General features: G+C 46.1%; 1 protein-coding gene across 1 annotated transcript; it reads right to left on the bottom strand.

The window, feature by feature from the left end:
• Positions 1-26,075: 26,075 nt before the first annotated feature.
• Positions 26,076-45,347, bottom strand: CYP24A1 (cytochrome P450 family 24 subfamily A member 1). Its single transcript, XM_084854178.1, has 12 exons — positions 45,090-45,347; positions 43,610-43,800; positions 42,179-42,272; positions 39,834-39,930; positions 39,118-39,209; positions 38,173-38,284; positions 36,875-37,020; positions 35,755-35,921; positions 34,312-34,390; positions 31,385-31,576; positions 29,259-29,370; positions 26,076-27,929 (listed from the first exon to the last, which is right to left on the bottom strand). The coding sequence occupies exons 1-11, from the start codon at positions 45,345-45,347 to the stop codon at positions 29,260-29,262; spliced, it is 1,539 nt and encodes a 512-aa protein (XP_084710304.1). The 3' UTR covers positions 26,076-27,929; position 29,259.
• Between the last annotated feature and the right edge of the window lie 19,328 nt (positions 45,348-64,675).

The raw sequence follows: 64,675 nt of genomic DNA on the forward strand, positions 1-64,675 counted from the left end.
TGACCCTGTGAAATGGGCAAAGGAAAAAGGTGTCCCCTTTTGTTGGTGGTGTGGAGATGATATTGCTTGACTGGTGGCTGAGTTACATAAGCAAGTGACTGCAGAAAGTGACTCAGCTCGATTGGGAGATTGCTAAATGGTACAAGAAAATTCTAGAGTTTTCTTGTGCAATAAGCCTTTGGGATGCTTCAGGAATCTCAAAACTATTCTTGTTGAGTAATCAAGCATCTGTGAGAGATCTCTCCTGCCCCCAGCAATTGTGGATCATGAGGCAGTTGGAAACAGTACTTTATCCTCTGATAAGTAGGTTAAAAATGATTATGATTGGCATGAATGAGAGAATGTTATCATAGAATCATAGAATAGTAGGGTTGGAAGGGGCCTATAAGACCATTGAGTCCAACCCCCTGCTCAATGCAGGAATCTAAGTCAATGCATCCCTGACAAGTGGCTGTCCAGCCTCATCTTGAATGCCTCCAGGGTGGGAGAGCCCATCACCTCCCTAGGTAATTGGTTCCATTGTCATATTGCTCTAACAGTCAGGAAGTTTTTCTTGATGTTCAGCTGGAACCTGGCTTCCTGTAACTTGAGCCCATTATTTTGTGTCCTGCACTCTGGGATGATAGAGAAGAGATCCTGGCCTTCCTCTCTGTGACAACCCTTCAGGTACTTGAAGGGCGCTATCACATATCCCCTCAGTCTTCTCTTCTCAAGGCTAAACATGCCCAGTTCTTTCAGTCTCTTATATTGGACAATTACTGTTTTCTTGGGCAACTAATGTTCTCACAGTCGCCTTTTACTTTTGAGCTGACTTGTAGGATATGCTGTTGCAGGATTGTCACTGGAGATTGCATTCATGCCATGTCGTAAAGATGGAAGTTGTCGATATTTATTTATTTACGCTTAGCAACAGGCTCACAGATTTTTATAGAATCATAGAATCATAGAACAGTAGGGTTAGAAGGGGCTTACAAAGCCATCGAGTCCAACCCCCTGCTTAGTGCAGGAATCCAAGTCAAAACATCCCTGACAGATGGCTGTTCAGACTTCAGACTCGTCTTGAATGCCTCCAGTGTGGGACAGCCCAGTACCTCCCTAGGTTTCCAAACCACACAGTAGTTGCTAGCAGCATCATAAAACTTTCTGCTCTCAATATTCATGTTTGTTATGCTGTGACTAGAGTCACCATGATATTTCATGTCATCAGAACATTTTGCAAAACCAGTTTGCACATCATGACAAATTAAAGGGCTCATTGCCAATGATCCTTTGTTCTTATTTATGGCATATTGCAGGAGCCACCTTTTCAACACTGCTGAGTGTGCCAGTAGCTTTCACGTGTCACCGATGATCCAACTGACACAACTGCAGAGCATACAGAGTAAAATAGTAATAATATCTCTCTACATGTGGATAAACCCCACAGCCCTTTTGACACAGCTCTGAATGCACAGGAATTGACTAGACTAGGAGTTACACTGATGCACCCATTCTGCAAGGCAGAGTATTAGGGCACCGAAGTTGGGATTGGCTGGATGTGCCTGATCTCGTCTGCTCTTGGAAACTAAGCAGGGTCAGCCCTGGTTAGTACTTGGATGGGAGACCGCCTGAGAATCAGGCTTCCTGCACTGAGCAGGGGGTTGGACTCGATGGTCTTGTAGGCCCTTTCCAACCCTATGATTCTAATCCTATGCATGTTTAGACAGAAAGAAGTCTTACAACTCCCAGCATTCCCCAGCCAGCCATGAGTGGCTGGGGTAGGCTGGGACTTGTAGGACTTCCTTCTGTCTAAACATGCATAGGATTGTGCCCATAGGCAGCCTAAATTTGACCTTGAAGTCCATTGTTAAATGGTCATTTAATCTTTGATAATATTATAAACTGTCTGGAGCCTAAGAGACAGAACAGGGAATAAATGTGAATGAATAATTAACAGTGTAAGCTAACAACATACCTGATTCAAATATAACTGGCTCGACAACAATGACTTAATCTTGGGTGACAATTTGTTGTACCATATTGATTATGTAAAAGAACTCTAAGGACGGCTTTACACTTGCATGTCAATGCCTAGGTCAGTGTCCTTCAACCTGGTGCCCTCCAAAAGTGTCAGACTGCCACTCCCAGTCATTCCTAGCCTGGGCTGGGGAAGTTTGGCCTATGTGGGTGTGGGACATGTTGGTTTATGACCAGGGAAACCCAAGGGAGGCGGTGGGCTCTCCCACACTGGAGGCATTCAAGACGAGGCCGGGCAGCCACCTGTCAGGGATGCTCTGACTTAGATTCCTCACTGAGCAGGGGGTTGGACTCGATGGCCTTGTAGGCCCCTTCCAACCCTACCATTCTATGATTCTATGATAACATTCCCTCATTCATTCTATGATTCTAAGTTCAAATCCCTGCTCAGCCATGAAGCCCACTGGGTGATCTTGCACCAATCTCTCTCTCTGCCTAACTTAGCTCACAGAGTTGTTGTGCAGCATGCACCACATGAACTCATTGGGCAAAGGGCAAGATAGCAGTGTAAGGTCATATCCTTTGTACTAGAGGACAGCACTGTTGTTCAGTTGTGAGCAGGACTGGACCAAGATATTTTGTTGCCTGAGGTGAAAGATAAGATGGTGCCCCTCCCATTCCATGTACAAAAGTCAACTGGAGCAGCAGCTGATTCTTTCTTCAAGACCAGTGGTGGGACATTTTTCTCCCTGTCTTATAATACTAGAACCTGGGATCATCCCATGAAGCTGCTTGGTGGGAGAAACTGCGCTCCCTGCTCCCCTCTGCCACACCGGCTACGTCTCTGCACTCAGAAACGGAGCATGGAGACGGGGAAAAGGGGCGGTCCCAGGAGTGGGATGGGGAGGAGACTGCAGAAGCTGCATTACACAGCTTCCTATGCACATCCCAGCCTCCTTCCCTCCCCGAAGCCATGGCTAGACAGGCAAAGTTGCCCATCTAGCCAAAAATGCAGGGTGTCTGGAGCACAGAAGCGAGGATCACCTCCATGCTCCATCCACCCTGCACTGGATAGTCGGCAGCCCCCACCCGCGGAGGCTGCCGGCTACTTCAGTTGGACTGTGCCCTTAGGGTGCTTCCGGTGAGGTCTTTATTGTGCAACTGCCCTGCCTCAGTCATGGAATTGTAGTGTATTTGTGAGTTCCAGATGTCATCATCTCCTATTTGTAGCTGTCCTGTGTTTTCCCACCAATTCTTCTGTCATTTTTTTCTTACCACAAAAAATACTTTAAAGGATGAAAGGCAGAAAAGCTGCACAATGTCTTTTGATTGGTAGTGCTGTCCATGAATTATCTTCTGCGAAGAGTCTAAGTATTTCTCATCCCACTCCTATGAACTCCGTTTCTTGGAAAGCTTTCAAGGGTCAGCATGCCAGGTCAACTTGAACTCTACAAAGTTCAGTTCTCCGAGGCAAACTTGTGATGTCTGAGTGCTAGCCAATCTACCCCCACCCCCCGCAACATGTTTTTAATGATCGCTTAATAAAGAGTCATAAGAACATAAGAGCTATGCTGGATCAGTCCAAGGGTCCATCTAGTCCTGCATTGTGTTCCCACAGTGGTCAACCAGGAGCCCACAAGCAGGACACAGGTGCAACAGTACCCTCCTGCCCATGTTCCTCAGCAGCTGGTGTACATAGGTATACTACCTCTGATACTGGAGGTAGCACATAGACATCAGGACTAGTAGCCATTGATAGATTCCTGGAGGAGAGGGCTATCTAACCCCCTTTCCATGAATTTGTCCAATCCCCCTTTAAAGCTATCCAAATTGGTGGCCCTCACTACATCTTGTGGTAGCAAATTCCATAGTTTAACTATGCGCTGTGTGAAGAAGCCCTTCCTTTTATTTGTCCTGAATCTCCCACCAATCAGCTTCATAGAATGACCCTGGGTTCTAGTATTATGAAAAAGGGAGAAAAATGCTCCCTATCCACTTTCTCTAACCATGCGTAATTTTTTACACCTCTATCATGTCTCCCCTTACTTGCCTCTTTTTTAAACTAAGCAGTCCCAGATGTTGTAACCTTTCCTCGGAAGGGAGATGCTCCAGCCCCTTGATAATTTTAGTTTCCCTGTTCTGCAATTTTTCCAACTCTACAAAATACTTTTTTAGGTATAGTGACCAGAACTGTGCACAGTATTCCAAGTGTGGTTGCACCATAGATTTGGGCATAGACAAGGGCAGCATGATACTGGCACTTTCATTTTTAATTCCTTTCTAATTATACCTGACATGGAATTTGTGCTTTGTACAGCAGCCGCACATTGGGTCAACATTTTCATCAAGCTGTCCACTGCAACCCCAAGATCTCTTTCTTGGTCAGTCATTGCTAGCTCAGAACCCATCATCGAATATGTGATCGGATTTTTGCCCCAGTGAGCATTGCTTTACACTTGTTTACCTTGAACTGCATTTGCCAGTGATGCAGTTTGCAGAAATCCTTTTGGAGCTCTTCACAGTCCCTTTTTATTTTAACCACCCTAAATAATTTGGTGTCATTAGCAAACGTGGCCATCTCAGTCCCAATTCTAGTTAATTTATGAACAAGTTGAAAAGCATTGGTGCAAATACAGATCCCTGTGGGATCTTACAGTTTTTATTCCTCCAGTGGGAGAATTTACCATTTATTCCTACTCTCCACATTCTGTTCTTTGGGGAAGGGGCTGTAGCTCTAGTGGGAAAGCACGTGCTTTGCACCAGTAGGTCCCAGGTTCAATCTTTGGCAGCTAAATAGGACCAGGAAACCCTGGAGAGCCATTGCTCCCACTCGTTGACAATACTAGGCTAGAGGGACCAGTGGTCTGATAGAGAATAATGAAGCTTCCTATGTCCCCCTTGTTGTTTTTATTGGTCAGATTGTCTTGTGTCCAGTGGTGAGCTGGATACATAAAAGTTTATGCTATAATACATTTGTTAGTCTACAGCAAGGGCGGGGAACCTCTTTCACCCTGGGGTCAAATTCAATTTCAGAGAAGTTTACGGGGGGGCAGGGGTGAAGCTACAAGGGGGCAAGGCCCCAAATACCAAACATATCTACATATTTGAAGTTAAACCTCTTACTGCCAGTAACTAAGCCTTAGGAGAGGCATCTCAACCTTTTGGAAAAGGGAAACAAACTGTGCAAAAGCTGGGAAACCACCAAACTGTTGGCAGCTGGGGAGAAAGGGTGGAGCCAGGGGAAGGAGGCATGGCCATCTGGGGAACCCTGGAGGGCTGGACTGAGACCCCAGGCAGGCCAGATTTGGCCCACAGGCCTGAGGTCAATACCCCTGGTCTACAAGGTGGCACACGTCTCTGCTATTTTTGCTGCATTCCCGTCACAGATTGGCCCATCTGGATACAACCCACTGAATGGTATCTTATTAAACTGTAGGCTATCTTACATTTCCATACACTGCCATATCTCAAAAATGTGCCTGACTTGAAGCTCTCTGTAAATATATTTAAATGTAATTGATTAATAAATTGATCAGCTGGATAAATGGTAGATGATGATGATGATGATTTACATTTCTATACCACCCAATAGCCAAAGCTCTCTGGGAGGTTTACAAAGACTGAAAACATTAAAAATACAGTTTACAGAGATTTAAAGCTATTTACATAAAAAACACATGAACAGACAATATACACAAGAGACCATATATCTAAAACAACTTCAAATAAGCAATCTCAAGCCAACCACCATAACCATAAGACAATCCAGGATCAATTAAAACTTATCATATGCTGCCAAATGCCTGGGAGAAGGGAAAGATGCTGAAAAGATAACTGGGGGGCCAGCAACGAGAAGGCCCTCTCCCTTGCTGCTGTCTTCTGAGCTTCCCTTGGAGTAGGCAGCCATAGGAGGACCTTAGATGTTGAGCTTAGGGTACAGGTAGTTTTGTGTCATTCTGACACTTCCCTTGGAGTAGGCAGCTGACCTTAGATGTTGAGCATAGTGTATAGGTACTGGGTAGATGACTCATCAACAAATATTTCTTTAATGAGTCAGGAGCTCTTATGCCAGGGGTGGGCAAGTTGTTGCTCTCCATATATTTCAGCCTACAACTCCCAACTCCCTAGCCAGCATAGCCAATGGCAAAGGATTTTTTATTTTATTTATTTACAACATTTGTATACCACTCCCCATCCAAAACCGATTCTGGAGGGGTGAACACAAGACATACAATAGTGATCGGGGTTTGTAGGCCAAAAGATCTGAAAGGCCATGGGTGAAGGCCTCCTGTGCCTTCACCCTTATGGCATTTCCTTAATAAAATCAGATTTGTGATAGAGTCGAGATTTTCCTGATATAACTAAAGTTGATTGGGCTTAGTTCCTATTGAAATCAGTGGAGCTTTTGGTAAGTCATGACATACATAGCTCATTTATTTCAATGACACTGAGAAGGGCAATGGGGGAGGGGCATTGGATGCTGTGGACCTCCCTCTTCATTAGCAGATTCACCAATGGAAGCCTCCTGGTGCCATGGTGGAAAACTCCATCAACATTGCTGGACCACTTGTGATGCTCTGCAGGTGGTGGGGTTGAAAATGGGGCATTCCAAGGGTATGTTGTGGAAGGCCTTGGATCTGCCAGATCCGAAATCCCCTCATTCCTCAGACACACCTCAGAAAGGCTGTGAAGTTATTTATATTCCCCCCAATTAATGTCAATGGGAGGGGGTGGGGAATATAAAAGGCCAAATGGGGTCAGGTGGAATGCCCCAGTTTCTGCCCCAGTCAATGCAAACTGCCAGGGCTCCCGGCTAGGGATATTTGAGAAATCCGCAACGGAACCAAATGAGTTCAGATTTTGATGAATCCAAATGGTGGGTTCCACAGTGGACCAGCTTCTCACCTGTCGGGTGCATTCCACTGACTTGCGGAATGTTTTTCCAACTGTCCTGATTTTGTGCAAATTTCATTATTGAAAAAAATGCAAAAAATAAAAAAGCCTGGCCAAAAATGCACATTTCCCCATAGGCTAAAGGGTGAAAATGCACATTTTGGGAAACTTGCACATTTTTGCATGTGTGAATTCGTGAAAATGTGCATTTGTGCAATGTGCATTTGCACAAATTCGGGAACTAAAAAAAAAAAAAATCCAGTTCCATCAATGGGTGGACTGTGGAATGAAAGGTGCCTGACAATCTGTGAAACACTGACAGAACAAATTTTATACAATCTGTACATCCCTACTCCCTATCCCCATCACTTTAGGATTGCCCTGTTGGTCTGCAATCCTACACATGCACCTGGAACCCTATTGAACTCAATGGAGATTGCCTCTGAGTAGTCATATATATTTGGACCTTTCTGTAGGTTAATGAGCTTTGGAATTGCTCATAAGCAGCTAAGCCCTGCTATAATCCTGGCTCCTTTAGTAAATAGCCTTTTTTTTTTGGCTGCGTTTCTTATGTATTTTTTATGTCCAGATGTCACACATTCCTGTGCTTTGTGCTCACCAGAAAACATAGTGAAGCATTAAATATTTTGCAATGAATCTCATTCTCCCCTGACTAAAGAATTAATCACAATACTGAAATATAAGCAAAAGGATTCCAATTTCACTTTTCCCCCACAATGAACCCAGTGACTGCAAAACTGAATCCTCTGATCAATTTTTCAATAGAGTTTCCACATGCTCTTTCTCTCTCGGTCATAGAGTGCAACCAAGCACCATTCCAGTCAATGAGAGGCTCTCCACTGAAATCCAGCAACATTGGCTTTCTTTCAATATCTATGGGAGATGGAAACTTTTATACAGCAAAAGGTTTAGGGGATATTCAGCTTCCCAGAAAGCTGTGTTTTTTGCTCATAAAATATGTTTATCCAAGCAGCAATTTCAAAACTTGGCCATGATGTGCCAGAGGATTCAGATGAAGGATCACCACTTAGTGATGGCATGATCCTGGCTGTTCATCTGAACCCATCCTTTGGGCTGCTTCACACCAGTAAGATTAGCCTTTGATGAGTGCAACGTCAAGCAGTGACTAGCTTGTGTGAATGTGCCCTTGTATATTTAGCTCTACAGGTGGAACCTTTAGGTCACCTCAACACAATACTTTGTAGTGGAGCCAGGAATGGCAACATTGGATTGCCATTCATCAAATGTTGCATAGGGAAGACATTAGTAATCAACTGATGAACATCAGGGTGAGCACAAGGTAGACCACAGTCCACCTATTAGACCACTAGGCAATTTCCAGTGGACCACCTAGCACGTCCTTGTTGCTGCAATTCTTGTAAAGAATTCCAGACTAGACGAACTCTGGTTTGATATTGCAATGTACTTCTTATGTTCTTAAGCAAGAGCACACACTCAGTCATTGAACACAGATCAGTGGAGAATGTTGCTCCATTTAGTGTGGCTGAAACAATATGTGGTCTGAGCATTTAGAATCAGTCCACTTCACCCAGTGAGTGTCTACAGGGTGTGGTTGATTCCTAGCGCTAGTGTTAAGAACAGGTGTAGGAAAAACCGAGCCGAGTATAAGCTCTGAATATTGTGAGCATTACAGTTGTATGTAGCGGTAGCCTGCAATGTATTAAACCCGTTTCTCCCTACCTTGGAAGTGGAGAATGTTGATGTATTTAATGTGGCTCAAACATAATTTAGAAATAAGATAACAGAGCAGTCTCTCCAATACTCTGACTACAAAACTGGATTTGGTTGTTTTTAATCCTCCAAAGTTTTTTTTAGAGATTTCACAATGTTGCCAGTTATGCAACATTTCTTAATGGGTTGGAAAATCCGATGTGCTCCTGGGTTTAGCCCTTAATATTTAAGAATGCCCCTTTTGCTGTGCCAGGTGCTTGTAAATTCATGATGGGTGAGGCTGCTCTTGCATCTGCCAATAATGGTTTAATAATAGTCTTAAGGTGCCCAATTAGTGGAGAGAAATAAAGCAGTGTGTTTTTGTAACCAAGTGCAAGATCGCTCATGCCGAGCTCTTGGCTTTCTGGAATGTCCTCTTGAAGCTCCATCACATTCCTTCAAAATATAGACTATGGATTCACATAACACACACCATGTTGTGCTGCTACTACAGCAACAATAGCAAAAACTGAAGAGGTAAAAGGGCTGGATTGAAACAACTGTACGACTGCAGAAGTCAACCCAAAGTTCACCATATGGTTTCTGTGGTAACATAGCATGGTTAAGCCCATCAGTCTTTAATACTGTTCTGCTTCTGCACCCCAGTCCTGAGAGGGGAGAAATTGCAGGGGCTTTGATGCTTACACAGATGTCACAGACCTCTGCTTCCTGGAGGGAGGGCACTGGAGACTTGTGTTGTTGTTGTTTTTTATTAAGGTTTACTTGCACTGTGCTCAGGATGAAGGCCTACAACATCACCACTCCAAGCCATCCCTGCTTTCTCTGAGTTGCCCAGTGATGACTCCTGCTGGACAAAAACTGTTCTCCTTTTGTCTTAGATTCACCCTTCCCCCAGATCCGTTTCCTCCTACCCCCTCTGGCCTTGTAGAACAAAGGTTACCAATTCAAGATGACCTTTGGGTAACTTGCCCAAAAGACTGCACTGGGGGACATCCTCAGTCTCTTTGTACTCTGCAGCACTGAATGCTAAGGGACCCCTGGAAGTAATGCAGACTGATCCCAAAGTCATGACAATACAAATATATGCCTGATTCTGAATTAGACCATTGGTCAGTTCTGGCTCCAGGTTTCACAGGACCCTGAGGCAAGATGCACTCAGTGGACTCCATACTTCCTCCCTGCAGTTGCCCACTTGCTCTCTTACAACCTCTGGGGCCAATCCCTACCACTTTCCAGGGAGAAAGGGTAGACAAGGGAGCAGATGGCAGCAGCAGCAGCAGAAAATGCTCCTTCTGTGCCCTCCCATTGCTTACTGGGGCTCTCCCTCTGGGCCAAACACCTTTGGAGTTCTGGGTGGTTTTAAGTAAACTCCAGAATGGAATCACTGCCCCTCCAAACCTGGAGCCACCAGCCTCCCCTGCCCAGATATAGTCTTGGAGCATTGCACAGAATTGTTATATGTCACCGAACGCAAGGGAAACGGGAGAGTATGCAGAAGCAGGGGAGGGGGGATTGAAAGAGATTCTGGTCCGTATGCAGTCTGATTGGCATTTCTGATATCAAACTGAATGTGCCCATTTGGGTGTGTGGGTGTGTGGCGACCCATGCCAGGCAAATGGGGGTGCCAGGGTTAACATGCATCCTCCTCTGCATCACTCTTGCCACTTACATGCAGCGTTTCGATTCAGCGTTATGCATCCAGGATGGCCTGCATTAAGCTGAGTGAAGGATGAGCTGCCCACCCGCTCACCCTTTCAGCCACCGTGGAGCTAAGTATTCTGAGAGAACCCTACGAGCTCAATGAATTTCCATATGGAAGCAGCTGTAACTGACTGGTGGCATAACTTGGCAGCCATCTCCCTACTGCCCTCAAAAGGGTGTTGCTAGAATGAAATGAGTGGTTGTCAATTTGGTGAGCACAAGTCAGCTTGTATGCTAGTGCAGCTATATGTATTGATGTAGGATTCTGCCTTATATTGAGTCAGATCATTGGTCCATCCAGCCCAGTATTGCCTTCTCTGGTTTGTTAGTTTGTGTATGTATGTGTGTATGTATTTAAGGCTTGATCCTATGCATAAATAATACATTTACTTTCAATACCATCGAACACTGTATCCTTCTGGGCTGCCTCACTGGGATGGGACTTGGAGGCACTGTTTTACAGTGGCTCTATTTCTTCTTGGAGGGGTGGACCCAGAAGGTGGTGCTGGGGAACTTCTGTTCGACTCCCCGGCCATTGGCTTGTGGAGTTCCTCAGGGTTCTGTTTTGTCCTTCATGCAATTTAACATATACATGAAACCACTGGGAGCGGTTGTTTGGAGTTTGGGGGTTCAGTGCCACCAGTACGCTGATGACACCCGACTCTACTTTTCCTTCCCATCTAATTCCAAGGAAGCTGTTGCATTGCTAAACCGGTGTCTGTCAGCAGTAATGGACTGGATGAGGGCAAACAAATTGAAGCTTAATCCAGACAAGCCAGAGGTGCTCCTGGTCAGTCGAAAGGTAGATCAGGGAATAAAGATTCAGCTTGGATGGGGTTACACTCCCGCTGAAGACACAGGTTCGCAGCTTGGGTGTACTTCTGGATTCAGCCCTGAGCCTGGGTGCCCAGGTTTCAGTGGTGGCCAGGAGTGCATTTGCACAGCTAAAGCTAGTGCGCCAGCTGTGCCTGTTCCTTGAGATGTCTGACTTGGCCACAGTGCAACATGCCTTAGTTACGTCCCATTTGGATTACTGTAATGTGTCCCCTCTGCACTTCAGCCACCTTGAGTTTGTGGCTAGACAGCCGATTTCGGCTGTCTAGCCGTGGGAGGGCAGAGTGGGGGAGACAGATGCTGGACGACACGTAGGATGTGTTGTACTGACATTTCCACCTTCCCCACCTCGGAACACCCTGTTTTCGCCACTCTGCTCTCCTCTTCTGAGCGCAGAGCATGGGGTCTTTCCGAGCTGCCTGTGAGGCAGTGCGGAAGGGGGGGAAGGTAGGTTCTCTGGGAACCAACCTCGGAGCATGGGCTCCATGGTCGGTTCCTCGAAACTGACATATCCTATGGCCATCTAGCTGCTGGCTAGCGGCCATAGGATTGCTCCCTCTGAGACTTTTCTGGAGGATTCCCTCTCCCTTACTTCTTCTTTGGAAGAAGTGTTGGGAATTCAATTGGTACAGCTGTCTCTGTTGTGGGCTTCCCACAGGCATCTGGTTGGCCACTGTGGAAACAGCTTGATGGACTAGATGGGCCTTTGCTCAAATGCAAACATGGCTCTTCTGATGTTCTTATGTTACCCACACTTTGTGCATTTGCTGTGGGAAGCACATCAGCATACCTGTAGCAAGCATGATTGCTGTTTAAAGTGTGGTGATTCCTACTGCCTTATACAAGCAAGATATCCATATAGTTAGCACTTACATACCCCCTTAACTCTGCATTTGGATATGCAGAGTCTCACATGTGCTAAAAGGGAATAAAAACCAATGGCCCAGCTGGGCTTCTGCCAGCTTGAAATCAACTATTGAGAGATCATCTGATGGTAATTTTCTGCACCCAATGCTCTGAATTAGACATTTCCTTCAAGGACACCTGGCCTGTGACTTGCCCTCTGTGTTTCATTTCCATCTGCATGAACCACTTTGAGTTCAATGGGCACATCAAACAATTAAGTGCCAAACTGTTCTAACTTGTCAGCAGGAACACACGCAATAACATGGAGAGTAATATTCTCAGATAATGAACTGCATTCCTCTCTGCACTTGCTTTGGGATGACTCCTTGGCGCTCAGCATTTTATATTCCACAAGGAAGCTTGCTGATCTTCAGCATGATTGCTATAGTAATTGGTACCAAGAAAGCCATCTTTCCAAGGCTGATCACTTGTAAACTTTCATCCTAGGTATCCTTGGCTCAAGTTACTGTATTTTCTGGGAAGACAACCTCCTATCCTTGCCAGAAGCCCAACAACACGTGCAAAACATTTCCACACATTTTTACGGCAGAGATGTTGAGTGTCTTTCAATATGAAGACCTAATTTAATTTTGGAGGCCATGTTCCAGTGGTGGACAGAGCTAGAGGCAAAAGGTGTAAGGCCAATATGCCAGCACATCTTAGCTTAAGGGCGTAATCACAAGTCCTACAACTCCCAGCATGCCCCAGCCAGCATGCTGCGAGATGAGCAAAGGGCTGGATGTGCCCCATCTCATCTGATCTCAGAAGCTAAGCAGGGTCAGCCCTGGTTAGTATTTGGATGGGAGACTGCCTTGGAATCAGGCTTCCTGCACTGAGCAGGGGGTTGGACTCGATGGTCTTGTAGGCCCCTTCCAACCCTATGATTCTATGTAGGACGTTTTCTGTCAAACATACATAGGATTGTACCCTAAGGCTCAGTAACTAAGGGCACAAACCTATGCATGTTTAGACAGAAAGAAGCCTTACAACTCCCAGCATGCCCCAAGCTAAACATGCATAGGATTGTGCCCTAAGCCTTAGGAAAGGTATTTCAACCTTTTAGAAAGGGGGGCGGGGGGAAACATGCAAAAACTAGGAAACCACCAAACAATAGGTAGTATGGGGAAAGGGGTGGGCATGGTGATCTGGGGAACCCTAGAGGGCCAGATTTGAACCCCAGGGAAACTTGGTTTGGTCCATGGGCCTGAGGTTCAACACCCCAGGTTTACCAGCAGGGTGTGTGGACTAGATGCTGACTGATAGCCCTTCTCCACTTCTTAAATGATGTTTGGAAAAGTGGTGGTGGTGGGCTGATAGTTTCAACACAATGACCAACCAGTATTTAAGCTTACAAGGTGAGATGTTGGGTAGGGATGGACTAATATGTCCATTTCACTCTCTTCCACAGTTGAGGGTTAAAAAAAAAATAAAAATCTCAAGTTCTTTCCATCCCAAATATCAGTACATTTGCACATTTTGTTAAATTCTTACCAAAAAATGAACTGATTTGAAATTCTCAGCCATCTGCATGCAACCAAATTCAATAGGTACAGCTGATCCCAGCATGGAGGGCACCATGTTGTATCTGCCTACCATTAGGGATGGGCGAATCCCCCAACATCTGGTCTGGGTGTGTCCGTGTCCACAGTGGGACAATTTGGTTCGCTTGGGGCCCCGTGGATTTCTCTGGAGCCCTGCTGCATCTGTGGGAGATGGCTGTCCAGCTTTCTAAAAGACACGATATATATCGCAGGAAAATTACAGCCGTAAATGTGTATTTTACGCCATTTGCGGCTGTAAAGCTCTTATTTTTACATAAATTGCAGCGGTTTTCAGCTGTATTTATGTAAAAGTAAGTGCTTTATTGCCGCAAATAGTGTATAATACCCCTTTCGTGGCTGTAATTTTCCTGCAAGAAGCTAATGGCAGCCGCCATTAGTGTATCATGTTTTTTAGAAAGCTGGAGAGCTGCCCTGCGGGAACTCTTCCGGATGCGGAAATGAGCGGAGCCGGTCTGCTGTGGACTCTGGAGGTTGGATTCTCTGGAATCTGGCCTCATTTGAATCTGTGGCAGATTTCTCCAGCATCCCTACTTCCCATAGAGCTCTTCAAGGTGAGAAGCCTGTCAGAAAAAAAGAGGTGGAAACCTAATTGAACACCACAAATACAATTGAATGTGCAGAGATTGAAAGCCAGACTTTTAAGAGCTAAGCACTCAAAGCCCTGGGCCTGGTGGACAAATCATTTTGGTTTCTCCCACATTCTACTTTAAAGATTTAAAGTAGAGATTTAAATCTCTACTTTGAGATTTAAAATCACAAGTTCTTTCCATCCTGATTGTGAAGAAATGTGCAAATTTTGGTAAATTCTTATTAAATTAAAAATAGAAAGCAAATTAAATTCTTGCCCATCTCTAATGTTGGGGCATGGGCCTTGTGGAACTCACATCCTATGACATATATAGGGACTTGCTGTGGTTATTCAATTGTGAGATAAAGGAACTCTGCACATACTCAGAAGGATTTGCCTCCATGTTTCTGATCTCATTTCAGGTGACAATAGCAAGTTCTGGGCCTGAGTCATAGTAAACGGTGGATCAGTTCAATTTCTGGGGAAGTAACTATTCTGCTGTCAAGACAGGAGAATTAAATAATTCAAGGATGCATGAACAACATCACTTAACACATATTCATTATCTATGAATATTCTTTAATCTGCCCCCTCTATATTTGCAATCAAAGTTGTTAGAAAATGCTAAAATTGTTGTTTTTTTCTGAACCATTCACAGCATATTTATACATAAAATGCAGGTTTGAATTTATGCTCCTTATTGTATGGAAAAAGGTTGTTGTTGTTGTTGTTGTTGTTGTTGTGCAGTCGTTAAGTCGTGTCCGACTCTTTGTGACGCCATGGACCATAGCACGCCAGGCCTTCCTGTCCTCCGCTCTCTCCCGGAATGTGCTCAAGTCCATATTCATTGCATCGGTGATGCTATCTAGCCAGCTCATCCTCTGCCATCCTCTTCCCCTTTTGCCTTCAATCTTTCCCAGCATCAGGGTCTTTTCCAGGGAGTTTTCTCTTCTCATTAGGTGGCCACAATATTTGAGCTTCAGCTTCAGTATCTGTCCTTCCAATGAGCAGGCAGGGTTGATTTCCTTTAGGATTGACTGATTTGACCTCCTTTGCAGTCCAGGGGACTCATAAGAGTCTTCTCCAGCACCACAGTTCAAAAGCATCCATTCTTTGGCGCTCAGCCTTCCTTATAGTCCAGTTCTCACAGCCATACGTTGCTACTGGGAAAACCATAGCTTTGATTAGACAGACTTCTGTCCGCAAGGTGATGTCTCTGCTTCTTACTATGCTGTCTAGGTTTGCCATAGCTTTCCTCCCAAGGAGCAAGCGTCTTTTAATTTCATCGCTACAGTCACCGTCTGCGGTGATCTTGGAGCCCAAGAAAATAACATCTGTCACTGCTTCCATTTCTTCCCCTTCTATATGCCAGGAAGTGATGGGGCCAGATGCCATGATCTTCGTTTTTTTAATGTTGAGTTTCAAACCAGCTTTTGCACTCTCCACTTTCACCCTCAACAAGAGGCTCTTTAGATCTTCTTCGCTTTCTGCCATTAGGGTGGTATCGTCTGCGTTATCTGAGATTGTTGATAATTCTCCCGGCAATCTTAATTCCGACCTGTGATTCATCCAACCCAGCGTTTCTCATGATGTACTCTGCATATAAGTTAAATAAGCAGGGCGACAATATGCAGCCTTGTCGTACTCCTTTCCCAATTTTGAACCAATCGGTTGTTCCATGTCCGCTTCTTACTGTTGTTTCTTGACCCTTGTACAGGTTTCTCAGGAGACAGGTAAGGTGGTTTGGTACTCCCATCTCTTTCAGAATTTGCCACAGTTTGTTGTGATGCACACAATCAAAGGCTTCAGCGTAGTCAATGAGATTGTACCCCAGTACTGCTTTTCCCACCCTTTTATTGACTATGTGTGCTCCTCCATTTCTTCTAAGGGATTCTTGCCCACAGTAGTAGATATGATGGTCACCTGAATTAAATTCACCCATGCTTGTCCATTTTAGTTCACTGATTCCCAAGATGTTGATGTTCAATCTTGCCATCTCATGTTTGACCACCTCCAGCTTACCTTGAGTCATTGTTCTTACATTCCAGGTTCCTAAACAATACTGTTCTTTACAGCATCGGACTTTCTTTTCACCACCAGACACATCCACAGCTGAGTGTCCTTTCGGCTTTGGCCCAGCCGCTTCACTCTTTCTGGGCTACTTGGAAATACCCTCTGCTCTTCCCCAGTAGAATACTGGACACCATCCGACCTGAGGGGCTCATCTTCCGGTGTCATATCTTTTAGCGTTGTGATACGTTCCATGGGGTTTTCTTGGCAGGAATACTGGAGTGGGTTGCCATTTCCTTCTCCAGTGGACCACATTTTGTCAGAACTCTCCGCCATGACCTGTCCGTCTTGGGTGGCCCTGCACGGCATAGCTTATGGCTTCACTGAGTTATGCAAGCCCCTCGCCACAACAAGGCAGTGATCCATGAAGGAGATGGAAAGAGGTGCTTCTAGAGTAATTCATCCATATTCATTTATACGAAATTAATTCAGATTGATTAAGATGGAGTTAAGAGAGTGTGACATTGCATATGTAGCTTAACACTGGTATAACCCCCAGTGAAAGATTTTGGTGGGTGAAGTCCATGAACCCTAGTTATGTGTACTTGATGACTCCGTCATACCCTCTGATGCTTTTTGTTTTGTTATGTTTCTCAGTCATGACAGCTCACACTCCCACTGCTCAAGAACAGTTGGTTTCCTCTCTGCCTTTCTCTTGGCTTAGCACTTAAAAAAAAAGAAAGAAAAGAAGCAAGAGCAAAAATTAGACAAAAGGATTTTGAGTTCAGTTTCATAACTCTTGTTGAAAGGGATGCCTTCCAGGTCTTGTATCTGGAATTCATTTGTCCATAATATCATGCTTTGCACCACCCACGCTCTGGCACGAATTTCTATAGTAGGCCAGTCTTTTTTACATCGGTTTCTCCCTGACAGTAATGTAAATTCCATGGGGAATGCAGCATCCTTTGGCTGAGTCTGTTTGAGAGGAGGAGAGAAGTGAAGGATTTCCAGAGCACACCTCTCTGTAGGAGGTGTCCTCTGCGGGGGGGACATGCACAAATTAGCCTTCAGTCTTGTAATCCGATTTTAATTATCAGAATTAACTGCAAAGGATTTCTCTCTCTTTCAAATACCACTTTTGTAGAAACAGATGTTAAGAGAGAGAGAAAGAGAGAAAGAGAGAGAGTTGGTAAAAGTTTGAGATGGTCGAGCTTGTAGACCTAGCTGGCATCCCCAAATTCTTTCAAGAGATGTTAGCATGTTGTGCATGGGTCTCTCTTAGGGTTTGTTCCTCACTCTTTTTCTTTTTCTACTTAACCTATTCGTCATAAGCAAGGGCCCCCATCGACGGAAGGGAGAAAAACAGCTGTGTTCAGCAGCCATAGGGCAGGGTCAGTGTCAAGGGCAGGCATAGCTGGGCACTTGTTGTGGGCCCACACCACAGTAGGGGCCCACTGACACGAGCTCCCTGAAGTTGTTCCTCCCCTTCACCACTGCAACCTGCTTGTTCACCTGCCTCTCATTCTGGCCCAGACCACAGTCGTGTTGCGAGAAGGAGGAGCAGGGCAGGAGATGCCACTGCCTACTTGCTCACTAGCTTTCTGCCTGTCAAGCAAGCAAGTGCTAAGAGTAATGAGAAAGAAGATGTGGAGTAATAGCAGCTGGCTAGAAAGTAGACACGCTGGGGGGGTGGGGGCAAGGGCTCTCAAAAACCTGAAACTTTCACTGCCGCAAGACTAGGCCTGCATCACGAGTGTGTGTGTGTGTGTGTGTGTAAACATGTTACCAGAAACAAATTCATGGACACCTATGAAATGCATGGTGGAAAAGACTACATGAACAAATAAAATGCTGACTTTGGAGCATTTAAGGCAGTATCCTATTTTGTACTACTGCTAATGTAAATTATGTTGTGCTAATGTAAGCGACCTCTAATAGCTGTACCAATAACGTTTGCTGCCATGGTGATTTTCCCCAGGAAACCTGTCATGCCAGCAAACATGACTGGCATTGCACTAGAGGTTGCTTACGCAAGTGCAACATAATTTACGTGAGCAGTAGTGCCGAATAGGATATTGCATATAGTGTTTACCCAGCCTGTTTGGAACGCTACTGAGCTTTGAAATCACTCCTTCTAATAGCAAACACAGGTGATGAGTGCCAACAGAAATGGAGCCAACAGAAGGTCACGAGAAAGAAGAGGGAAGTATGTCGCCACGTAATGGCACATCAGTGGGTGCTCTCGGTAGCGACACCCACTCTTTGGAATGTTCTCCCGTATGTGGTTCAAGAGGTGGAATCTGTGTGGAGCTTTAAACACCTTTTTACTCAGGCATTTCCTGACTTGTAATCAGGTATGACACTGCTCTATTCTGCTGTTCTTCTTGTAACATTTTAAATATATTTATTATTTTATACTGTTGTTATATTGTATTATATGTATTTTTGATGTAAACTGCTTAGAGATTTTCGGATAGCAAATGGCACAGTAGTTTGTATGTATGCATACATTAATAAAGAAAATAAAAAGTAGCATGTTTGAGGGAATCCTGACGTTTCTAGAAGTGTGTGTCAATGTACACTAGAGTACATCCTTTTAGGCACAGTGTGCTGAGGCCTACCACAAATTGCAGAAGAAAAAATAAAATTAAAAAACCAGTGCCTGTTTTCAACATGTTGCACATTTTATCTTGGGGATTCATCTGATATTAATCTCAGCACTGAAAAGCAAGTAGTGCAGACACAGCTGGAGGGAAGGGTGCGTTTGGAAAGCTGAAATCCTTGTCACTGTTTTTTATTTCAACTGGTTAAGCGCAATCCATTTTTACTACAGCTGGTTAAGCTGTAGTAAAGCTTCTGGGGAGAAAAGAGGACAGCTCAAAATCTTCTTGGGTGCATATTACAGGGATTTAACTAGGGATTAACTATTAATTCATAATAACGATCAGTTTATTGTATTGATTGATTGATTTGATTTGTCCTCGCTTTTCTACCAAGAAAATGGCACTCAAGACATCCAAAGTTCTTGGTTCCTTACTCGCAGTCATTAACAGTTTGATTTTCAGAGGAATTCTACGCATGCCAAAAGCAGATCCTACTGTATTCAATGGGATTTACCCTCAGGCATGGCCATTGGCTGGGGATGATGGGAACTGTAGTCCATGGATATATCTGAAGGGCACCCAATTGGGGGAAGGCTGGTGTGTATAGGACTGCAGCCTTTAAGCATGTTTATTCAGAAGTATGTTCTGCAGAGTTTAATGGGATTTACTCCCCCCCAAGTCTATTTAGGAGTGTGGTTTGAGGAGGAGATACATAAACAACATCACAGCCTTTCATATTCACATTGGATTGAAGCTGAATAACTACCTCTACTCCATATGAACAATTACTAGTACAGATTAGAATCTTCACTTCATTTATAAACATGTATGACCCCCCTGCCCCGCTGTTAATGATCCTGTTTGTGAATACAAAGGAGTAGCTAAAGATGCCAATCCGGCTAAAGTCAGTTGTGTGACTCATAGAGGAATCCTATACAGAGGAATCCTATATATGTCTATTCAGATGTCAGCCCCATTGGGTACAATGGGACTTACTCCCAGTTCAGTGTGTATAGGACTGCAGTCTGAGTTCCAATGAAAACAACGGGGCTTAAATCAGTAATGGCCAGGGTGCAATCCTATTGCCGCTAGGCAGTGGCTAAACAGCCATAGGATTTTTTGTTTTCTGGGAACCGAGCTCAGAGCCAGTGCTCTCAGGTCAGTTTCCAGAAAATCCCCTACCCACCCCCTCCCTCACCACCTTGTAGGCGGCGTGGTTTGTCTCCGGCTCTGCGCTCGGAAGAGTAGCGCAGAGCAGGGGAAAAGGGAACATTCCTGGGGGTGGGATGGGGATGGCGGAAGTGCCGTTATGATGCTTCCTATGTACCATCCGGCCTCCCCTCCCCCCCCCCCCCCCCGCTCTGAGGCACCCCGGCTAGACAGCTGAAATCAGCCATCTAGCCACAAATGCATGGGGGCTGGAGTGCAGAGGAGAAGATCCCCAGATATGCCCAAAGACTATAGTCCCCATCATCACCAGCCAATGGCCATGCCTGAGGGTAAATCCCACTGAATACAGTGGGATCTCCTTTTGGCATGCACAGGAGTTCAGATGCGGCCGACTATCCCCATAGGATTGCACCCTAACTGATTCCATTGGTTTTCAGTGGGATCGGTGGAGCAACCCTAAGGCTCTGCTAAGCCATATGACACCTAATATATTGGATCCCTGATGCTGACATACCTATACACTGGAAGAAAGGAACGTAGGTGGTGTTAAGTGGAGTATAAGATTATTGTGTTGGTTGCAACTACCTTTAGCTGGATTGGGGATGAAGTCTGCTAAAGCAGGGTTGGGCAGAAGATAGATCTGGATCTTCTGGTAGCTCTCTTGATGATTCGCAGTAGATCAGCAAGGTTTTCTGACTCCCAATTGTTTAATAATAGCAACAAAAAATGACCCCCCCCCCCAAGAGCTCTAAATTAGGCTGCTGAAATGAAGAAAGCTTGGTGCAACCAAGAATGGACATTTTTGTGAAAGGATGAATTTCTAGGGTCAGAATGTGCTCAGAGGCATCCTGTTCTTTAATTCTATGTGTATGTCTTTTGCTGCTGGCTCTGGTTGGAACTTGGGTTTCTAGTAACAAAGTAGATCCCACAAGCCTGAAGTCTGCCCACCCCTGTGTTAAAGGATAACAACATGATAATAAATAACTGAGGGTGCAAGCCTATGGGGATAGGCGGCTGCCTCCAAACTCGGACATGACCGTCTATCCGAAGCAGGGCAGGAGAAACATGGAGGGGACCGTTCCCTCCGCACTTCTCCTGCCCTGCATTGCTGCTAGACAGCTGATTTTGGCTGTCTAGCCGTGGGAAGGTGGAGCGGGGGAAGGAGGCTGCTGGACGACACATAGGATATATCATACCACCATTTCTGCCTTCCCCACCCTGGAACGCCCCCCGGAACACCCCGTTTTGGCCACTCCGTGCTCCTCTTCTGAGCGTGGAGCGTGGGGCTGTTCCACGCTGCCTGTGAGGCAACACAGAAGGAGGGGAACGTCGGTTCTCTGGGAACTGACCTCAGGGTGCGGGTGCCTTTTTGTGCTTTACAATGGGGGTGGGGGTGGAGAAATGTTATGGAAAAGTTTCTTTCACATCTTGATGAACATGAAAAAGAGGGAAGCAGATGGGTGGTGCAAATGAGAAGCAAGATATATGTCTTGTTCAGGTATTGAATTATTAATATTCATTGTAAGAGTTGGTTTGTGCCAGTTTTTAGGATTTATCACACAATCCTATGCATGTTTACTCAGAAGTCAGTCCCACTATGTTCAGTTGCCAGTTGGGCTATCTCCCAGGTAAGCGTGCATAGGACTGAGGCCTTAGCAGCGTGGTGTAAGGAGAGCCAGCGTGGTGTAGTGGCAAGAGTGTTGGACTGGGAGCTGGGAGATCCGGGTTCTAGTCCCCACTCAGCCATGGAAGCTCACTGGGTGACATTGGGCCAGTCACAGACTCTCAGCCCAACCCACCTCACAGGGTTGTTGTTGTGAGGATAAAATGGAGAGGAGGGGGATAATGTAAGCTGCCTTGGGCTCCTTGCAAGAGGAAAAAAGGCGGGATATAAATGCAATAAATAAATAAATAAATAACTATTCCCGAGATCTCTGTAAATTTGATTTGAAATAAACATGCATTGGATTGCACTGTTAATTCTTGAACATTAATTTCTACAGTAAGCAGAATTGCCAGATGCAACCTGCTCTGTCAGCTACAATTTTTGGTACAAGGTTGGTATGTACCTGGGCAAACAAACCCTGGTGGAGGGGAGGGAAATGGAAAAAAAATCAGTTGTGGGTTGCGGAGAAAGAAGGTGCGTGTATTTGTGTGTGTGTGCGTGTGGTTCTATCCAGCTGGCTGTGTGGACATTTCTGTTGGAGCAGGAGAGGGGAGATATAATGAAGGAGCTTAGGGAAGGCTAGTGGGTAATGTTGGGGCTCTAAGGGAGTGTGCAAGGGGCTCCTTACGTGAGAAGGGATCAGGGGTGTAGTGGTGGGGGGTCTCACAGGAACAAAGACCTGGGACTTTTTTAAGAGCCAGGTCTCAGCCAGGTCCTTCGCACTCCCAGCCTACTGCTGTGGGCCAGGCTCTTCCAGATGTCTCCTTCCCTTCCCTGCTGCTGAGTGAGGGTGAAGCTTCCATAGAGTATCATATTTTGAAAACCTAAAGTGTTTGTGTTTGAGTGAGTGAGTGAGTGAGTGAGTGAAAAAGATTTTAACACCCCTGCATGTTTTCTCAGACATCCAATTGAAATACCCTTGCCTTGCTCTCAGCTGCACTGTTCTTGGATCCTGGTTGAAGGTTGCATATCTTACAAAGTTGTACAATCTTAGAAGGGGGCATGGCTGTGAGGGGGCGTGGCTGTGACTGTCGCGAAGGGACCCTGCACTTCTGAATTTGCCACTGCACTACTGGAAGGGATCTGTCCATGAGGGCTGAGCTGAGAGGGTAAAAACTTCCATAGAGTATTATATTTTGAAAACCTAAAATGTTTGTGTTTGAGTGAGTGTGTGAAAAAGATTTTAACATCTCTGTGTTTTTCTCAGACTTCCAATTGAAATACCCCTGCCTTACTCTCAGGTGCACTTGTATATCTTACAAGGTTGTATAATCTTAGAAGGGGGCGTGGCTGTGACTGTCACAAAGGGTCCCCACACTTCTGAATTTGTCACTACTCTACTGCATAGGCCGGAGGGTGCTGTTGCACTCGTGTCCTGCTTGTGAGTTTCCTGTGGGCAGCTGGTTGGCCACTGTGTGAACAGAATGCAAGGACTAGATGGACCTTGGTCTGATCCAGCATGGCTCTTTTGTTCTTAAAACGGGTGGCTCTGCCCACTTTTGATTCCCCCACCCTGCCCCTATCACTGGTATGTGGTCCTCAACAGATTACACCAGAGGGAATCCCGTTTTCTATAGAAAAAATGTCCTCCATGCCTGGTTTAAAGCTTCTAGGACCTTTAATTATGAGATATTAGGTTAAAGACATAAATGCTATTGAGGGGAAGCTTGCTTGGGGATGCATGTTAAAAAGCAGACATGTGCAAATTAAGTTCCCCCTTACTTTGAGATTCTCGGTCTGACTGGCCTAGCCATTGCTGTAACAAAGTTTAGGGTGCTTCACACTTTACCTTTAGCACTGAAGTCCACAATTTTATTCTATGTATCTGGCATAGTTATCTGTAGAAATGTTACCAGAAACATCTTCATGGGCACCTGTTTGTTTTACATGGTGGAAAAGGCTACATGAACAAACAACATACAGACTTTGGAGCATTTTGTGCTTACCCAGTTTCATTGGAAGACTATTGAACTGGGAAATCATTCCCTCTAATACCAACCTGGCCACTGAGAAACAAGAGGGAAGTTTGTAAAGTACAAAAAAATCCTTTAAAAACCTACAGGGGCTTAGGTTTTTTAAGGGGCCCAGCAGTCCAATGAAGATTGAAGATGCTCAATGGGCACAGAAAATTGAGTGACTGCTGGAAAAGTGTGCACATGTGAGTAGAATGTACTGTTGAGCTCCTTAGAGTTTATAATACCTTGGAAGAAGCCATGGCTGGCTGGCACCCTGAGTGGGGGTACCTCTACCAGGAAACAAGGATACGCTGTCACATTTTGTTTCAGGTACCACTCGTTCTTCCTAATACGGAATGTGGTGCTCTCTCTCCCTACATAAGAACATAAGAAGATCCATGCAGGATCAGACCAAGGGTCCATCTAGACCAGCATTCTGTTCACACAGTGGCCAACCAGCTGTCGATGGGAGACCCACAAGCAAGACATGAGCGCAACAGCACCCTCCTTCCCATGTTCCCCAGGAACTGGTGTACGTAGGCTCACTGCCTCTGGTTCTGGAGGTAGAATAGTGCCATCAGGACTAGTAGCCATTGATAGCCTCCATGAATTTGTCCAACTCCCTTTTAAAGCCATCCAAATTGGTGGCCATCACTACATCCTGTAGTAGCGAATTCCATAGTTTAACTATGCACTGTGTGAAGAAGGCCTTCTTTTTATCTGTCCAGAATCTCCCACCCATCAGCTTCATGGGATGACCCCATCGGGTTCTAGTATTTGGAGAGAGGGAGAAAAATGTCTCCCTATCCACATTCTCCACACCATGCATAATTTTGTAGATCTCTGTCATGTCTCCCCTTACCCTCCGTTTTTCCAAGCTAAACAATCCCAGCTGTTGTAACCTTTCCTCAAAGGGGAGATGCTCCAGCCCCTTGATCATCTTAGTTTCCCTTTTCTGCACTTTTTCCAGCTCTACAATATCTTCTTTTAGGTGTGGGGGCTAGAACTGTACACAGTATTCCAAGTGTGGTCGCACCGTAGATTTTCTGCAACAGTTCCCTGTTGTTTTAAACCATTGCTTGTTGCCCTGTCATTAGACATAGGGTAAGCATCACACTGGCTAGATAGCATCACGGATGCAATGAATATGAACTTGAGCACGCTCCGGGAGAGAGCGCAGGACAGGAAGGCCTGGCGTGCTATGGTCCATGGGGTCACGAAGAGTCGGACACGACTGAACGACTGAACAACAACAAGCATCACACATAAGTTCCTGCTCTTCCAACCCACATAGGTTCCTGCTCTTTTAAATATCTGAAAACTCTTGACATGCCCTGTTATACTCTTCTTTTCTCTAGACCATTGATCCTTGAACGATATCTCACTACCCAGTAGTGGTTCATAATGTGCTTGCAGTTGTTCTGATGGACCGCAGTCTAACTACCAGAGGACTGTTTTATTGAATGACTCTCAAGACAATATAGCTCCTGCATGGATCTGTTTTCTGGGTAAAAGGAGCCCATAACTCAGAGGTATAGCAGATGCTTTGCATGCAGAATGCCCCAGGTTCAACCTCTGTTATCTCCAATTAAAAGTATCTTGGGTAGCAGTGCTAGAAAAATCTCTGCTTGGACCTCAGAGAAGTACTGCTAGTCAGTACTGAACCATACATAGATGGACCAATGGTCCAACTGGGTATTAGTTGGAAGGTAGCTTCTGGTATTAGTTATTCTAAGGTGTAAAAATGTTGTCAGCTAAATGCTTCAGTGGCACCTACCCCGTATCTAGCAACGCTTCCGCTTTCCCTTCACCCTGAATGTTCATTCTTTGCCTTGGAGTGCAGTACGTCTGCATCATTTTATAGAGGCGTTAATTTGGAACCTTTCAAACAGCCTCCAGCATGGAAAATACAAAGTATGAATATGTGGGCAGAGGTCTACAGAGAATAAGAAAACCAGAAAGGCAGACCACAAGCCAAAAACATTCTTGTTCTCACTAAAATCTATACACCATTCCTTTGTTGGAGCCCCGTTGAATGGAGACTTGGGGCTCCTTCACACTGAGATTTTATTCTGCAATTGAGATTGCTCCTTCATGGAAGTTTGTGGGCTCTTTACGTGATGCCGTGATCATTCGTGTCTCCTGCACCAAATGCCCTTTGTCCCATTTTTAAATAGATCGCGGATAATGAGCTATCAAATTACCCCGTTGTGTTCCACTTCGGTTTCCTCCGTGAATAGAGGAAAAGCAGCAAGAGAGACATCAAGGAAGGATAATGGAAGACTCAGATACAGGTAGAAGGAAGGGGAAGGGGGTGGGGGAAAAGGAAGCACGTGAAAAAGGGGATCGTGTTCCTGAATTTAAAACAGAAGCATGAAGCCCCATTTTAAATGCAGGATTTTAGGCTGGTGTAGAGATGCCCTTGGCTTGTACTCTGGGGCAAAATAATAATGAGCAACTCACACAGAATTCTTTTTTTAAAGTATGCTTATTTTAAAAGGATACTGGACACAGATGTGTTGAATAAGAGCAGAGGCAGCATATCCAAAAATTCTTTTATTACAAAATTCTCAGAAGAGCATGTTTAGGTATCAATAAGAGAAATTCAAACACTTAAAAAAGCAATTCTGTACAGAAGATCATCAACCGCTGACATTCTTCAACGTATACTAGGTTGTGTAGGTCATTTTTTTAAAAAACATACATACAAAATAACAGTGTATATTCAAAACAAAACAAAAAGGAAGCTGTGTCTTTATTATACAGGAATGTGAGAAAATACTGGTGGACTATAATACTCATATTCTACGGCATGCCATGATGCCGAAGTGCAAATCTGCACAAATTGTGAACCACCAAGCTGAATGCAAGACAATAAGAAGAGCCATGCTGGATCAGACCAATGGTCCACCTACTCCGGCAGAGGGGTCAACCAGATGCCCACAAGTAGGACATGAAGGGAATCTCCCTCCCCCCCTTATTCTTGCTCCCAGAAGCTGCTATTCAGAGGCGAACAGCCTCGGACCCCTAGGGCTGCAAAATGATGAAATTGTCTATTCCCCTTTTAAGATCACCTAAGGCAGAGGCCATCGTGCATCTTGTGGCAGAGAATTACGTGCTGTTGAAAGAAGTACACACAGCACACCCACCATTTTTTTGGCCTGCCCCTTAAGTGCTTCACAATAACAACCCCCTTATTTATTTTTTGCATTCCCACACTGCCAGCAAAAACCTGAGGTTTATGGAGCAGGCTCCTACACGTAACTGGGAAAGACCATGTTTAACTTGGTGAGTCACAGGTTGCGCAGGCCTGGCTGCATTGCATGAGTAACCCCTTTTGAACTATGAATACAGCACTGGAGTGGGCACGTGCCTCTTAAAGCACACAATAGCTTCAATCGGGTTACGCACAACACATCAGTCCTTGTCAAGTGACTTGTTCTCCAGAGCATCAGACAGAAAGGGCTGGGTAACAATATGGGATGAACAGCCCATTGCACTGCCTGCGCATGAGCATAAATGGGCAGCAGGGGGGGTGGTGGAATACAAGCTCTATGGAGCCTATGGGGATTCTCTATAGATAGCGGGCTGCTCTTGCAGTATTACTGGATCATACGCACACTGCTTGCAGTGATGAACCCTTAGCAGCAGTCAGATACGCTTCAGGGTTTTCAAACCCGGTGCCTGCTCATCGTTACCAACACTGTATATTGGTTAAGCCTGTCTCAGCAAAGCTCTGAGTTTTAACAGGCATATAAATGGAAGTGTGTTTACTGCAGTTTTCCTCCCCTTTTGCAAAAATCCAAACACGAGACCCTCTTGGGATGCTTCTCCCCCCCCACCCCCATCACATTGATCCTTGTCGAAAAGGAGACTGTCTCAACAAACTAGCCCTGCAGCAGGCAGAAATCCTCAGTTAAAACACACACCCCCTTGAGAATTTCAGAAGAGGCGAAGCAAGATCCTCCTCCCGTGTTCCCATTCCTCCACCTCAGCACTGAAGTCATCTAATCATTTCATTCCTTCCTGGCCAGCTATCTCAGAGACATAACAGGATGGATGGACTGAGCCAAGGCCAGTAGATTTCACACTGGCAGGTGAACAGAAATGGATTTTTGCCAGGGCTGAATGAAAAGATCCATTGTCCCCTGCCAGTCTTTTAACTCTGCCATCCTTCCGCTTCATACCTTCCTAATTCAGGCAGCATCTATTTCAGGTTTTGTTACAGCATTCAAAGTTCGCTCAGGTGCGCTCACTGCAGTTTGACAGATTTGTCCCCCGTCCCCAGCAAGGGCAAAGCTAGCTTTGGATGCTCCTTGTTCTCTCCCTGTCATCAGCACGCGTTGCTCAAAGCATGCAGGAGCAGGGACTCCAGGCACTCAAGGGTGTTGTCTGCAGAAAAAGCAGAAGTCAATGGTTTCATTCAAGAGTATCTGGGGGAGCGAGGGGAGATGATTTATTCTGCAGTTCTGAAAAATGTGCAGTGATCATACTAGTCTCTGTCTCTGTCATATTTATGAATTGCTTTCCTGCCCCAATGTGATATACTACTTATTGACCCAGAAAGCTTTCGCTATTGGACAGTATAGAAATGTAATAAATAAATAATAAACATACAAACTCAATCTCCTGTTAAAACAATCGGATAAGAATCTGAACAGGCCACCTTTAAAACATCCAGTTTTTAAAGTAAAAATGCTATTTGCATTCCTGGATCTTGCATCCATGCAACAGATAGTGACTTGTACTGAAAGGTTATGAATATCCATAGAGGATCTAGTGTTTAAGGAATCTCACTCATATTATATATTTAAGTTGTATTTAGAGATTGACAGGCCACACTGGAAATGTATCATGGTCCAGAGTTAACACAGTTTGCATATACTTTTGAAATGAAGTATGAATAGTAGGTTTCTTTGCCTGCTTCCCTTTCTGTTCTTTTGAACATCTCTCTGCAGTCATGAGGGCTAGAAACTGACTTTTAAAATAGATAAACAGTAGAACTGGTCAGACGCCCCATACAGTAATACCTTGAGTATTGCCAGTGGCCCAAATATTGCCCATCCCTACCCTACAATGTTATGCATAGCCAAATTCTGTTCAGTAGTTCTCCTAGGTTCACTGCATATGCCATAACAATACAGTGGTGTGGTGGTGCCTCAAATGTTCAGGATGCTATCGAAAGAGCAAAGTGTGGGCAAGGAAAAGTCTCTTACTGGGCCAATGTCTCCTGGAAAGTGGACACAAGTCTGTGAATTTCCCAAAGCAATTCTTCGAACAGCTTTGGGAAGCTCAGGAACAGTAGCACAAACTGGGTCAATAAGAGAGATCACCTTAATGCAGGGGTGGGCAAGCTTTTTTCTGTCGAGGGCCACAAATGCCCTTGTAAATAATCAGCTGAGGTTGCACACTGGCAGTGGGTGGGGCCAAAGCCAAGCAGTGAGTAGCCAAAAGTTGATGGCTTGCCCCTTTTCTCTTTCTGCCACCCCTTCTCTCTCTCTCTCTCCCCCTCCCTCTTCTTTCCCACCCAGCTGGCTGCCAGAAAAGGGACATATCGTTCTTGCCACATACCTGAACTGATCCCATGCAGAGGGCTTTGGAAATTAGGCTGAGGGCCGTATGTGGCTCAAGGGCTGCGGGTTGCCTACCCCTGCTTTAATCAGTTAGGAGCGTCATTTTCTGAGACCAGCACAGCCACGAGAAGGGGACACTTCTCTTTACCTTATCGCTTTCTGAATGCAATGGGAATTTCTCGGTGGGGGATGAGGATTCCCAAGTGCAGGGCTTCGACCGGCTTGTCATCGGTTGCTACAATCTGATACTTCCTCACAAGCTGTCATGCAGAGATAAAGATAAATGAAAAAACAGGGTCTCCCAAACTTGTCCTAGTGAGAATCCCTAATATGTAACAGACAAGGCTTAGTTTGAGCCAGGGGTAATCCTTGGAACCTGTGAGTTGACCCTCAAAACTGGTTTCAGTGCCAACATTCAGGCGTGCTAGTTGTAATGATGGAAGAGCATGATCCAGCCAAGGTTTGGCAGGTTAAAGACCTGTGCTTTTCAACAGGAGAGTTAAACACACACTTTTTCAATGTGGGGACAGGAAAGGACTTGTCCTTCCTCTGCCAACTGACCGCTTCTTTCTAGGGAGGCCAGCATCTCCCTGAAGGCAGAGAAAATCGGATGAGACTTCTGCTCTGTCTGGGTTGTATCCAGTGTTAGTTTCTACTCGGAGAAGTCCCACAGAAATGATTGGGACTTCGGTTAGACTACCTCAGTGGATACAACCCTCTGAATACAATCAGCTGGTAAGTTAATTGGGAAGGTCTCCTGTGAAGATCCTATTAAACTAAATGGGAGATGTGGAAGAACATGGTCATATCCCCATTCATTGCAGCAGAATTGCACAGGAGAACCCTTCAATAGATTGTGCCTTTGTCAGGCTTGCCACCTATTCCTTACCTATGATCATTTGAGATGCACTATTCCTGCAAAAATCAACTTTAATTTAATACATTATTAGAACATGCTGTCCTTCTAAAGTACTGTTAATGTTCTGACATGTGCAATGTGTCATTTTCTTACGATCTCACAATGGCCGAGTTCAGATGTCGTACTAAACCATAGTTTAGTGTCCCCTCCCCCTCCCCTACTCTGATGCAGCTGCATGGAGACCACTCTTTTGCTTCCATTTTAGATTAACCACAGTTTGGTGTTACGTCCAAACCGTAAACTGTGGCTAATCTTAACTAGGGTTAGTCAAAACAAGCCACCTTCCTAAACCATGATTTGAAGTTGGCTTGTTTCCACCAACCATAGTTAAGTTTAACCTCAGTTTGTCAGGTTCAGGCAACATTGTTAATGTAAAACAGAAGCAAAAGCTTCCAAATTTCTTCTTGTGGCCATGCTGGAGGAGGAGGGAGCACACAAGCCCAAGGCTCGTTGTTGCTCATCCCTGTCACTGAAGGAGGTCATTGGATGAGGCCCTCCTGATGGTTCTGCATAGACCTGAGGTCCATTTGGAGTTTATTGGGAATACAGTTTTCTGTGCTCTGGCTCCCTCTCTGGGGAATTCCCTGCCAGTTGATTTCAGGCAGGCATCAACTTTGCTTTGCTTTTGGGGTCTGCTAAAGACATTTAATTAAAACAAACTTTTCTTGAATGACTTAGAGCACAATCCTATCGAGATAGGTGGCCTATCCTAAGCAGGGCAGGAGAAGCATGGAGGGGATTGTCCCCTCCGCGCTTCAGCTGCCCTGCATTTGCGGCTAGAGAGCTGGTTTCAGCTGTCTAGCCACAGGAGCACGGAGTGGGGAAGCAGGCTGCTGTATGACACATGGGATGTGTCATACATACAGCTACGCCCTCCCCACCCCGGAACACTCCCAGCCATGCCCCTTTTCGGTCGCTCGCACTTGTCTTGCGAGTGCAGAGGACGGGGCTGTTCCACGCTGCTTTAGAGGCAACGCGGAAGTGGGGGGAGGTCGGTTCTCCAGGAACCAACCTCAGAGCATGGGCTCTCAGGTCGGTTCCTGAAAAACCACACATCTTACGTCCCTCTAGCCGCTGTCTAGTGGCCATAGGATTGCTCTCTCCGCCACTGTTTTATTTATGTAACTTTAATTATGTCTTTTTATTTGATTTTTCTTTATTGTTTACAACTCATGAAACTTTTTTTAAAATCTAGATTCCATCATGGATGAAAAATAGCTAAGTGGAATTTATAATGTGAAAAAAAGAAAGAAATGTATATGGAATTACCACCTCCCCACCCCTCTCTCAAAGAATTATCTGAGATTATTTAAGGAACACTTAAGGAGGAAAAAGTAACGTCACTGGAAGCTTACCCAACAGAGAGCTAATTGAAGCTGTAGCTCTGCCAAGCGGCGCCCGATGCACATCCTCTTTCCAATGCCAAAAGGAACATGAGCAAAAGGATTTATGTTCTTCTGGAGCCAACGCTCTGGCTTAAACTGACTCCAGTCACTGAAGTATTCTTCGTTGCATCCCAGAGCATGGCTGTTGATCATCAGCACTGTCTGTGAACATAAAAAAGTAGCAGTTGTAGAGGGCAATCGAGTGCTGTTTACGAAGATGGAAAAAGGGTTGCAGATCAAGGAGAGCCGCCGTCTTGGACAGAACTGTGATGTTGCATCAACGGCTGCTGTCCTTGATGGGCAAGAGAAAAGAGCACTGAGCAACAGCCAAGGGACATAAAATTACTCAAGGTCTCCCTAAACAAGCTCTGAGTTGGGATTTATTTCCAGTAATAAAAAATGCAAATAAAAAAAAGCAGGTGCAGCCTTAATCTTGTTAGTGAAATCACCTTCAGGGCTGATTTGAGGAAGAAAACACAAGGTGTTTTCTTCCTTGCAAATGTTTCCTTGAAAGCATTCTTAGACCTTAAAACAAGTTGAAGTGTGGGTCAAATGGACTTAATTTGATCAAGAGCTCATCAGGCTTAAGTCTGCAACCCATTTTCAGTGCCGGGACTCAGACTTGGGGCATATGAGAAACTGGTGCCCATAACCACATGCAGAGTGCCCTTTCCCCACCACTGAGTAACTGTGATGGATCCCCTGGCAGGGCACCTGTGACTTTAATAGCAGCTAGGGGTGGGTAGATCACTCACCATCCGTCCTGCTACAGTGTCCTCCTGGGGTGTGGGGAGGCAATCCGTCCCTCCTCTCGAAATCCTCTTCGGCTGGCAGTTCACCTCCGTGGTGATTCTGCAGAGCTGGCCACCGGCTCCATATCGTTGGTGATACAGCCGGCCGCCATTGCTGTGCCATATCGCTAGGTTACGGAATAACTCTGGACACAAATGGCGTCGTAGCCATTTGCGTGGCTGCCTTTACTGTGATAGGCTACGTAAGTATTTACATAGCCTATCATGGAAAGAGCAGCAGCGCAAACGGCATAGCAGTTGCCGTTTGCGTCCCTACTCTTTGCCATGATAGGCTATGTAAATACTTACGTAGCCTATCACGGCAGCCTGGCAGGACGCAAATGGCGGCCGCTACAGCGGCTGCCATTTGTGGCTGCAGCAGCTGGCCGAAAGACCAGCCACCGCCGCCGGAGCCGCCCCCACCAAGCTTCATCCCGGGGGGATTCCGCGGGGTGGCGGGGGGTGGGAGGCCGTTCCACCATGGGTTTCTGGGGGCTGAATGTCAGTGCATTCAACATCACTGAAATCCGTGGCGGAATTCTCCGCCATCCCTATTAGATTAACCTAAACATACCCATTTACGGGATAACGGTGGCTTAGTGGTTAAGATACTGAACTGCAGACCGGAAGGTCGGCAGGACAGCAGTTCGAGACCCGAGTGCCATGTGACGGAGTGAGCTCCTGTCTTCAGTCTCAGCTCCTGCCAACCTAGCTGTTCGAAAGCAAGAAATTGCAAGTAGATAAATAGGTACCGCTTCGGTGGGAAAGATAACAGCGTTCCGTGCACCTCGGTGTTCAGTCATGCTGGCCCCATGACCACGGAAGCATTTTCGGACAGCGCTGGCTCTTTGCCTTAGAAATGGAGATGAGCACCACCCCCTAGAGTCGGACACGACTGGCTGGGTACACCTTTACCTTTTAAAGAGCTTTACGGCCACAAATGGCGTCCACTCTGCTATTTGCGTCTGGAGTCAGCCCTTAACCTAGCGATACGGCCTGGCAATGGCAGACATATCACTGGTGAACTGGAGCTAGCCGGCAGCTCCGAGGAGTTGCTGTGGGGAGGATCTGGCTCTGGATGGTTCCGGGGAGGAGGAGGTGGTAAGCGATCCATTCCACCACGGACCCCGGATTCTTTTGAATCCAGCCTCATTGGGGTTCATGGCGGAATTCTCTGCCATCTCTAATAGCAGCACAACAGGCAGAAATTCAACTGGTAAATGCTCCCCCCTTGCTGCACCTCCATGCTGGAAAAAGCTACACTGGTAGAATTTCTGTCTGTTGGTATTAAAAGCACAGGAGCCATGCCAGGGGAAAAAAAGTAGCAAATCTAGAGAGGGTGACTTTCTAGGCAAGATGGAGGTCAGGAAAAATTGGTCCACACTGTAAAGCAACATAAATACCATCCCAGCTTTCAAGACTTACTTCCCCCCAATACACCCCAATTTGTCACAATGGTTGCTTGTTGGACCAGTTTATAGTACTTAAATTCCACAGATATTAAGCTCACTTAACTGTGTGCTTAATAGCGAGGGCCCAGTAGGGTGGCCACTTACATATTGCCAAAAACAAAGAGGACATTCATCACAAAAGAAAAGGACACCAATCTGCATATCATTTGCATGTGCTCATTTATATCTACAGATGCAAATTTAGAAAGAGCAACTATAATTTAAACAGAAATACGGAAACCGGTCTTGGACAGGACAGGACAGACTTTCAAACAGAGAACTGCCATCTGACCGCTCTTCAAATACAGGACTGTTCTCTGTAACAGGACACCTGGCCTCCCTAGGGACCATTTCAGAGAACACTGCCATTGCACTAGCATGAGGAGATGGCGAGAGAAGCTCTGTGCAGCGCTTGAGATGTCTGAAACCACTTGCACAACTGCAATACTACGGTCAAGTTGTGCCACTGTAGGGCTGCTCGAAGTAGGTCAAGCAATGAACCAGTCAAGTGGGAGCTTGGCCACGCAAACCGTGTTCATCCCACACTTAGGGGCAAGAAAGTATCCCGGATGTATCAGCAAGTAAGTGCTATCAGGAAAGGGGCTGCAAACGTCCTATATCTGAAGTTCATTTTGGTGGTGGAAGTTATACTCACCCCTTTCGGAAGGGCGTAATCTCCAAGGACGGTCTCCTTGTCAAGGGTCCGAGTGGTGAATGGCACGGAAGGAGTTATCCTACGGCAAAATGGGATACAGTTTCTTCACTATAGATGTGATAGATTTACCAGGGGGCATAGGATCTCAGCAAAGAGAATAAGCTGGTAAGTTCCAAGTCCAAATTACACTCCAACCATGGAAGTACTAGGTGGCCTTCAGCAGGCCACTGTTAAAACCTCAGCCATATTGGGATAATGGTATAGGCCTACCCTACAGAGAGTTCAGGTAATGTATGGAAGTACTTTGAAGAGTAAGGGAAAGTCGGCAATGGCTATTAGCCATGATGGCCAAATGCGGAGATGGATATCGGGCCCACGGGGATGGAGATCCAGCCCAACCAACTTTTCTCCCTGATCCCTCCCTGCTGGCCCTGCCGAATGCTCAGTGCTAGAGAAAGGCGGACTTTCTCTAGTACTGAGCAGGAAAGGCAGCCTCTTTCTCTGTGCAGTGAGGGGCATGGACAAGTCACTCTGTTCCTCTCCATGCACAAAGAAAGGAGTCCAGTGATGTCAGGGCCCCAATCTGACATCATCCAGCCCCTGGGGTATTCCCAGGAAGCAATCTGGCCCCTGGGGCTGGAACAGTTCTTCATCCCTGGCCAAACGGATCCTCCACATGTCAGAGGCGGTATACTCAGTTTAGCAAATGATTAGGACAAACAATGGATGTCTGCGGCCACCATCCTACTCTGCTTGTGAGCTTCCCAGATGCAGCTCAGTGTTATGGTCTGAAGGCACATTATGCAGCAACCTTGCTGGTCTAGGCCTGGAGGTAAGTCTGCCTGGGAACCCCATGTAAGCCAATTTGAGTTACATGATAGAAGAGTGCTGGAATATACAATCTAGTAAGTGCGATTTCACTGGCTACTCCTAGAGAGAGCTGTCTGGCATCAGCTGGTGGCTTCCTCAGGGAGCTGCAGGGGACTGATTGCTGCTGATGCCCTGGGACCCCTTCTCAGGAGCGCCAAGGAGCACTGGATAGACACCACTGTATACTCATAATGCCCTGGAGTGACCCATCACTTTGTGGCACTGTGGGTAATTACAATGGCAACTGGTGCCGGTATCACCATCACTGCTGTCCTCTCCCACCCATTTCCATTAGGCGTGGGATAATTAGAATTACTGAAGGAGAAGAGATGCCACCCACTGATGAGGGCACCCAGAGAGCCCCATACCAAGATGCCCCCGCCCCCTCAAACTAGGAGCTGGCCCTAAGAGAGCTGGACTAGATGAAACTTTGGCCTAATTTGCCAAGACATTTCTTTAGAGATAGGCATTCCTTCGATCAATCAATATCCACTAGAAAATGTTTAGCCTACTGCAGCCAATTCAGCAAGAGAGAAAGAACGAATTGGTTTTTATGTATATGAAGCATTTTACCTCATAGATTCTTTCAGGCAGGCCTTTAAGTAGGGCATTTTCTTCAGATGTTCGCCATTTGGGTCCTCTCCGGCTGGGACCACATTCTGTATTTCTTCAAGAAGCTTCGTCTGGACATCTGGGTTGCACGAGATGTTGTACAGAGCCCAGAGTAAACTGTTGGCAGTCTGAAACAGTAGCACATAAGGATTGCTTATTGAGGACTGCTACACTGACATGACTAAGGAGTCAAAAAACGGTCATACCAGGAAAAGATTATATAATATATATTCACAACTGGCTGCTGCTCCATTAGAAATGGATAATGATTCATAGAACACTTAAAAGCATGAGGGCTTGAGTGCTGAGATAAAATGTTGCATCCACACAACTTGGCAGTCTCCAGGCGAGACCCAGCTGGAGATGGAGGGCATCTGCTTGGGAAAGGCTGCGTTAATGTGCGTTGGACTACAACTCCCAACAATTTCCAATAAGGGTTCTGCCTTTAACCACCCTCAGAACAGTGAAGTTTCACTGTTTTGAGTGTGGACTGCAACTCCCATCAACCTCAGGCAGCATGGCCACTTCCCACTCCATTGGGAGTTGTAACCCAACACATTTGGAGGCCACCAGCTTGGAGAAAGCCAATGTAAGGTTTCTGTAAGTTGTTGTACATTAAATTACGTTGTAATGTGGAAAAAGAGAGAGGTTGTTATCACATTGTATCCCAACCTTCTGGTTTTATCCTCACAACCACCCTGGAAAGTAGGGATGTGTAAGAAAGTATGACTTGCCCAAAGTGAACCTCATGGCAGAGTGGGGATCTGAACCCAGGTCTCCCTAATGGAAGTAAATGCCGCAATACAGCAGGAGGGACAGCTCAGCTCAGTGGTAGAGCATATATTTTGCAGGAGGTCACTGGTTCAATCCCTGGAGAACTCCTACTTGAAACCCTGGAGAACCATTGCTGCCAGTCAGTGTTGGCAATACTGGGCTAGATGGATCAAGCCTCTGACTCAGTATAAGGCAGCTTCCTATGTTCCTATTTCAACCACAGCAATTAGATGTCAACCTTAGAAGACCTATTTCAGTTTCCCTTAAATAGACAGTAGTAACAATCCTAAATTTCAGCCCGTTTTACCGTTTCAACTCCAGCGATCTGGAGCTCTGTGATAGCAGCATACAGCTCCTTCTTTGAAAGCTGACTCCCGAAGTAAATGTCACAAAGGAAATCTTCAGTGGGGTTGGCACTGTATTTCTTCAGCCTGCTGTCAATGGAACATTTCACTGAGGGAGGAAAGGAAGGAAATTAGGAGCAAACAATAAAACTAAGGCTTATGGGCCTCAGATGTATATTTCGCCATATAAGAAATTATTCTTTCTTATAATTCATACAGAAGAACAGGAATGATTCAAACCTAACCTTCTTCCTGACATGCCAGTTTTTTATGTGTAGGATTTTAATCTTGTCCCTGATATGCTAGTTTTCTATATGCAGGAGATATATACACACACACACACACACACACACACAGTATGGAAGATTCAAAAACCAACCACCTACAGCTTGAAATGGTAGAGTCTAGAAACTTGTTTACTACCTCATCTATTGTTTGGGAAAAGTAGGCCTAAAGGTGATTTACCCAAGGCTCCCTATTATCTCCCAACCTAGCCTGCCTCACAGGGTTGGCATGAAAATAAAGTGGGCTGACTCCAGATAAGATTGATTTGAAATGTGGTAAGTCAATCTCAAATGTGCATCAAGAGTAATTTAGGGTGTAATCCTATACATGTTTAGACAGAAATAAGTTCTAATGCATAGGTTTACATTACAGTACAATGTAAGTCCCTAACTCAGCTGGGCCCTTCAGTGTGGTGTAATGACCTCGAAAACTCGAAGTTTGATGAATGAATGTATTCTGCTGTGCTGGGCTAGTTCAGTTCCCTTCCATTCAGAAGATGGTGGCTATTCTCAGGATACAAGACAGAAGAGCAGTTTTCACATTTAAGATATGAACAGGGACAGACGGACTCACGTCCCTCTGTCCCTGCCGGGGGCTTACCAAACTGTTGTCTCCTGCTCGCCATGCTGCATGAGCTGCTGGACCATTTACACCAGTAATGTTGCATAAATGGCCCTTTTACGGCCACCATTTATGCAACATTACTTTTACGGAAAACCCCGAGCTGCCATTTTTTTTGCAAAATGGCTGCTTGGTGAGGGGATGGCTGGCCACAGGGTACTCGCAGACTGTGCTGGGCTCAGTGAACAGCCTGGTAAGCATCCGGCGGCTCAGCAAGTGGGGTCTGAGAGGTTGAGAAGGGGGAGGGAGAGTCTACCAGACTCCCCCTCTCCCGTCTCGGACTCCCGCAACACCCCTAGACATGAATAGCTTGTTCCACAGAATACTGTCAATGCTGCCAGATGTGTCCAGTTACCTGTCTTAAAGATATTGTCCCACGCCTTCGTATGAGCCTGCCAAACTTTAGTATTCAGACTTTTATGGAGCTCAACTGGGGTCACCATCATTTTCCCAAAAGTACCCATCATCTGAAATTATGTAATGAACAGATCAATGGCATTCTTAACAGGAAAGGAAATGCACAGTGGAAAGAGAAGAAATGGAAACAAACACTTTCATTGTAACACTGAAGTGTAGTTTAGTCTTTCGTAGTTCAGTCTTTGGTTCAATTGACTTTACTTTTATTACCAGCACCGAGTAGAACACAGCAGAAGTTTCTTCTATGCATTCAAAACCTCACAGGGGGAGAGAACTACTACACAAGTAACTACTAGTGCAACACTCCTTCTATCAGGACACAACACAATTGTGCATCCCCACCCACTGTTTGAAGATCAATAATCTGTACTATACCTTACTGCTTAATGAAAAGTATTCTCCTATTGAGCACAAAAGGCTTGTTCCATCTAATGCCTTTATTCAATCGAGTCCATCCACCAGTAGAGTAGACACCACTGGTGAAATGGATACCCTCTCTTACAGCCCCCCCCCCCACATACCTCCCAAATCTGTGCTGGAGGATCAAGGGTCCTTTCGATGCAGGTTTTTTTTTGGGGGGGGCACAGGGAGTGCAGGGTAGATCAAAGGAAGGGGACATCCCATTGCATGAGCTGACATTGTATACAACCCAATGGGTAGAAGGGTTGGGTTGATAGAACCAGGCCCCTTCTGAGTTTCTAAACTGTATTCAGACTCATTCTAGATATAAAGGCCATCCCGCTCTACATCAGGGAACCATCCTCTGCCTACAATAGCCCATTAGTGTCAATACAAATCGCACAAGTGGTGTTGCCTGCGGATTGGGCCCATAACGACCATTTTCTAGACCATCACCTCTGTATGGCTTAGAGGTTATTCATACCGTTTTGACAGCCTTAATGAAGTTCAGGCCTTCATCTCCCACATCCTGCTGCAAGAGTCCAAACCTTTTTCCATAGAGCATCAGACAAATACCTATCATTAAAAAGAGACAGTCATTACTGTGGAAGCTGCAATGCTTCAGTGTACATGGCACTTTATCTTTTGAGCAAAAATGCCCCCTAGATTCTTACTTCCCCCCAACATTCTTGCCCCTCATCCCCCAGATTCTTGCTTTCTCCCCCCGCCCCCCCCCAGCAGATCCATTACATTCAATGGAGGGAGGAGTACAAAGGGAAAAACAAGAAGAGATTAATGCGAGCAAATCCAGCTATACGTTTATACAGCTCATTTTGTTCGGAGTTAAGGACCGCAGTGTTTAGTCACACTTCGCAATGGCTTATTTCAGATGTTATTTCAGTGCATGGGCCCCAAACCTTGGGTCCAAGCACTCCCTCACTGGTGCATGGTGAACCTTAATGGGTGTTAAAATAACCATCTCATGGGTTCAATGAACACCAAAAATGCCCCTACCAGTCACTGCCGTCACACCTCCTGATCACGCCCCCGGAGATGGTGCATTGGGTGGTAGTGTAATTGGTCCAGCTTCCCATTCACATGGAAGAGGCCTCCATGCATACATCTATGTTGGACTGGGGCGGGGCGGTAGGGGGAGAACCAATGACCCCAGGTTGAGAATTAAGCAGAAAAAAAACTTACTCTCAAATGACCATTTGTTCAGTTCAGAATATAAATCTTCTATTTCTCCATTCTTATTACAAAGTGTGTCTATTCGATGCAGGAAATCTGCTAGGACCTACGAAGGAAATTAATTTCGAATATTATTTGGAAACAAAATACTCATTTTTTTTTTTTTTACAGATAAAATCATTCAGTGTTCTGTAGCATAGGAATGTATGATCAGTAAGAAAGGAATTTAAAATAAAATTTCCAGTCTTATAATGCCTTTATACAAATCTAGATTGTGATCACATTTGGAAGAGTGTATAGATCTTGCCACTAAACCTCAGAAAGGATATTATTGTGCTGAGAAAGGGGCAGAAAAGGGCAACTAAAATGTTCATAGGGCTGGAGGAAAAAGTACAACATTGGGGTTCTTTGGCTTAGAAAAAAAGGTGAATAAGGAGGGACATGACAGAGGTGTATAAAATTATGTATGGGGTGGAGAAAGTAGGTCTTCCATATTACCAGAACCCAAGAACATCCAATGAAGCGGGATGATGGGAGATTCAGGACAGATAGTAGGAAGTACGGCTTCACATAGTTAAACTTTGGAATTTGATACCGCAAGAGACTGTACTAGACTTCTATAAAATCCAGTTTGTTAGTCCTGACAGCTTTCAACCATTCAGAGAATTTCTCATTCTCATATCGTTAGCTGACTCACTAGCTCCACCTCATGTCTGTCAAGATTTTAGGAACAAACAAGATGTGACATTTCTCATCTAGTTCATTATTGCATCACTGTTTTTTTTTTTTTTAAATAAACAGTTAGCTGTTGTGGGCAGGAGGACCTGGTTTGACACTATGGCATGGGGGCGGGGGCTTCAACCCTTTACTCCCACCATGGTCCCTGTCAAGCCAGCGCGGTGTAATGGTTAGAGTGTTGGACTGGGACTAATCCCCACAGGTTCTAATTCCCACTTGGCCATTAAACTCACTGGGTGACTTTGGGCCAGTCACTGACTCTCAGCCTAACCTACCTCACAGGGTTGTTGTGAGGATAAAATGCAGAAGAAGAGCACAATGTATGCTGTCTTGGGCTCCTTGGAGGAAATATAAATGTAATAAATGAATATAAATGTAATAAATAAATCAGAATTGCCTGCTCCTATGCCTGCTGTTTGAAACGGGAGGGAAGCTCCCATTGTGCATAGCAGATGTGGTGGGCAGACAATTCTAATTGGGAGCATGGCAGAAGGGTTAAAGCCCTGTCCTGATCTGACTCACCACCCCACACACACACATTTTTTAAAAAATCAGCTACACAAGGGCAGACTACATGACAAAGAATATGGCCTTTACACTTCAACTGCAAACACTGAACCTCACAACAGTGGGTAAATGTGTGAATCTGTCTTATGCAAATGCATCTTCATCCTAATTTGTTTACCACAGCAAGTGCTAATAAGTTAAACTGAAGCCACTTCCAAGGATAATATCTCCTGTAACTCAGTCTATTTTGTTCCTGCCCAGGAGTAGACAAGTAAAAACATTCAGTAATATAGGGCCGTATCTACTTTTGAGAATAGGAAGATAAGAAGCAGGATTTTTTTAAGGCTTGCAAAGAAATAGGGGATTTCATATTAGCCCCCAAACTGGATTCAGGCTTTTCAGTCCCCCCTGCCCCCAATAAGCCACTGCAGTCGGCACGTGGCAGAGAAATCAAGTGGAAGTAGAAGGTCTGAAACGGTCCAATGAATGGTCCAATGCAGTCTGTAGCCACCGCTTACTTGCTGGACAAATCAAATCTCACCACTTGGCAACTGGGAAGGCCAACATTCATTTGATTGATTGAATCCATCTACTGCCAATATCAAAGGCAGGGATGGACACACAACCTATATGGAATGGACTAAACATAGTAGAGCTACACATTCATAAAAATCAAGTGGTAGAGTCCTTCTTGAACTCAACCATCTGGAACTGAAGATGGGGGATTGTATTTTGAATGCTTCCCCATATTTTTAATATATAACTTTTCCCATACGTAAAAAAGTTAGCACACCAGCGAGAAAGTTCTAGTCTAGCCTTCTCCCTGATGGACTACATTTCTACATTCAGAGTTTTAAAAAAAAATTTGGGGAAGCATTCAAAATTATTCCTTCAAATGCATTCTGATTTGGTACAGTTCAGCGAGGACTGCATATGATTTTTGCAGGGATAGTTTCTTGACTCCCCACCTTCAAAAGTACTCCCCATACAAACTAGGCAATTCAACATCTTCAATTACACCTGTATCTGGAATTACACCAGTACCGTATTTCATTATGCATTTTATGTCTTTAAAATTTTTAAAGACAACATTAAGCCTTATGCAATACCTCATTGATTGTGGCATCCAGCTTCATGATTTCTGTGGGCTTCATTAATTTCTTCTGAAATGCACTTCTTACTCTCTGCCAATCCTTCCCTTCTCTACATGAAATAAAAATGGAAGGAATTAAAGGAGATCCTCATTTTAAATAGGTCCACTATATTACATTCCAGAGACTCTTCAAATCTTGACATTTTCTGGTTAAGTTAACATGATATGTATGTGAGCAGGGGGTTAATGAATGTCGGAACATTCTGATTGTTGATAAATCTCAGGAAGTACCTCAGGTGCCTTCTGGCCAAAGACTAGATTTGTGCAATTTACAGGTAAATGCTAATATATACCAAGAAAGGTTAGGACATGTCCAAAGGTAGGTCTAACGATATGGAAAACGTCCTTAGACCCCAATTCATCACTTCTTAGATAGTTTTCAGAAGTGATGCTTAAATGAGAATTGCATAGCATCCCCCATGTTCTGCATTTCCTTTCTGATTGGAAGGTTGACTGTGTTGGCTAGAGAGTGCATTTGATCTATAAAGGTGTCTCTCCTGTGGTGCCTGTAATTTTTCCAGTGTGGGGTTAATAGAAGCTTGGGCAGGGGGGGAAATTAAATCAGGAAAATGGCACAGAGGGAAAGCATCAGACACCCCTCCTCAGTGCTGTTGCTATGCCCAATTTGTAGATCGCCTACACTTTCTTTAAAGGAAAAAAACCATGGGAGATCCAGTCATGGATTTCCCAACATACCCTGGGCACCAAACAACATGTTATGTAGAATCGGAACAGTACCAATAGGGAACAGAAAAAACAGCTGTAAGGCTGGAAACCAAAATCAAAAAAGGAACAGCTGCACCAATTGAATTCCCAATGCATTTCAACACAGGTCTTTATCAAGGGAATTATAAACTCTTAGAGACTTTTCTGGAGGACTTCCTCTCCCTTGATAACGACCAGTGTTGAAAGATGGTGGGAATTCAGTTGGTGCAGCTGTTCCTTTTTTGGTTATGTAGAATTGTACCCCAAAGATGTTTTGAAATGGGTTTGTGCTTAAGTAGGTGTATAATGCAAATATAAAACTTCCACTGACCAGAAGGGGCATTTGATTTCACTTCTGTGGTCAATTCGTTCCTAAACAACCTTCATATATGGCACAAATAGAATGAGACAGACTCAAAGGTGTTTGAAAAAATCATATGTGAAAACAGTGTAAAAGCTGCTGAGACTCTTGATTTAGTCTTGATCAATGTGGCTTATTCAATGGCTTTACTAGCATGGGAAATCCAGTCTCGTTTCTTAGCATCATGGCATGCCACAGCAAGCCAGTTGAAGCAGAGGGAGTTTTGTGATGCTTAGTGATTTCAGCATGAGGTAATGCATGCCCACCTCCAGCACCCACAAATCCCATCCCCAGTGATGCCCCTGCCCCAACCTCACTCACAGGATCAGCAGCCCGTAGCCCTCTTTACGGTAATCCCGGTAGGCTTTCCAAGGCTTGATCTCAAGACGCTGCGGGTAAGCGCTCTCTTTCCTGTAGAGAGCTTCGAGCAAGCAGGGTGCTCCGATATGCACCGAGTCAAAAGCACCTAGTTTCATGCGGAAGATCTTGCCAAACTTGCGGTGGTAATCAGCCTGCAGCAGAAGGGGAAGACCCATGTTGCCATTTGTCTGAATCAGGCCGAAGAACCACTCTACCCGCTCAGAGAGATATATACCCCAACTCCCACCCCCACCCCAGGATACCTTGCAACAACACAGAGGATGTTAAAGTAGAACTCTCGGATCGCACATTTGCAATCCAGCATCCCTTCTGATGCTGCAAGCGATCTCAAGGCACAGGTCTTGCATGGGCAGACAGTGGAGCAAATCTGTTTTCTGCTGCTCAAGAGTGGAGGACTAGATGACAAGGGGTTCAGATGACAAGAACAAAACCAATTTTGACTAAACAGAATGAAGAACTCCCTGACGGTATGAGCCGCTCAACAGTGGATCAGGAAAGTGGTGGACTCTCCTGCACTAAGCACAGGTTGGATAGCCACCTGTCAAGGATGCTGCAGTGGTGGATCTCCTGTGGCACTAGGGGGTTGGACTAGATGACCTTTGAGTATCCTTCCAGTTCTTTGATTCTTTCACATATACAAGTGAAGCTGCCTTAAATTGACTCAGATCACTGGCCCATCTAGGTCAGGGCATTCCAGGGAGCTTTCCCAACCCTGCTCCCCAAGAGCCTTAGAACTAAGATGGCTAGGACTGAACCAGTGACCGTCTGCATGCTAAGCATGTGCTCTACCGGGGAACTACAGCCTTCTTAGGGCTGTTTCAGTGGCTGCCCTGGAACTATTGAGAACATGAGAAGAGCCATGCTGGATCCGACCAAGGGTCCATCTAGTCCAGCATTCTGTGCACACAGTGGCCAACTGTCGACGGAAGACCCACAAGCTGGACATGAGGGCAACGGTACCCTCCCGCTCATGTTCCCCAGCAATTGGTGTACATAGGCATACTACTTCTGGTTCTGGAGGTAGGTAGCACATAGCCATCAGGACCAATAGCCATTGATAGCCTTTTCCTCCAGGAATTTGCCCAATCTGCTTTTAAAGCCATCCAAAACGGTGGCCATCACTACATCTTGGGGTAGCGAATTCCATAGTTTAACCATGTGCCATGTAAGTATTTCCCTTTCTCTGTCCTGAATCTCCCACCAATCAGCTTCATGCAGCGTCCCCAGCTGCTAGTATTATGAGAGGGGGAGAAAAACGGCCCCAATCCACTTTCTCCACACCATGCATCATGTTGTACACCTCTGTCATGTCTCCCCTCACTCACCCGTTCTCTACGCTAAACAGTCCCAGAATATCCAGCCTAGACACCCTTTGGGTTGCTTCTGCAGTCAGACATATACTGCGGTGGGGGGCACTTACCAGCGTCTGGTGTTGTCTCTTGAGGCCCCCTTTCCAGAGGATGTCCAAGAGGCTGCCCATCAGCGGCCACTTGGTGGGGCCGGGCAGGGCGGAGAGCGAGTGGGGGGTGTGCCTGGGGCAGGCGGGCATCTCGGCTTTGGGCTCCAAGGCGCACACCGACGAGGTGGGCAGCAGCTGCTGCTGGACGGGCGCGCCCCCGGGGCCTCGCCGCTTGAGGAGAGAGCTGAACAGAGGGGCTCGCTTTAACGGGGAGCTCATGGCTGCGAGGACGCGCCTGGAGCGCGGAGTTTGCAGCCCTGGGAACCTCGCGGAGGGGGGCGGGCTTGGCGGCTCCCCCGCAGGCACTTGACCCACTGGGCTCTCGTTATCGGCGGAGGGATCGTCCTAATCGACTACGGACGGTACGACTATAGGGTCGACCTGGCTGGACCAATGAGAGGCGGTTCGCCAGCCGCCCTCGGGGCGGGGGCAGCACGCGGGAGATGCGGCTGCGAAAGCCGAAGGGGAGGGCGGAGCGGGATTCCGCCGAACGGTCGAGCCCCCTCGAACAGGGCTCAGCCGGGAAGGCTCCGACGCGGGGCGCTGCGCAGAGGGGCGATGCAGAGGGAGGAACCGAGGGAACCTCTTCGCGGGCGTCCGCGGAGCGAGCGAGCCCCGGGGAAGGATTCCACTATGGGGAACCCTGGTCGGCTAAGTGAGCTCTCGGAGGCACAATTTCAGAGGGGGTCTTCCTTTCTCTTGGCGCCCGCAGGGAGCGCGGAAGACCTCGCCCGGCTGCGATCTTGGCGCGGAGGAGAGCGCGGCTCGAAGAGGGATGCTGCGCCGCGCGGGAGCTCTCGGTGCAGCTCCCATAGACGGCCCGGAGCGAGGCAGATATAGCGCCGGGGCCGGCCGCTGGACTTTCCTCGAGGGCCAATGAGAAGGGAGAGGCGGGGAGGGGAGTGAGTGGGTGGGTGGGGCGCGCGGGCGGCGGCCCTCGGGGGAAGCGGCGGAGGGGATGGCTGGGCACTGGCCGGGTCAGGGGACGTGCCGGCGATATCCCTGGCCGCGCGCTCTCCGCCCCTCCTCCTCCAGCCGAGGATTCAGGAGCGCGAAGTGGAAACGGTTCGCGGCTCCCTCGCCGCGATCCTCCCCCAAGCGCCGCGCCGGGCGATCGTGGCACCTGCAAGGGCTGGGGTGTGATCGCGGCCCTTTCCTCTCCTCGCCCGCCCTCGCCTAACTAGAGCTACCAGATTCCCTTGTAGGATCCGGCGAGGAGGAGGCCTGGGAGAGAGCGTGTGTGAGAGCGCGCTCCATGCCTGGCGGCCCCGTCTTTACACCAAGATCGATGCCAAGCTCTAAACCCGGACGCTCAATTTAAAATAGGTAGTAAAAGTTGCCACCATCCCCAGTCGGTCCTTCGCTGTGTACGCGCACGGGAATTGAAATAACGACATTTTCATTATTTTATTGGTATTTCTTTTTAATTTGTATTTTTTCCCCTTTGAATTTGGAGCCCCAGTTAACATGGCGCCCTAGGCAACCACCTAGTTCGTCCATATGGACGGGCCGCCCCTGAGTACCCTGTACAGTTGAATTGCACCTTTTATTATTTTATTTTTATATATAAATCTTTCTTTCTTTCTACTTTAAAGAAGCTAGGATTGGGAACGGGGGAGGTTGTCTGATTTTGATCGGAGACGTGATGCCCCCACCCGATCAAAACCTCCCCTCCCTAGTTGGCATTGGCCCCGTGGAGGGGGGCGGGGCGGGAAATACAGGCACGATATAGACCTGTGATCTAGTTTAGTGGATGATCTACAGCCCGATCCTCTGCATCTTTACTCAGAAGTAGGCCTCTCAGATTTCATGCATCAGAGTCAACCCTGGTTTTATCCTTTCTGCTGCACACCTGGGAAGAAGCTCCATTGGACACAATAGGCTTTACTGTCGAGTAAACATGCATGGAGTGGCATTATGGGTTGTATCCAATGTTAGTCTAACTTCAGCCCCATTCATTTCAATGAGCCTACTCTAAGTAGGACTAACATTGATTGGATACAACCCTGTGTATGCATGTAAAAGATTTTTGTCTCTTCAGTAAGAATCCCCATATATCTCCCTCTCCTTGGCAGGTGTAGCAGCAAACTGAATCAAAAAAGGTCCATAGCTTAGGGGAGAGAGAGGGAAGCCAAGCCATGTGCAATCGGATTCCACATTGGAATCCACGTTCCTGTGATAGAGCAGCACCAAGTGCTTAAATTTTACTGGATCATCATGCGTAACATTGTTATTGTGACATGCATATTCGAAAACTTAAGAAGATGCAGGCTATAAAAAGAAGCAAGCGACAGACCGGCCCCACTGGATTGGAGACTGCCTCGCTACATTTGCTCTGGAGAGAATGTATAAGTAGCCCAAGGGAGAATGTTGTTACACCAGGAGAAGCAGGACTGACTTTGGGGAAGGAACTGCTCTGCTAATGTGCATGCATGCCACTCCTCGTTTTCATAAGCTGTTTTTGAAGTTTCTGGAATGGGAAAGGAGCTTTTATTCCAGCTCTGCGGTTGTGATGTAACAGGCAGGCAAGGAAGTTGACATCTGCTACTCGCTAGCTTAGTTAAGCACTTAATTACTGCCTCTCAGTTTTCTTAAAATAATGCCACAGTTAATATTTCGAACACAACAGCCATTCTCCGCCCATCTCCAAATCCTTCCATGTGCTGGACAAACACATGTTTGATTTCCAGCAACCCCCCAAAAAAAACCTGGGGGAAAGAAATTGCATGATGAACTTTAGAACAGACAGAATAGGATGGTTTTGCAGGTTCAAAGACAATTGTTTGAAAACCCTGTAAAACTCCAGTACTGCTGATAATAGCCACATAAATAAATACTATATATTTAAAACATGCTGCTGGGGTTGGCCTTGCTAAATTGACAAATACTTTGCCTTTCGGAAAGGATCGGATTGCTAGGCAGATTGCAAAATTCACATCTACTAACAAAGAAACACAAGCAAACCCAGAAAAGGTTATCACTATGACACATTGCAGATTGTGCATTTGGTTTAAGGAATAGTTAGTGCCCAAAGAGGACAATTGTAATATTCTACCGTGGATGATTAGGGCCATTAAAACAAAGAAACTATATATTTATTAATTAAAATATCTCCAAGGTAGCTTAACAATAATTTAAAATGCAATATCTTAAGATTAGCAATGATGTCAACAAAGATCAAAACAGCAGTCCAAACCCATAAAAATAAGACCAAGAAATGATCCAACAGAGCTGCAAAAGGCATCTCAGTAGGGCAAAAAACCAACAACTGCAAAATAGCACAGCAAGCGCACTCTCCACCCACCCCCATCAAGCCCTCCAAAACAATATTGCATCTATAACCTACTAGGAAAGGAGTGAGGTCAACATCCCTGGGGAGGCAGTTCCATGTATGGTGGCACTATTGAGAAGAGAGCCCTGATCTGATGGCAGGGCCTGGAACAGAGGAAGATGCTTTGTACCGAGTCATGCCATTGGTCCGTCTAGTCCAATATTGTCAACAGTCCAATGGCTTTCCAGGGTTTCAGGCAGGAGCATTTCTCGCCCTCCTGGAGATGCTGAGGATCGACCTGAGGCCTTTTGCGTGCAAAACATGGGTTCTACCGCTAACCTATGGCTGGTTTCAGTAAAGAGGATATGGGAGAAGGCAGTCCTACAAAGCAGCTGTTTATACGTCTTCCAGATCCACCAATAGGTTTGCCCAGCAGACTCCTTGGCTTCATTCAAAGTGCACTAGCATAACATCAAAGTGCCATTTTGACCACACTGTGTACTTCTTTAATTGTCAGCGGTATTGATTTAGATAACTGCCGCTGTACAGAATAGTTGGGCCTGAGCTCCTGCATCTGAAACCAAACACAACATCTGATACGTCACAATAAGCAGTTCGAGCAGGACGAATAAGAATACATGGTGGGATACTCTCCCCATTTGCCTCAGGGTCGAAAAACAGACATCATTGGATTCCCCCCCACACACACACACCTTTTATTTTTCACTTAAAAGCAGCCACCAGAGCCTCCTATTTTAACCAGAGCAGCATTTCTGGGGGAGAGGGTATGTAACCCTTTCTTCTCGTGCTGTAAATCACCTCCTTGAAACTATTAGATATACAGAGAAAAGAATGGGCATGACACTAGTTTTTTCTTCTGCTGAGGGTCTAGTAGCAGGAGTGTAAGTGATTTAAATGGGGAAAACAGCATGGGGGAAAGGATTAAATATCTCCCCCCCCAACACAGCAGATCCATTTGGAGTCCCCCTGCAGCTGCTTTTAAAAATAATAGCATTGTGAGATCTGATAAGATGTCCTGGGACATGTCTACTTTGGCTCTTTGATGGGATGGTAACGTGAGGATGCACTATGGCATCCCGAATTGGCAGGCAAAAACATGGTATAAAAGGTTGTTGGTACATTTAAGGTATACTTGGATCTCTCTCCAGTCAGGCAGAACATTGGTCTTCCATGATTAATTGGTAGAGGAAGCTTCCTCCTGTTTGAATCACCTAGTAGTTTTTTTTTGTTGTTTTGGGCAAGGCAAAACATAATAGTGTAACACTTTCATTAAGGAAATAAAAACAAGAGTGCTTTTGATTTGATTTAAGAGAGGTAGAGAAAGAATCTTCTCAATTTCCAGCCACCGATGCGTGAAACCTGAGGTTGCTGTCAAAGCTGTAACTAATTAAGATCAATATCACCGTGTCATTGGGCAACTGCAATTTAACAAAACAGAACTATTGAGCTTGCTGAATATTGCTGCAGCCACAAGTGTTATGGTAAATATAGCTTCTTGCATTGAAGAGCATGTTCGGACACTGCATTGTGTTCCTGCAACTACCAGTTAGTGCCATTCAAAAGATCTTAACAGCCTTTGCTTCTGCATGTCAACTTTCTCATGCTGAACTGGTATAGGCTTGCATTCTGCAGATTTATGTTTTTGGGTTTGCGGAATTAAATGGATTTGAAGGTGGGGCAAATCTCAAGCAAGTTTCCTTAATTTGAGTTTGCTTGCAATACTCAAATTTATATTTTACTAATAGATCTAGATTAGGGGAGTATGTTCTGCTGAAATGGCCATGAATCGTGAGCTGAGCTGAGAAAACCAGAAGAGCAGTGGGATAGAAGGAGAAGGAGAAGAAGAAGGAGGAGAAGTAGTAGTAGTAGTAGTAGTAGTAGTCACACAGGAGGACATCCATGATCAGATCTCCTGACATCTATTTAAAAGTTGTGGGATCTGTGAGGATGGATTGGATCAAGACAGCAGAAGGGTGTGTGTGTTCAACCCTTGCCACCATGCCATTATCAGCTGAAATCATGCTCCCCCTTCAAGGTGCCATGAGGCCCATTGGGGAAAAACAGGTACATATATTCTATCTGACTTTTTTCTCCCAGCAGGTCCAATAGCAACTCTGAGGTGGGGAAGGATTTCAAATGGAGAAATGGTTTAGCAGGGAAAGTGTTAATCTCTCTTCCCCCATCTCAGCCCAATTTGAGCCCTGTGGCTGCTTTTTGTGAGGCAAGTGAACTGATGATGGATCTCCTGTAATGTCTGCTTTTGGCTTCCCTTAGGGCACAATCCTATGGGGATAGTTGGCCATCTCCGAACTCAGAGGCGGCCAACTATCCAATGCAGGGCAGGCGGAGCACAGAGGGAATCTTCTCCTTCGTGCTCTGGCCACCCTGTATTTGTGGCTAGATGGCTGATTTCGGCTATCTAACCAGGGCTCCTTGGAGCAAGCGGTGGGGAGGCTGGACAGCACATAGGAAGTGTTATACTGGTGCTTCTGAATTCCCCGCCCCTAGGAACACCCCCTTTTCAGCCGCTCCATGTTGATCTTCCAAGCGCGGAGCTGGGGGCAACCCACATCTCCTACGAAGCAGTGGGGAAAGGGGTGGGGAGTCGGATTTCTGGGAACCAAGCTCGGAGTGCTGGCTCCAAGCTTGGTTCCCATAAACCAAAAAACCCTATGGCTGTCTAGATGCTGTCTAACGGTGATAGGATTACGCCGTTAATTGATCGAAACCATGGGCACAACCCAGCTTATGTTATGTATTTTAACATTCCATTTGTTTCAATGGGATATACTTAAATGTATGCTGCAATCTATGCACAGTGGTTTGGAATTGAGCTCCATGGGACTCCATAAGCCCTACGTCTGAGCAGGGCTGCAAACTTTCTGGCATCTGGGTGTCACTGGAGACTTAAAAAATGCTCCTGATGCCTTTTCAGAAAGGAGACCTATACTCTTCTGTGCATAGCCAGAAACAAGAGAGCAACGCCGATTCACACAAGAAACAGGAGAAAAATCATCCAAGAGGTACAGTGTTTGTTTGTTTGATTAGTTACCCAAGATGTTGAGCATTGCTTTTCATTAAGGGTAGTTCCCCACTCTTTTCACAAAAGAGAGAGGTTATCTTCCTTTGTCGCTGTGTCTCTCGCTCTTATGAAAGAACGCTGACCTGTACAAATCAGGTATGGTATAGAGGTATGACCTCAGCTCTGTGCTTCAGTGAAACCAATGGTACTTTTGCATGTGTAACTGTGCATGGCATTACAGATCCATTTTATGTGCCTAGTGCAGTAACTGCCAAATGGTGTGTCCAGGATCCTAGCGTGCCATGAGAGAACTGCTATCGTGCTCTGGGAATAAATTAACAGTTCCCATGAGTCCCAAACCTCCCACCCACAGAGAAGACTGCCACTTCTCTGCATGAATCACTCTTCTGCCTTGTGTCCTTCCAGTCAACCTCTACTATGTTATTCTGCTGCATCTCTGCATTAGGTATGTCTGAATGATCCAATCACACCTGACACAGGAGACGTAGCAGAAATACTTGCCTGCAAAGGAGGCTTTTGTTGTATCTCTGCATGAGTTGCTGCTCTTGTCTTGACAGCCTTTCATTTAGAAGGCATGACTAGATCATGGATTCCTGCAGAAATATGGCACGGGGAAGCACACTTCCCTATGGGTGGCTAATAATTCCCTCTCATTCCAATATTGAAGTGCGAATGCTAATAATTATGTAGCTAAAATGGCACCATCCATGCACAAGAGAAAGGCACCAGCAGGGGAAACCTCAGACTTGGCAGACATACAAAAACAACAACAAAAACATAAGTGGAGACAGAAGCCCCAAAACAGACCAAGAAGAGCTGAGCATGTTCACTGACTGTTGGAGTGGGAGGGAACAGAAAACCGGGGGGTAGGGGAAATAGAATGGATTATCTCAGAAAAGGGCATGGCTGGCTAGAACCCTGAACAGCACCACTCCTCCATATGGAAACACTTTGTTTTGGGTTGCACATTTCAAAAGTAAAACTGTTGTGGTTTGAGGGTTATGTGGTTCTCAACTGCCCCAATGAGTAAGAAAACCCATATAGAAACTGGCGTGCATTAAACTCTAGAAACCACTGAGTAGTGTGATGTAGTGGTTACTGTGTCAGACTAGGACTCGGGAGAGACCCATATTTAGATCCCCATTCAACCTTGAAGCTCCCTAGGTAACTTTGGCATGGTCACAGTCTCTCAGGTTAATCTACCTCCAGTAATGTCATGAATTTTGAAGTGCAGGTGCTCGTCATAACAGTTGCCATAGCCATGCTCCCAAGGAGAGTAAAAAATGCAGGCAGCTGTGCTGATCCTTATCAACAAACCAGGTCTAGCAGTTTTCATTTCTACCAGGAGCAGGGCTTTTGTATAGCTTGTGGATCCTAACTGCCCATTCCAGCTGGGCCACCCCAAAATATTTTGCATTACAACAGGGAACAATAAATCAATTTCCTCCAGCTCCTGTGAGAATTGCAGCTAAGCTCAGATGGAACAAAGAATTCTGAAGGGGGTGGAGTGGGACTGGCAGATGATGTCATCATCCTTGATTTTTTAAAAAGTGCTGTTGCTGCATCCCTGTGATCCCTGGATCCACAACACCACTGCACAACCCTGTTTCTTTTCCTGGCTCCTCTACACCACTGTCGACCGTCTACCTCCCAGGGTTGTTGTGAGGATAAAAATCTCTGTGTGTGTGTGTTTGCGGTGGGGGGATTATATATGCTGTGCTGAGCTTCGTAGAGGAGCAGCAGTGTCAGTGTAAAAAATGAATAAAATCACACCTTGTTAGGAAGGACTTTGACTTGAGAACCAGTTTGCTATGTTGACAAAGCAAGCAAACTGGCTTCAGCAGGAGGAGGAACTAGATGAAAAAATGGTGACAAGTTTAGAAAAGTTTCAAAAATCCACAAGGGCTTAGGCGGAAGCCTATCTTGGTGATAAACGTTGCAAAAGAGAGTCCTTGTGGAGCCTTAAAAACAATTAACAAACACAAGGGGCCAAGACAACTGACTTACATGGACCGCAACTCAGATTTGTGATGCAAACAATAGATCTCACTATGCTCCTTAGAAAGCCTTTTACATAACTCCACAACCTTTGGATCCTTTCAGAGAAAGAAACCTAAACAATGCCATGACCCCACCCAACTATTGTCTCTCCATATGTATTCTTCAAACGCTTCTCCCCAAAATCTATTGTCAATACTCTGAATTATGTGCAGCAGTTGACACAGGGCACAATGCTATGCATGTTTAGACAGATAAAAGGCCTACAACTCCCAGCATGCCCCAGCCAGCCAAGATTCATAGGTCCAAACTAGATGTAGTGTTAATTGCAGGAATACAAATTAATGTGTGGTTTTGTTTTTGTTTTGTTTTGTTATGCAAGTAACAGCTGGGGGTGGGATGGACCCTGAGCCATTTGGGGAGTGTGGGAGTGGTGAGATTGAGGGTGCAATCTTATGCATGTTTAGATGGAGAAAAGGCCTACAACTCCCAGCATGCCCCAGCCAGCCTTGCAGGCTGGGGCATGCTGGGAGTTGTAGGCCTTTTCTCCATCTAAACATGCATAGCATTGTGCCCTGTGTCAACTGCTGCACATAATAGGGTATTCACAATAGTCTTTGGGGGAGAAGCATTTGAAGAATACATATAGGGACAACAGTTGGGTGGTGGTCATGGCATTGTTGTAGGCCTTGTATGCTGGGAGTTGTAGGCCTTTTCTCCGTCTAAACATGCACAGCATTGTGCCCTAACTGTGTCAACTGCTGCACATAATAGGGTATTCACAATAGTCCTTGGGGCAGAAGCATTTGAAGAATACATATAGGGACAATAGTTGGGTGGTGGTCATGGCATTGTTGTAGGCCTTGTATGCTGGGAGTTGTAGGCCTTTTCTCCCTCTAAACGTGCATAGGATTGCACCCCTAGACCTCCTCCAACCACATCTACTTTAAAAAGGGAGGGGGAAAGCCACAGGAGGACCAATCTGCATCATGTCTGCTCCAGCCCTAAAATACAAACGCTGAGATTCTCAAGATGTCAAGTGCTGTGCTTGATAAAATATTCTGCTTCTTTGGTGTATCATAGACGCACAGAAATCTTCTTACAGTTCTTGCTTATGAACCAAGTGCTCTGTATTGGCTCCTATGGACTGCTATTGGAAACAGGCTGCTTTTTTGACTCCTAAGAGAATACACCTTAGCCTAAGCCTGCATATCCTGTGACCCACCAAACTGCACATAGCCGTGTAGGGGGCCCTTCCAGGTGTCTGACAACGTTCTGTTCTTGCAGTCTTGGTCAGCAACAAAATTAGGCGGTGTATGAAGCCGCTGGCAGGCCACCATACTTCCCTTTTCATTCACTTTTCTACAAAAAGCAGTTGTATCCAAAAGTGTACCTTTTAAAAATACATCCCAAAATTCAATACATTCCCAAAGCATGACATTAATATTTCAGACACTTCAATTTCAGTAGAATATGTAATGGAAACCAGGGATGGGGAATCTCCAGTCCTCAGGATTAATTTGGCCCACAGGATTTCCCCATCTGGCTCACAGAGGATTGGACAACCTCCATAGGCCCCTCCCTTCCCCTCCCGAAGCCCCACCCCCTGGCCTGGAGACTACCAGCACCGCCGGGAGAGGCGGGGAGAGGAATCCCCTTGCTATCTCTGTGATAGGATAGAACAAGGGGATTTCTATTACTTGGCATGTTGCTCCCAATTGGGAGGAAGAGCAGTGCGCCACATATTTCAGCCAGCCCGTGTCATCCACAGTGGGGGAAGGTGCAGGGTGGGTGAAACTGGTCCCCGGGCCAAAGCAGTGGCCGGAGAAGCTCCTGCGGGTCCTTTGCCTATGTGTTCATGTGTGTGCCCACCCCCGTCATCTCCAGTGGGGGAAGGTGAGGGATGAGTGAAGCCGGTGGTGCACTTAGCCTGCACTTTCAGGAGCTTGTTGATTCCTAACCATCTTTGGCATCCTCTCTCGGACAAGCTGTACGCCTCCTGCCTTGTGAGTGTGGAAGTCAGGGCATCTGCTAGAACAGGCCTGGCACCAGACTCCAGTGAGCCCTTGGCATGGTGTTGCCAATTGGGCCCCCTGCTGCAGCCCCCCAGCCTCCTGCCCACTGGACTGCACAAGTCCTCTGCTGCCAAAGCTCCCTGCCCAACACTGCCAAAGCTCTTGGCTGCCCAATTGAAAGGAAAAAAAGGTAATGGAATGGAAAAATAGAGATAAATTTTAAAAAGAAATGGGTGTTTTTCTATGGTGTTTGATACACCTGCTTTTCAGTGCTAAATTGAGGGCATGGAAAGAAAGGAAAATTAGAAAATACACTGAATTTGGAGAATCAGTTGTGAGTAGTAAGACTGTCCATTCTGACAGATATAGTGAAGCTCATAAAGGAAAAACAAGCACAAGCATCACATTAACGTAATCTGAACATTATGCATTTCCATATGTACCCGAAAAGAAATTACAATTGCACATTCTGCTGTTTTCCTTTCGTTTCCAGGATGAAAATGGTCCAGTTCAGCTGCAAGCCTATAGAGACTTACTGGGGAGTGTGTCCCATTGAACTCAGTAGGGCTTACTCCACTCCTAAGCTGGGAATCATGATGTGCGCTTGTCAGAGTTCCCCTTATGACCTGGACCTCCTGAGCAATTCCTTAAGGATCTCTTGCCTCCTTAGGAGTCCACCTTCCTTCTTTTAAACTTCCCCTTCCCAGTAATGTGGGTTTGGGCTGTAGACATGGGGTGATTGACATTCTAGACAAAGGGTTTAACCACAACCACAGTTAAAGCAAGGAAATTACAACTAAATGTATTTACAGAACAGAGCTGAGTGACACAAAAGGCATTAAGAGAAAATAAAGGTTGCAAAACAGGTTCCTTTACCCTAGCTGTACTTAGACTTCTCCAGGCTGCTTCTTCTTGCTCTCTCTTCAGGCTCTGGTCTTCCCGACTCTGCTAGTACTGGCTCTCTTACTCTCTTTATATACCCTCCTCCCTCAAAACCTTAAGTACTGCTTCAAACCTGAAGAAATGAAACTTATCTGGGGAAATGAAACAGAAACTTAACTGGGGAAATGAAACTACTCCTCTCAGGGATACCCCCTCTCAGGGATACCCCCTCCCAACAAAAAACTCCAGGCCTCTAGGCCTGACCTTTTTCCTTGCCTCTGTAGGCCTCAAACCTTCACAGCACTCTATTTATGTTTAATTTAATATGATTTGGAGGAGAGGAATGATGTGGTGATTGGCTTGAACGTGAGCAATGATTACTGAAAGGAAATTGATTATGGAGCCGAATCTGGATCATCTTGGAGTACACTAACTGAATGATTGCAAGGCCCACTCGTTTCCTGTGTAATTGCGGTATGTTTTTTATTAGCTTCAGCCTGGAGAAACTGGGGGAATGTTAGAAGTCTGAGCAGAGCATCAAAGGCATTTGGAAAGAGCACAACAATCTTGTATGTGTAACAGAAATATTCCCGAACGAGCTTTGGAGAGGAATCTTTAGATAGACGCATATCTGGAGAGGGCTTTCGGTTTATCACACAAGTCAGTTCCATCTGTGTCACACAATTCACAATGTGTCAGTGCTTTCTTTAGCCACTTGCGTTGCTGGTATAGGAAATTAGGAATAGTTTTGCTAGAGATGTGCACAATTGGCCTCTCAGAATTCTCTGGCTTATTTGTGGGGAGAGAAATTGGGTGGACAATTTCACCGAATTTCTCCAAGGGGAGGAGAAATTCTCCAACAGTTTCTCACAGAGAGGGCTCACTATTGGCAGGGGTTGTAGCACAGCTTCTTTCTTTTTTCCTTAAGGGTTTTGGTTTACTGCATTGCTTCTGTAGGTGGCAACAGCATCAACTGTGTTCAGGCTTCCGCTTTTTTGAGGCAGAATTTTGGATTTCTTTTGGTGGTATTTTTGAGCTTACCTAATCACTGCGAGGTGGCTGAGCGTGCTGGGTTTGTTTTCTCTATTACACATCTTTCCATTGCTCTGTAGCCTTCCGGGCCACCGGTACTTCCTGAATGGAAAAAGCCCCATGGGAGGAATTGCCTCATGATGTCTTCCTCATGATGGCTTTAACTGAAGTGCGGGAAGCCAAGGAGGCAGCAGGCTGCCACAGAGTTTACTGTACAATGACAGACAGGACACTCATGCACACTCCTTGGCCACCTCACAATTTTTATTTATTTATTATTAAATTTATTAATCGCCCATCTGGCTGGTCACCCAGCCACTCTGGGCGATATACAGCATATAATAAAACAGTTTAAAACAATAAAATTCTACAATAAAAACGTTTTCTAAAATACCCTAACCCACCCCAAATGCCTGCCTGAACAACCACGTTTTATTGCACGATGGAAGCTCATTGAAGAGGGGGCATGGAGGAGTTTCCTAGGGAGGGAATTCCACAGAGTGGGGGCCACCACAGAAAAGGCCCTCTCCCTTGTCCCCACCAGTCTAGCTGTCCTGGCTGATGGGACAGAGAGAAGGCCATCCGAGGCTGATCTTGTTAAGCAGCCTGTCTGGTGTTGCTGTAGGCGCTCCTTAAGATAGGCTGAGCCGGAACCATATAGGGTTTTAAAGGTCAAAACCAACACCTTGAATTTGGCCAGGAAAACAACTGGGAACCAGTGCAACTCTTTCAGCACTGGACTGATGTGATCTTGCCGGTGGCTGCCTTTAATCAGGCGAGCCGCTGCGTTCTGTACCAGCTGCAGCTTCCGATCCGTCTTCAAGGGTAACCCCACGTAGAGCGCATTACAGTAGTCTAAATGAGAGGAGACCAGGGCATGTACTATTGATGGGAGCAGACGGTCGGGAAGGAAGGGGCGCAGCTGCCATATCAGATGGAGTTGATACAGCGCTGTCCGGCTCACAGCTGACACCTGAGCCTCCATGGACAGCTGGGAGTCCAAAATGACCCCCAGGCTGCGGACCTGGTCTTTCAAGGGTAGCCGTACCCCATTCAACACCAGGTCAACATCCCCCAGCCTCCTCTTGTCTCCCACCAAAAGTACCTCGGTTTTGTCAGGGTTCAGCTTCAGCTTATTCCTCCCCATCCAGCCACTCACCGTCTCCAGACATTTGGACAGGGATTCTACGGCCAACCTTGGTGAAGATTTGAACAAGAGGTAGAGCTGCGTGTCATCCGCATATTGATGACGCCACACCCCAAACCTCCTGATGATAGCCCCCAGCGGCTTCACATAGATGTTAAATAGCATCGGGGAGAGGATGGAACCCTGTGGCACCCCACAAGTGAGTGGCCAGGGGTCTGAAACCTCCTCTCCCAGTGCTACCCTCTGGTACCTGCCGGAGAGGAAGGACCGGAACCACTGCAATATGGTATCTCCAATGCCCAACCCCTCCACGCGGTCCAGGAGGATACTGTGGTGAACGGTATCAAAAGCTGCTGAGAGGTCGAGGAGAACAAGGAAGGAGCATTCCCCCCCATCCAGAGCCCTCATATCATCCACCAAGGCGACCAAGGCTGTTTCTGTCCCATGCCCAAGCCTGAAGCCTGACTGAAATGGGTCTAGATAATCAATTTCTTCCAAGTGTGCCTTCAACTGCATCGCCATCACCTGCTCAATCACCTTGCCCAAAAATGGCAGATTTGAGACTGGGCGAAAGTTGTTCAGAACTTGAGGATCCAAGGAGGGTTTCTTTAAGAGTGGTCTTACCACTGCCTCCTTGAGGGCTGCTGGCATCACTCCCTCTTCAAGGGAGGCATTCACCACCACCCTGATCCCCTCACCCAGTCCCTCTCTGCAGCCCATAATGAGCCAAGATGGGCAAGGATCAAGTAAGCAGGTGGTCGGCCTTACAGATGAAAGCACCTTGTCCACTTCATCAGGAGGAAGAAGCTGGAACCGATCCCACAAAACCAGTTTGCCACAGGCCGCCTCTTGCTCACTAACTATCCACAGCGTGCAGAGTAACAGTCCTAATCTGATCAATTTTATCTGCAAAGTGCCTTGCCAAGGCCTCACAGGAGGCCTTAGAATGCTCCAGTGGTTCAGGAGCCACAGGACCGACCAGGCTCCGGACCACTTGGAACAGCCTCCTGGGACAGCATTCTGCAGATGCAATAGAGGCAGCATAATATTCCTTTTTTGCTGCCTTCACCGCCACGTGATAGGCTGAAGATACAGCTCTAGCCCGTGTCTGATCGTCTTTGGAGCGAGGCTTCCGCCACTGGCGCTCTAGCCGTCTCACCTCCTGTTTCAGAGCTCGTAACATAGGGATGTACGAAAGTCACTCACCTTTTCAAAGGGTGACATTCGCGGTGGGGGGGAGGCGCTCCGTCCCTCCCCCCGAAATTCTGGCCGGGGGGGAGGCACTCCGTCCCTCCCCCCCCAAATTCTTGCTGGGGGGGCACTCTGTCCCTCCCCCCCCAAATTCTGGCCGGGGGGGAGGCGCTCCGTCCCTCCCCCCCGAATCCTGGCCAGCCGGCTCCGCAAATGGTGGCGGCCATAGCCACTGCCGTTTGCGTCCCTGCAGTCAGCTGTGATAGGCTACGTAAATGTTTACGTAGCCTATCACGGCTGATTTAAAAGAAAAAAAAAACGCGCGTATGCAAGTGCCGCCATTTTCGTTCCTTATTTTTGCCATCTTAGTCTACGTAAATGTTTACATAGACTAAGACGTGCCAAAATAAGGAACGCAAATGGCGGCGCCCCTGGGTGCCGCCATTTGCATACGCACGTTTTTTCCTTTTCTTTTAAATCAGCCGTGATAGGCTACGTAAACATTTACGTAGCCTATCACGGTGTTTTTTAAAAATCTAGCCGTGATAGGCTACGTAAATCTTTACATAGCCTATCACGTTTTTTTGTTTGTTTGTTTGTTTTAACTGGAAATGGCGGCGGTGGCAGCCAGTTGGAAGACCGGCCGCCGCAGCTGCCGCCGCTGAACCACCGCCGGAGCCGCCACCGCCAGGAAGATTCGCCGAAGGTAAGTCCCGTCCCGGGGGGGGCGGGGGGGGTGGCAGACCGTTTCGCCACCGATTTCAGGGGGCCAAATGCGCTGGCATTCAGCCTCCCCGAGATTCGTGGCGAAATTCTCTGACATCCCTATGACGTAACCGCGGATTGAACCATGGTGCAGTCCGAGCCCTGTTCAGGGGGAGAGGGCGTTTCAGAGCCACCTGATGCCCCAGTGATGGCGGCATTCCAGCCACCCACCAGGGTCTCGACCGAGTGGCCATTGGCGTGCCCCAGAGAATCCCCAAGCATGTTCAGGAATCCATTTGGATCCATAAGACGCCTGGGGCGGACCATTTTAATGGGTCCCCCACACCTGCGGAGGGGTTGTGGAACCGAGAAGTCCAACATCACCAGATAGTGATCTGACCATGACAAGGGGGTGGTGGATATACCCCCGACTTCCAGATCACTCCCTGCTTCTCCAGAAACAAACAAGGTCTAGTGCGTGACCGGATACATGGGTGGGCCCAGTTAGAATATGGTGCAGCTCCCAGGAAGCCATGGTCTCCATGAAGTCCCGAGGTGCTCCTGTGAGGAGGCCTCTGAATGTACGTTGAAGTCCCCCAACACCAAGTATTTACTTTACAAGTAAAGTAAGCCCAAGAACCTGAAACCCGACCCATGAGAATTTCTCCAAAATTTGTCCTCCTTTGAATTCCTTTTCGAAGGCAATTTCTTTTCTATCAAATTGAATGAGATCTGTCGAAAAAAATGTGGGAGAAATTTTCGGCACATGGGTTCAGTTTGGGTTTCTTGGGCTTACCTTACTTAGGAGGTGGCTGAGGAGTGAGCACAAGTGCCCTGTTTTTCATTGTACAATAATCTCTCTGACCTCCTGTAGCATTTCAGCTTCCCTTCAATTAAAGCCCAGTTTAAGGCACCATGAGGTAATTCCTCCCACAGGTCTTTTTCAGATCAGGAAGTGGAGGCAGCCTGGGAGGCTGGCTGTGATTAGGTAAGCTCAAAACCACCACAAAAATAAATTATAAAGCATCCTGAATGAGGCAGAACAATGGAAACCTCTTTCATGGGGGGTGAAAACTTTCAGGAACTTGGAGGACAGACCTTAGTAGAGCACTAACTCCATCTCATCCCTGGGGCTAGACACAACTCTGCCCCCACTTGTACTGTGGTGGATGCAAATTGGGGGCCAACCTGCCAAGAGAGTTGATGTTGTTGCAGCACAACCCCCCCCCCCAAAAAAAACCCTTACCAAAAAAGAAAGAAGCTGTGCTACAAGCCCTGCCAATGGAGAGCTCTACCTGGGAGAAATGGTTGAGAATTTCTCCTCCCCCTGGAGAAATTAGGTTAAATTGTGTACCAAATTTCTCTGGCCACAAGTAAGGTGGAGAATTTCAAGAGGCAATTTGTGCACAGCTCTAGTTATACATATACCTGAAGAAGACAGCATGAGGTCACAGTTTCCTCTGAGTTTAGCTCTTCATTTCTAAATGATCCAGGGCATTGCTACTCAAAATCTAGCACTGCATGGGATCAGCTCTTTGTGCCAAATAATGGCAACATTTTTAAAAGTGTGGAGTGGATGGGAGAGTTTGATTTTGTACTTAAGGAGTATCTAAGAAGAGTAACCACCCAAGAGATCCACACCCACTATCTGGGGTAAAATAAACCATTTAAAATGAGATGGCTTCCCTTCAGTTCACTGGCAACAGAAGTTGACAAGTGACATTGGCTCACCTGAAATCTGCAAAATATTACTCTGCCACTGTGGATTGTACATCTGACATCAGCTGTACTGAACAAATGAGTCTAATGGTGCATTTTGTAACAGCAACAGAACCAAGTGCAAATGTACCCTGCTACAGTGAAGATCAGAGAGCATTTCTTGGCATTTATTGCTATAGAAGATACTATAGGAGCTGGAATGACAAACATGCTTTTTAAAAAGCTTGAAGGAATAGGGATTGAAATAGCATATGCAGGGAAAGGGCTATGATAATGGAGCCAACCTGAAAGGGAAGAACGGTGGACTACAGGCACACTTTTGGGAGCTAAATTCAAAAGTGTTTTCTTTCTTTTCCCACACAGTCCCCATTCATTGAACTTAGTAGTCTGTAATGTTATTTCTGCTCCTTCATAGTCAGTGATGTTATTTTTAAAAATTATTCATAAGAACATAAGAAGAGCCATGCTAGATCAGACCAAGGTCCATCTAGTCCAGGATTCTGTTCACACAGTGGCCAACCAGCTGTCGACCAGGAACCCACAAGTCGGGCATGAGTGCATCAGCACCTTCCCCCTAATGTTCGCCAGCAACTGGTGTACATAGGCATACTGCCTCTGATGCTGGAGGTAGCATATAGCATCAGGACTAGTAGACATTGATAGCCTTCTCCTTCAGGAATTTGTCTAACCCACTTAAAACCATCCAAATTGGTGGTGAATTCCTTAGTTTAAGTGTGAAGAAGTGCTTCCTTTTATCTGGTACCTTGAAAACTAACAGATGTATTGTGGCACCTTGGATAGCTTTTTTAAGAGTTCTGACTGGTTCTGAGTGAAACCCAGAGTGGATTCACCACCCCACTGACACCCCATGGAGCCACCAGCCTCCACTGGCTGCAGCTATTTTTAGACCCTGGATGTAATGGTATTATGGGGATGGGTGGGCTCATTTAGATGTCCATGTGTATTACATTTATTGTGACACCAGCTATCATAGATGTAGTGAGTTGGTTAATGAACAAAACTGTGGACTTCACAGAGTTCTTAGATGCTGGTAGTAGACCAGTGTAATTTAGCTTAACCAGCAGTTCTATGCTTAAGTAAGCAGGCCTTTTATACCAGGCCTTAATTGGTTCCCAGCAAGTATAGTTCCATGTGTCAACATTTGGACACTGCTAGGCTTTTGCCCAATTAAGGAGATAAGGATGTGCTGCCTTGATTTTCACAGAAGAGCTTGGAGCCCCCTCCCAGGAGCTGGAATATTGAAGCCTCTCTTTGCAATTAGGTTCCCAAACTGGATGCTTCCAGTGGGGGAGTCCCCCTTCCCCTAAATGTGTGTGTGTTAGCCTGTTGGTTTGGGGGGGGGGAGGCATTGCTCATGGGCTAGAAGGGGGCATCTAACAGAGAAGCTTATAAGATCCACTTGCTGGCCTGCCCTTTGGTCTCGCTCTGAGGAGGAATGTGCATGCTACCGGGCTAGAGAAACTTCTGGTCCTGAGGAAAGCCTTCATCTATCTTGGGGACTCAGATAGACATACAGGGTGTGGCAAAGTTCTACTTTGTCATCTGAAAGGAAATGTGAACTCTCTCTCTCTCTCTCTCTCTCTCTCTGTACACACACACACATATTCTGCATCCATTTTCTATAAATGAGCTGTCATCTTTTGCACAAGTGGCTTGTTTCATCTTGGTAACCAAAAGAATCTGATTGATGACTGCACCCCTGATCAATACAGTAGACATGAGTGCAATAGCACCCACCTGCTTGTGTTCCCCAGCAACTGGTATACAGAGGCCATCATGACTAGTAGCTATGGAGTATCCTCTATGAATTTGTCTAATCCCCTTTTAAAGCCATCCAAATTGGTGGCTATCACTACACCTTGTGGTGGTGAATTCAATAGTTTAATTATGAGCTGTGTGAAGAAGTCCTTATTTTAATCTGTCTAGAATCTCCCACCATTCAGCTTCATGGGATGACCCAAAACTTCTACATCTTTTTCTCTGCATCCACACATCAGTGGCCAGTTCTATCTATCCATCCCTCCAAATTCTGCATCTCTCTAAATTGCAGTCAGCAAGGTAACCCTGGGATTCTTAAAACAAGGCATGATGGAGTTTGTTAATTCCTAGTTTATGGTATTCTGCCTATTCATAGCTCTCAGCAGAGGGCGGCCTGATGCATTCACACTCACCCCCTCTCAGAGGTGCAACAACATCAGCACTGCAGATGAAGTTGGTTGTAGAAATGAAGCAAAATCAGAATAGGGGGCTCATTAAAGTTCTGGAAGCACAAGCAAGTTTCTTAGTAACTATGGCACCACATCCAAGAATCTTGTGATAAGAACATAAGAAGAGCCATGCTGGATCAGACCAAGGGTCCATTTTGTCCATCATTCTATTCACACAGTGGCTGACCAGCTCCCCACGGGAAACTCACAAGCAGGACATGAGTGCAACAGCACCCTCCCACTCATCTTCCCCAGTAAATGATGTACATAGGCATACTGCCTCTGAAACTGGAGG

The sequence above is a fragment of the Heloderma suspectum genome, chromosome 4 (assembly GCF_057233095.1).
Source record: "Heloderma suspectum isolate Gila_16-S chromosome 4, 16-S_ref, whole genome shotgun sequence".
Classification (NCBI taxonomy): Eukaryota; Metazoa; Chordata; class Lepidosauria; order Squamata; family Helodermatidae; genus Heloderma; species Heloderma suspectum.

What these genes read in the sequence shown, in the direction of transcription:
- CYP24A1 (XM_084854178.1), bottom strand. Translation starts at nt 45,347, where the DNA reads ATGAGCTCCCCGTTAAAGCGAGCCCCTCTGTTCAGCTCTCTCCTCAAG. An exon ending in AGATCGCTGGAGTTGAAACG is followed by an intron (nt 35,922 to 36,874) that starts GTAAAACGGGCT and finishes CTACTGTTTCAG; the next exon opens with ACTGCCAACAGTTTACTCTG. An exon ending in TGCCTGAAAGAATCTATGAG is followed by an intron (nt 34,391 to 35,754) that starts GTAAAATGCTTC and finishes ATTTTGCCGTAG; the next exon opens with GATAACTCCTTCCGTGCCAT.